At 46.3% G+C, this 72089-nt stretch overlaps 8 non-coding genes across 8 annotated transcripts; 5 read left to right on the top strand and 3 right to left on the bottom strand.

The window, feature by feature from the left end:
• Nucleotides 1-7045: 7045 nt before the first annotated feature.
• Nucleotides 7046-7118, bottom strand: trnak-cuu. The gene has a single exon. It is a non-coding gene; the product is annotated as a tRNA-Lys (tRNA).
• A 1612-nt stretch (nt 7119-8730) lies between these two features.
• Nucleotides 8731-8803, top strand: trnam-cau. The gene has a single exon. It is a non-coding gene; the product is annotated as a tRNA-Met (tRNA).
• A 12476-nt stretch (nt 8804-21279) lies between these two features.
• trnaq-cug lies at nt 21280-21351 on the top strand. The gene has a single exon. It is a non-coding gene; the product is annotated as a tRNA-Gln (tRNA).
• A 1856-nt stretch (nt 21352-23207) lies between these two features.
• On the top strand, nt 23208-23289 carry trnas-gcu. Its single transcript has one exon. It is a non-coding gene; the product is annotated as a tRNA-Ser (tRNA).
• Nucleotides 23290-32148: 8859 nt separating this feature from the next.
• On the top strand, nt 32149-32221 carry trnat-ugu. Its single transcript has one exon. It is a non-coding gene; the product is annotated as a tRNA-Thr (tRNA).
• A 12610-nt stretch (nt 32222-44831) lies between these two features.
• On the bottom strand, nt 44832-44904 carry trnam-cau. Its single transcript has one exon. It is a non-coding gene; the product is annotated as a tRNA-Met (tRNA).
• Nucleotides 44905-46423: 1519 nt separating this feature from the next.
• trnak-cuu lies at nt 46424-46496 on the top strand. Its single transcript has one exon. It is a non-coding gene; the product is annotated as a tRNA-Lys (tRNA).
• Nucleotides 46497-62054: 15558 nt separating this feature from the next.
• LOC119138866 lies at nt 62055-62166 on the bottom strand. Its single transcript, XR_005101269.1, has one exon. It is a non-coding gene; the product is annotated as a U5 spliceosomal RNA (small nuclear RNA).
• Between the last annotated feature and the right edge of the window lie 9923 nt (nt 62167-72089).

The following is a 72089-nucleotide window of genomic DNA, read 5'->3' on the forward strand; positions in this document are numbered from 1 at the left end:
GAATTGCATTTCCCGTTCAAAAACGAACGAATCTGTGAGTGAACGAATGAGTGAATCACTCACTGAGTGAATCACTCACTGAGTATTTGGCATTTCCAGTTCACCGCGAGAACGGATCAGTGAGGGAACGTCAGTGAGGGAACGAATCCTGGCTTTTCCATTCGCGAACGAGTCAACTGCCTTCCTGTGCATCAACGGATCAGTCAGTGAATATGTTGCGTCTCCTGACGTGAACTGTGCAAGCCAGAATGTAGATTTACGATTTTCTTATAGTAGGTTTTAAATAACGTGAATGCATATATATGCCTAAATATTGTTATCTAATATATCGACTGCAGTTTCACATTAGATTGCTGGTTTGAGATGTACTTTTATTATTATTATTATTATTATTATTATTATTACTATTATTTTAATGAACATTTATGTTATAACTTTTCTGGTGTTTTATTTCTTGTTTTTATATTCGCCAATCAAAACATAAAAATCAGACATTTGCTTAACTGCTTAAATTAACAAATGTCGGCATAACGTTTTTTTTTTTCAACCTTTTATTCAAACACAAACACATTCGATATAATACCATCACAAGCCAACAAATACAAAATTAAAACATCAACGTCGGCATAAAGTGTGTCGGCTGGGAATGGCATAGCGGCAATGCTGTCTGTCACTCACTCGTGAATCTTCGCGAACGACCAATCAGCAGCGCCAGCGAGCGTTAGATGGAGGAGGGACTTTACGAGTCAGTGACGTAATTTCCCGTTCACGAACGAATAAATGACGCAACTTCTCGTTCACGACCGGGTGAGAGACTGTTGCCAACGGATCAGTGTGTAGGTGTTGTATTATTAAAGATTAAAGATTAAGATTAAAGTCCCAATGATCGTCACACACACACCTGGGTGTGGTGAAATTTGTCCTCTGCATTTAACCCATCCCCGTGTGATTTTAACCCATCCCCTGGGGGAGAGGGGAGCAGTGAGCAGCAGCGGTGCCGCGCTCGGGAATCAGTTGGTGATCTAACCCCCCAATTCCAACCCTTAATGCTGAGTGCCAAGCAGGGAGGCAATGGGTCCCATTTTTATAGTCTTTGGTATGACCCGGCCGGGGTTTGAACCCACAACCTTCCAGTCTCAGGGCGGACACTCTACCACTACGCCACTGAGCTGGTATAGAAGGAAATGTGTCAATTACCCGAGCCAATTATTATTATATATAGGTTGTGTAGTTGTATTGTTTGATGTGTATGGGTTGTTGCCACTGGATGTTATAAAAAAATAAAATAAAAAAGCCGTATCAGTGTGTGTGTGTGTGGGGGGGGGGGGGGGGGGAGATTCATTGAACGATTCGTTTGAACGAATCTTTTGAGTGAACTGATTCTAAAGATTCAGTTCACCTAAAAGAACTGGAATGCACATCACTAGTGGTAATTACATAGTATTTTGCATTTACTAATTTGTTACATACAGTTTAGCAAGCAAATGCACAGTTCCAGAGTACAGTTAATAACATGCTCAAAAGCGTTCAGTGTGTCACAGCACCGCAGACCTAAACTCCATGTGCGTACTACTGCGCGTGATTTTTGTTTTAATCAGAAAGACCAGGGGAGAGCGCGAACGCAGTCTACCACTGTTGTGTTTATACGGAGTAGAGATGAACGCTAATGCAACTTCTTTATTCAGCAACTTTCTATTTTCTCCCCACTCATGTCTCACATAGCAGTACAATGCCCCTGGCGCACCACAGAGCCCCCAACTGTCAACATTATGCGAGACCTCCAATAACACACTATATCAGGGGTGGCCAACCAGTCAGAGACCAAGAGCCACATTTTTTACTGTGTCATCGCAAAGAGCCACATCATACACATGAGCACACATGAACACCCCCCCCACACACACACACACGCACACACACACACACACACACACACACACACACACACACACACACACACATACACACACACACCCCTCTGCTCAGCCAAATTTATTGTGTGACATTATTATGTCACGCACCAACATGATAATGACAAATTGACTCCTACAGTACTAAAACCACAGACCAAAGACCACATTTTCAACAATGAACATTGTGTGCATTGTCTCACACAGACAAACTCTCAGTTCAACAAATTCCACAAACAAAAACATACGTTTTTTCACTTACTATGTGTGGCGGGACAGACCATTCGTTTTAGTTTGTCGTTTTCAGGAGACAAGATTTCAATAACGTCACTGAGGCATATTTTAACGAACTCCACTTCATTGTATGGCTTTTTAGCCCGTGCAATGTTCCAAGCCAGTTGAAACAATGCAAGTGTGACAGTCTCTGAGTGCTTCGTAATTTTTTTGAAAAACTGTACCTATTTTTTTGCCAGACTTTTCAAAGTCTCCAAACTTGTGCTTGCGAAATTCAGTCCCTTTTGCAAAGTCCTTATCGATATTGGCATGAAGTGAGCTGAAGTGGCGCTGACCGTTTGAAGCTTTTAAATGCGCCAATGATGTCCGACATATCAGGCAGAATGGCTTGCCATAGCGTTCAACAAAAAACAACTTTAAGCTTTTCTGGACCTAATGGGCCCCCGTAGTCACAGTCGCCATTCATTAAAAAGCCAGCAAAATCAATCGCTCTGTTTGTCCCTCCTCCTTTGCGGGATTTCACCTCACGCGCATGCGCGTTTGACCAAAATACCATATTGAACTCAAGCGAAGCAAATACGCACGAAAAATAAACACAAATGTTGATATGAACGTAAAAGAGCCGCATGAAACCAGCCAAAGAGCCGCATGCGGCTCGCGAGCCGCGGGTTGGCCACCGCTGCACTATATAATATTATAGTTTCAACATACGATAATACCACATCTCCCTTTTTCCAGAGATCATAGGGTAGACTGCCTTTGTTTCATCAGACCTTAGAGGATTATTCTGCCTCTTGTGTAGAAAGGTCTGTTCCTAACCTTTGCCAAGGTCTTTCAGGGCACCCTGATGGCATGAGTGACTCTTTTGGGTTGTGTCGCTCTTGTATGCATGTCCTGCAGTTCAGTATTATTTCGTTCACTTGCTGGCTGAGTCCCGGCCACCACACAGATTGACGTGCACGTGCTTTACATTTCACGACACCTAAGTGTCCTTCGTGTAATTTGAATAGCACGTCGTTCCTCATTGCAGAAGGTATTACCAGTCGTGTGTCCTTTAGCAGTAAGCCATCTTTCACTGTTAATGTAGCTCGCTCCGGCCAGTAGTTTTTCAGCGCTGGTTCCTGTTTTGCATGTGCTGGCCATCCTTCCATGCACATGGTCATGACACGCGAGCAGACACTGTCGGCTTTCAACTGCTCTTTCAGGTTTTCTGTATATGATGAGCTGACAGGTAGACTCTCAGTGACACAGTCTGTTAGAGTGGTGCTCACTCTAACTTATTTTTGCAAGAACCACACGGGAGACAGTATGCCCTTTTTAAGCATTTGCAAATGGAGAACCATTCGTCGCTGTGCGTACAGCGATGATCGAATGAGGTCTGGCTCAGGCCTCTTGCAAGAGCATATTTATTAAGAACAAGCAGGGTGGGGGTGACATTGGACATGTTTGGTGGTCACCTCAGCAACTGGTTAATCAGTGCGGAGGGTCCCAGCTCATTGTTTTACAAGGTCGTGGAAACAGAAACTAGTGGAGCATTTTAGATGACTAACTAAGCAAGAATGTTTCCACACCATTTGGAAAGTTTCAACAACTGAATGGTTAAACTTTTCAGAGTCAAGGAAAGGTTTAAACAAAGTTAATAATTCTAGTCTACATTCCAACATAATCATACGATCAAGATAATCTGTAAACCCTAACAGTCCACAAATATGTTTGTGCTCTCCATCAGCTCCTGGTCATCAGTGGACATGCGTAATTTTACAGGTGCACGTGAAAGTGTGTCTGCCGTCCAAAGCGACTTTCCTGGTACGTGCACGATGGAGTATGAGTAGCGCATCAGCCTCATCCTGACACCCTGGATTCTCTGTGGCAAAAGATCCAGTGCTTGGGCTCCGAGCAGGCTGAGAAGGGGTTTATGGTCGGTCTCCAGGCAAAACTCCTTTCCGATGAGGAAATCCCGAAACCGTTCACAGGCCCATGTGAGGCCCATGTGAGGCCCAGAGCCTCCTTCTCCACCTGTGCGTATCGTTGCTCAGTTGGAGTGAGTGACCGTGATGCGTAAGCCACAGGCTTCCATCCTTCCCCCCATTTCTGGAGAATTACGCCCCCCAACCCATACGATGATGCATCAGCAGATACTTTGGTGTCTCTGCCCGGGTCATACATAGCCAGCAACGGAGGAGAGGACAGAGCTTTCTTTCGGTCTTCAAACGCTGCTGCCTGGTCCACGTCCCAGACCCAGCAGTTTTTCTTTGAGAAGAGGTCACGGAGCGGTTTATCTTTTTCAGCTAGCTGGGGAATAAACCTTCCCAGCTGGTTGACCATGCCGAGAAAACTCCTTAATTCACTCACATGTGTGGGCTCTGTCATGTCTGTGATGGCATCTGTCTTTTTTGGGTCAGGGCGGATGCCTGCGGCTGTGATGATATGGCCCAGGAAGACTACTTCGCTCTTGGAGATTTCACACTTGTCCACATTCAGTGTGATGCCTGCTTTTTCCAGTCTTTGTAGCACGGCATTAAGTCGAGTGTCATGCTCTTCCTGGCCCCGCCCCCACACCAACAGATCATCGATGTGACAAACCACACCGTTGAGCCCCTCTGTGATCTCCGCCATCCTGCACTGGAAATGCAGAGAACTTGCAGAGAAGAACCAGTGGAAACACAGAGTCATTGTCAGTCTTTTTGTACCTTTAATCAGGATTCTGCTATTGGCTGTAATGAAGATTTGGCACACAAAACGTTTGTATATTCCTGAATTGTTAAAGCAGTGCTTTCAGGCCTCCTCAGTTTAACATTGTTTTAGTGATCAACACACCAAAACATCTGCAACAGAGAAAACTTGGCATTTTTCCTTTTGGTTTTTGATGAACTGTAAACTGACAATGGAGGGGTCTGCAGTCCATCTCGGGCCATGGTAAAGGGGCTGATCGGAAACCAGCTTATGGGGACAAGGACCGGGTGGATGAACTCAATCTGTTCTTCAACAGATTTGATTCCGCCTCCCCCCCACCCCTTCAGCTCGATCCGCATCTCATTCTGCCACCTTCGACACTCCAGCCCCCCCCCCCCGAGTCACTCTTCTGTCTCCACTCCATCACCCCGGTCTTCCGACATCCCCCTCTCCTTTACAGATCTTGAGGTGAGGAGTCACCTCAGAAAGATCAAAGCAGGGAAGACCCCGGGCCCAGACGGCATCTGGCCGAGACTGCTCAGGGACTGTGCGGACCAGCTGAGCGGTGTGGTCAGGTACCTGTTCAACCTGAGCCTGAGCCTGAACAAGGTCCCAGTACTGTGGAAGACCTCCTGCATGGTCCCTGTACCAAAGGTGCCGTGCCCCAAGGAGCCTAACCACTTCAGGCCTATTGCCTTGACTTCCCACCTGATGAAGACTATGGAGAGGATCATCCTGGGTCACCTGCGTTCCCTAGTGGGAGCGCAGCTGGACCCCCTGAAGTTTGCTTACCGGCCTGGTGTTGGGGTGGACAATGCAGTGATTTATTTACTGCACAGAACACTGCTTCACCTGGAGGACAACAGGAGCACTGGGAGGATCATGTTCTTCGATTTCTCCAGCGCTTTTAACACCATCTAACCGTCACTGCTTAGGGTGAAGATGGAGAAGGCGGGTGTGGACGAGCGCCTGGCTGTATGGACAACGGACTTCCTCACCGACCGGCCGCAGTATTTGAGGTTACATCGATGTGAGTACGACGTGGTGCGCTGCAGCACTGGTGTCCCCCAGGGTACGGTGCTCTCTCCTTTCCTTTTCACCCTGTTCACTTCAGACTTTACCCACGACACCGCTCACTGCCACATCCAGAAGTTCTCCGATGACACGGCCATTGTTGGAAATGTCGCGGAGCGGAATGATCTGGAATATAGGTTGGTCATCAAGGACTTTGTCAGTTGGTGTGAGCTCAACCAGCTTCAGCTGAACACCAGCAAGACGAAGGAGTTGATTGTGAGCTTCGGGAGGACAGCACCCATCTTCACTCCGGTGAATATCCAGGGATCGGACATTGAGGTAGTGGAGAACTACAAATTCCTGGGTGTTCACCTTAACAACAAACTGGACTGGACTGATCACATCCATATCCTGTACAAAAAGGGCCAGAGTCGCCTCCACCTGCTGAGGAGACTGAGGTCCTTCGGTGTGTGCAGGGCTCTCCTCCGGACCTTCTATGACTCTGTGGTGGCCTCGGCCATCATCTACGCTGTGGTCTGCTGGGGTGGGGGCAGTACGGACCGGGACAGGGGGAGACTGAATAAGATGGTCAGAAGAGCGAGCTCAGTTCTGGGCTGTCCCCTGGACTCCGTTGAGGTTGTGGGTGAGAGGAGGACGTTGATTAAGCTTAAATCTATCATGGATAACACCTCTCACCCCCTCCATGAGATTGTGCGGTTCCTAAGCAGCTCCTTTAGCGGCAGACTTTTGCACCCTCGGTGTAGGAAGGAACGGTTCCGCAGGTCCTTCATTCCCTCTGCTGTCAGACTTTACAACATGCATGCCACCTGATAAAATGAATGTGTTTCGTCTCTACTAGCAGCACTTGTGTTTATCCTTGTCTGTTATTTACCCTTTTTTGTAATTCTGGCACTTGTTTTATTCTTGCACTCGTATTATTCTTGCACTCATATGCGCTGCTGTGACAAGGGAATTTCCCCGCTGTGGGATGAATAAAGTTCAATCAATCAATCAAGAGTTGGTTCAGACTGAAGTAAAGTTGTTGATTTCAAAGCACGACACATTAAATTGACTATGAAGGGACTCGAACGCTCAATCGTCTGATCCGAAGTCAGACGCCTTATCCATTAGGCCACATCGCCATGTGAAAGACTCCCTGTTTTAAGTGTGGCCTTGATAAGTCTAAAAATTCAATGGTTCCCAACAAGCAAGGACGCCCAATGTGGGGCTTGAACCCACGACCCTGAGATTAAGAGTCTCATGCCCTACCGACTGAGCTAACCAGGCTTTTTGACCTTGGAATTGTTTTACTTTTTCAGTTTTTTTTTAATGGGTTAGGGCAAATAGAGGAATGCTTAAAGTGTGGCCTCTGAAACACATCATAAGACTAAAGAACCAAAGGTTCCCAACAAGTGTGGGCTGCCCAATGTGGGGATCAAACCCACGACCCTGAGATTAAGAGTCTCATGCGCTACCGACTGAGCTAACCGGGTTTCTCCTATTAAGAATTGTTTCATTCTTTCACTTTTTTTTAATGGGTTCGGTTCACGAAAACCAGCAGCCACGTTTTAAATCTGGCCTCTGAAACACATTCGTTGATAAGACTAAACATTTAAAGGTTCCCAACAAGTGGCATCTGTTCAATGTTGTCTCTAGTTCAAAACCCCAGCCCGAGTTGGAAACCCTAATTGGAAACCCTTGCCCCAGTTGGAATTCCTAGTTTGAAACCCTACCTCGAGTTGGAACCCTAGTTGGAAATCCTAGCCCTAGTTGGAAACGCTGGCTCTAGTGTGCAATAGAGAAAGCATTTTTTTTTTTTTTTTGTCTCTTTGTTGCACTGAAAACGGAGATTGGGGGGGAGTCAGCACAACAACAAAAGAAATCAGAGACCAAAACCCTTTCCGACAGTATACAAGAGTTGGTTCAGACTGAAATAAAGTAATTGATTTCATATGAATTATATTAAAATGACCATGAAAGGACCTGAACCCTCAATCTTCTGATCCAAAGTCAGACGCCTTATCCTTTAAGCCACATAGCCATGTGAATGACTGTACCAAGTGAAACATGGCAACGACTTCTGATGACTGCAGCCTTGTGGCAAGTGTTCACAGTTGTTACAGACATAAATGGCCTGTGGATTAATCAATTTACAGTAAAAGAGAATTGTAATGCAATTGACATATAACCTTGTTGCAAGTGGTCGTGCATCAGTCTCAAAATCTGAAGGTTGTGAGCTCGACCCTCATACACGGCACTGTTTTCCATAGTCCACAGTAAAATCATAGTCAATTACAGAAGATAGCAGGTTGCTCAGAATAGAATAAAGTATTCTGTCCATGAAGTTGAGTTTGACAGGCCGGTGGTTGAATCAATTTTACAGTAAAATAGCTTGTAAAACCTAACATTCATAGCCTCGTTAGCGCAGGTGGTAGCGTGTCTGTCTCATAATCTGAAGGTTGTGACTTAGACCCTCACACGAGGCACACTTTTATTTAGTTCTAACTCGAGCCCTAGTTGGAAATCCTCGCCCCAGTTGGAAACCTTGGTTGGACACCCGAACCCGAGTTGGAAACCCTAGTTTGAGAATGCTCAGACAAAAGTAACTTTTTCTTTTGATGAAGTTCAGTTTGATGGAAATGGCCGGTGGTTGAATCAATTTGACAGTAAAATAGCATTTTAGGACAGGCACCACATCGGCGCAGGCGGTAGCGTGTCAGTCTCGTAATCTGAAGGTTGTGAGTTTGATCCTCACACCGGGCATGCTTTTTACACAGTCTAGTTCTTGGTGGAAACCCTCGTCCTAGTTGGAAATCCTAGCCAAGTTCAGTTTAATGGAAATGGGCTGTGGTTGAATTAGTTTTACAGTAAAAAACAATTGTCAAAATGCAAGTGCATAGCCTCGTTGGCGCAGGTGGTAGAGCGTCAGTCTCATAATCTGAAGGTCGTGAGTTCGACCCTCACACGGGACACGCTTCTATATAGCCCTAACTCTAGCCCCAGTTGGAAACCCTCATCCTTGTTGGAAACCCCAGTTGGAAACCCCAGTTGGAAACCTTGGCCCTAGTTTGAAACCATAGTTGGCCTCCCTAACCCTAGGTCAGGATTCGCAACCCAAAATGTTCAAAGAGCCATATTGGCCCAAAAATACAAAAAACATACCTGTCTGGAGCCACAAATATCTAAAACCCTTTTAGACTTAGACTTAGACAAACTTTATTGTCATTTTGTCAACACTGGGTGTACACAAAACGAAATTTCATTGCATACGGCTTTCAACAAAGTAGTGATATTGCGGCTGGTTAAAAAGTGACATTCTATATAAAAATATGAAATAAGATAAGTATAAAGTACAAAGTGCAGCAGTGATAAAGTATGTAAACAGTGCAGGAGACAAAAACAGTATTTACAAGTGTGCAGAGGAATGCTAAGTTTGAATGTTCAACAGTCTGACGACAGCAGGGAAAAAACTATTGCAGAACCTGGTGGACCTGCAGCGGATGCTGCGAAACCTCTTCCCAGAGGGCAGCAGGGAGAACAGTCCATGGTGGGGGTGTGATGGGTCACTGATAATATTACGGGCTCGGGACACGCAGCGCTGGGATGACAAGTCCTGAATGGGGGGGAGAGGAGCCCCGATGATCCTCTCTGCTGTCCTCACCACTCTCCTCAGGTTCTTCCAATCGGAGGCGCTGCAACCTCCACACCACACTGAGAGACAGCTTGTCAGAATGCTCTCTATGGTGCTTCGGTAGAACGTCCTCATGATGGGTGGGGGCAGGTGGGCTCTCCTCATCCTCCGCAGGAAGTACAAGCGCTTCTGTGCCCTCTTGACCAGTGTTGTGGTGTTCACAGTCCAGGTGAGGTCGTCTGTGATGTGGACCCCCAGGAATTTAGTGCTGCTGACCACCTCCACAGCTGAGCTGTCGATGATCAGTGGAGCGTGGTGAGGCTGGTTCTTCCTGAAGTCGACGATGATCTCCTTCGTCTTCTCCACATTCAGGATCAGGCTATTGTCTCTGCACCAGCCCACCAACTGCTCCACCTCCTCTCTGTAGTCCAGGTCGTTGTTGTCTCTGATGAGGCCCACCACCGTTGTGTTGTCTGCAAACTTCACGATGTGATTGGTGGTGAACCTGGAGGCGCAGTCGTGTGTCATCAGGGTGAACAGCAGGGGGCTCAGGACGCAGCCCTGAGGGGAGCCTGTGCTGAGGGTGATGACATCTGAGGTGTTCTGTCCGACCCGAACTGACTGAGGTCTGTTGGTGAGGAAGTCTAGTTTTATAATACAACATCAGAGATGGGGACTCGAGTCACTGTGACTTGGACTCAAGTCGACGTTTTGATGACTTGTGACTTGAGTTGACAAAAAATGAAAAAACTCGAGACTCGACTTGGACTTGGAAGATAAAGACTCGGGACTTGACTTGACTTGAGACACGATGACTTGAATGACTTCAGTGTTATTTAGTTTATGTTTTCAATTTGAATATAAAATTAATAATACATTTAAAAAAAATAATATCGATAACACAGTAGGAGCGCAGGCTGAGAATGGCGTTGTCATGATTGGATCACTACCCTGTCACTCAATCAGTCGTGCCCTGTCTACCTACCGAACGTGTTTATTGGAGAATCATGCCCCTTTATATCAGACATGCGCAAACATGTCAGCGGGAGCGGTACCGCGAGTCAACACCTTCGGCTATCGCAATTACTTTTATGATGGCAAAAGACGGACAGCACAGTGCGTGATATGCAGCAAAAACATTTCGCACAGCCAGACGACAACTTCAAACTTTGTCCGTCATCTGAAGAGCCATTCTGCCAAATAAGTGCTTTTCATTTATCTAAATAGGTGTGTGTATATATAGCTTTAATGCAATGAATATGATGATGAAACTTAATTAAGTAAATATGACTTAATATGGAGCAAGTTAATAAATAAAAACTACAGTTAACTTGACTTGGACTTGACCTATTTAAAGACTTGACTTGGACTTGACTTGACCTATTTAAGGACTTGATTTGACTTGACTTGCCCAAGACAAAAATGACTTGGGACTTACTTGAGACTTGAAGGTTAAGACTTGAGACTTACTTGAGACTTGCACATGTGTGACTTGGTCCCATCTCTGGACATTTGTGTTGTTTCGGACCTGACGTTATAGTCCGGGACATTTTCCTCCACGGTGTCATTTGGGTCCTCTCGTGTTGATTTCCTCAACGCATTCGAGTCTTTGCAACTCACTCTCGGGAGCCAGGTGGCGCCATTCGTTTATGACGAGCCCACTGTCCTCCATCTCTTGGATGGCATCTTCAATGTCTCGACTGTGTTTCTCATACCTTTCTCTGTTCCTTTTGACAATGGATATGGTAAAGGAGCTATTTCTCTTTAAAGATACAAATACTCTTCTTAATATTAGGACATCCAGGTAGAGAAGACATTTTGACTTTCGCCAAAATGCTGTGACAGATAGATGGACAAAAGATTTTGGATTATGCGAGCCACCTCTCAAAATCAAGTGCATTTGTGTTTAAGGGAAATTTACACCGAATAAAATTCGTTTTAAAAATAGATAAAACAGATAAAACAACTTTTGTAAACCAATGGTAAATTGCAATTGTAAAATATTAAGAATAAAGTTAGACCAATCGGTCATTAAAAGAGTTAAAAGGAAACAGTTAATAGATTATATAGAAGCAGATAAAAAGAAGAAATCTATCATGTATATCAAAACATTCGTAAAAAGAATCAATTCATTGTGTCTCTGTTTCCATGCCCTAAATGAGGTAGGAAGACAAAAAGGAGGCTGAGGACGCCTCAGCTGCCTGCAAAGCTACCAGCTGCCTAAAAAGGGCAGAGGTCAGATCCTCCTCGTCCTCATGAAGGCTGCTGGTGTCTGAGGGTGAACTCGAAAAGCAGTCCGAGGTCACCTCGGCCAACTCCTTAAATAGGCCGGAGGTCAGGTCGTCCTCGTCCTCATGCAAGCTGCTGCTACACAAGGGTGAATCCCAGAAGGAGCTAGTGGACATCTCCAGCTCCTCCAACTCCTTAAATAGGCCGGAGGTCGTCAGGTCGTTCTCATACAGGCTGCCGATGCATGAGGATGAGGACGAAGATGGAGGCAACTCAAAACCCCTACCGATGGTGCAGCCAGGGTCCTCATTAGGCCCTGCCTGCCAAATGCTCGTATCTGGCAAGAAGGGCTGCCTCGGCACCGCCAAGTGGCCAGTCAGGTCCGCTTTGCGTGCCTCAAAGTGGCTGAACGTGACAGAGGGGGGGTGCCGGTGCGGGGATGTCAGGTACACGCACTGCAAACACAAAAACGGCAGTCACTCCCGAGATGAGATTCACTGCGAGTCTTCCATCACTAAACAGAATGCTCAGTTTGGATTGACACGCTCTGTCAGGTGATCGGTTCAAAAAATTCAAAGAAACATTTTCTGAGACGTACCTGTATTATTATTGCCCATCAAAGAAGCATGCGGTTGGACATTATTAGTGCGTTCCGATTTTTTGGTACTGCACCACACTCTCTTTTTCTTTTGACCCTGCACAAAACACAAAATCATGTCATTTCACACAAAAACACTTTTTTTTTTTTTTTTAATTGTTCCGATGGATTCTAACTCACATAGTTATCTCGACAGGACCAATCCGGGTGCAAGCTGGCATGGATCTGGTTGAGCCAATCCGATTCATTAAAGTACTTTTCCTGCTCGTCCTGCGTGAGCGACTTCCACTGTGGATTTAATGAGAAAGTGTCAAAAAAAAACATGCGCGCGTGAATGCGTGCGCATCGTACTTACCATCTGCCCCAAGATTTTATTAACGGATGCGCTGTCTGTACGCTCTCCGCTTGAATTTTCAAGTTGAGCTTTGACAAAAGGCCGCTGCTCCTTCATAAATAACATAAACGCGTTCGGTGGTTTTTTGATATACGGCTTGGAAGGAGTCTGGGGTTCTTTTGTCCAGCTGGAAAATCAAAAGCACAAGCAAACGCATGTCACCATCATGTGGGCATTCAAAGGAATACATTTTGCAGAAACTGAGGATTTACCGTGCATTTTGGGGTGTTGGTGGTAAGATCGGAGTGAGCAGGTAACATCCTGGTGGTCGTATGTTATTGGACAAGTGTCCAAGGCTACAGAAAAATACGAACGTTAGACTGCAGAAATGTTGACGATAGAAACATGATATGATATACAGTTGTTACTTACATCACTCGATCAGGCAGGTGGCACCAAGGTTCCACCAAGTGTGCATCCAGAATCTGCAAAAAAAAGTTATTAATTGTTTTATGAGAAACATGTAACTATTCCATTTTTCATGTTCTCGTGCATGATTCTCCTCAAAATCCAGAGTTTGCATTAGTTGTTCATACTTTAATCTTCATTCAAATCTGGCTGCAATTCCTCATTAAACATCTGGAACACTAAATTAAACATTTTAGTTTTCAGTTGAGTTTTTCCGTCCCGAATTGTAATTGTGTCTTCAAGTTTGTGCATGTTCCAATAAGTTTCAGAAAAGTTATTAATGCGAAAACGTTTCTTTATTGAAGTTATTTGGGTCTAAAACTTTTCCCTACCTGTTTTTGACGGTTTTGCATCATCTTTAAATCGGCGTTGGTTAATTTTCGTGCGTCTGATCGATGAGTTCCTGACTTCCAAAATGATGTCTATCCGTTATGATCGGCGTTATCATTGAGGCATACTTAAAAAAAAAAAAAAAAAAGGCCTCCTCATCAGCCAATCACAACACAGGGATTGCCTTTGCTACATCACCGGATATTACGCACTTCGAACATGAAAGAGCAGCTATGCTAACCTGCTAGGTGGCTAACTAACGTCTGGACGTGGCTCGTGGTCGCGTTCTAGTTGGACAAAATGGTTTCAACTTCTCCTTTTAAACCCACTAAAGAGATATAAAAAGAATAATTTGTAGGTTCCCTGTCCATCATGATACGGGGAATCTTCTCGGCGGGCCTTCGAGAGTCGCCATTTTCAGAGCTAGGATGGATGCACTTGACGTGATCGCATTTTCGGTAAATGTTCCAAACTTTATAAACACTGTCAAACATGATATTAGATATTCAATATGTTATAAATCCAAAATAAAAATTCATGGCACTCTTTAAACATCTTTTGATGGGTGTTTTTTTTTATTATCAGAAACGCTAGAAATGTTAAATCTGGTTAACAGGTCGTCACATTTTAAGGATTAAATTAAAGTGTAAAATGGAATTATGTCAGTAGAATTTCAAGAAACGAAATATTTTCAGTTGCGTTTACTTTTGAATGCTTTTTAACTTTTGCAAGGACCAAATGGTATAAACTAGAAAAATAACTAGAAAATGCAATTTCTGGAGAAATTGCGTGTGAAGGCGAAGACCATGAATGGGAATTTAAAAAAATATTGCGCCAACATTTTTTTAAATTTGGAACAAAACGAAAACTACAGGTTCAAGAGGTTCAGTTTGGAGTTCAAAAGTTGAAACGGGTCTAATCGGACAAAAATTGTAAAGGTTAGAGCAAATGTTATATTTAGGTCACTTCTGGTTTCATTTAAGGCCCTTCTTGTTGAAATAAGGTCAATTCCGGTTTATTTAATAAACCCAGGTTTCTGGACACGTGCTTCATTTGGATAGTTCACCAATTTGACAACTTTTGCAAACATCCCATTGCACAGACCTGCTTGAACATCAATATTGCGTGTGATTATAACACGAGCACCGAAGGCAACTTTGATTGAGTCCGGGAGCTCATTCTTAGCGCCTTGCACAGGGGAAGCTTGCCTTGCCATTCTGCCAGTTCCTTTGTCTTTCTTGTAGTTATCTGCGTCAATTTGCACAATGTCCTTATGAAGCAGATTCAGCATCGCGGAGTTATGGCCATCCACCTGTTTATTGGTGGCAAAAACATGCAGAATATGCTTTGGACACATTCCAGGGGAAGTGTACCTCGTCGCAAGGAGAGCTCTGTCCAGTTCCGACAGTTCATCAGACTTTTCTTTGACGCGGAGTCGGTTCAGCAAAGGCAACATCGTCTTTCTGCCTCATGATGTCACTGAGTGTGATCGTTTTGAAGTTGTCACGCCAGTGGTCCAGCCGCGTGGGATCGTACACGCACAGAGGTTTGGATTGTCTCACAGGAGGGAGCTGAAAGAAATCTCCAACAGCAAGAACAGACATGCCACCAAAAGGTAAATTAATTCCTTTGATTTGTTTCAACCTGGCATTCACGTAGGCAAAGAGGTCTTTTGACACCATGGAAATCTCATTGATGATGAGTATTTCGGCGATCGACAGCTCGGCTCTGACTTCGTCCAGTTTATTGCCCAGGCCGTGGTACGGGGGTTTGAGACTTGTAAAATAATGTCTGATGGTACTTAAACCTGACACAAAGATTGACATAGGGGTGACCTGTTTTGGGCCTAGTAAAGGTTACCTAGAAGTTAGTTCCTTTAAATTAACTTTTGTTAAACTGGTAAAGGGGGGGTGACTGGTTGATCTCGTCAACCTCTATTGCAGTTCCAAACCTTCACCAGAAGATGGTGCCAAAGTCATATTTATCAGACATAGTAAATTAATAGTTTGAGTTATTGACTAAATGAACATGTTCTGAGTGACACAGCAACACACAATTTTGGATTATTTAATATTATTTTGTTTTGCTATAATATACTTTGAAACAGTTTGAGTATTTTAATCTGCTAACGAGGAGAACCCATGATCATAGTTATGGTCAGGGACGTGCGGTCAGAGGAGGCAAGGCACGCCTCCCCTGCCGCCATGAAAATGGGAAAAACAAATTCAATTGTTCTTATTATAAAGTCATTTTCCTTTTAATTTCAATAATTTTGTATCATTTTGAACCAAAATCGCTGAATTTTTATAGTTATTTTAAAACCGAAGACAATTTGCTCGGAGGACCCAACGTCCTGTCGCCTCCTCTGAGGATTGCGTAATTACACGGCTGCCTATGTTGACAGGCAATGCGGTTAGACAGAACTGCTCTCTGTCTTCATGTCGCTGTTTAAGTGTTCAAACACTGTGGCTATATTAATTAATTTTCGTAGTTAGGATGGTTTATATAATATCTTGTGTTGTCATCTGTCTGTAACGTTGTGTTTCTTTAGATCAGGGGTCACCAAACTTTCTTAAACCGAGAGCTACTTCCTGGGTACTGATTGAGGCAAAGGGCTACCAGTTTGACATACACTTCTAAAATAGCCAATTTGCTCAATTTGGCTTTCACTATGTGTTTTTATTGTCATTTCCAGTTCACATGTAAGTGCGATTTTAACAAGAATAGCAAAAAAACAGTCAAACCTTGGTTTTTGACCACAATCCGTTCCAGAAGGCGGTTCGAGAAGCGAATCGGTTGAATTCCGAATCTATATTTCCCATTACAAATAATGGATTTTTTTAATCCGTTTCAAGACAAAAAAACCCCGCCTTTTCTAAGCATTTTTTTCATTTGCGCATATTTGGTGATAGCGCAACTGCAGCGCACCGCCGAACGCGCAACCGTAGCGCGTCGCCCACTGCGCAATTGCACCGCGCTGGTCGCATTATTGTGACAGAGCCGTCGCTGAAATTTAGAAAATAATTTTAAAGTCCTGATGTACTTTCCAAAATTTAAGTAGACCCAAGTGCGCAGGGAGCTTAATTTTGTCCGATCGCGCAACTGCAGCGCACCGCCGAACGTGCTACCGTAGCACGTCGCCCACCGCGCAACTGCACTGCGCTGGTCGCATTGTTGTGACAGAGCCGTCGCTGAAATTTAGAAAATATTTTTAAAATCCTGATATACTTTCCAAAATTTAAGTGGACAACAGTGCACAGGCAGCTTAATTTGGTCCGATCGCGCAACCGCAGCGCGCCGGGGGCTCACTGTCGCATTGCTTTAAGTGCGTCTTTGTGTTTTAGGATGGCTTTACTGCTCCCACTTGCTTTCTTTGGCGGCATGATTAGGGGTTGATACAATCCTCAAAGTAACGAAAATACAATAACAACGGAGTCAGTCGGCATCCGGGCCGCGCGGTCGGGTTTTCTCGGGTCCTCCCGGCTCATCTCGCGAGGTTCGACCTCCGAATTTTGTTCGACAACCGAAGCAACCATCACTGTTTTAGATCTTTACGGTTACTCCCTCATTCATTCACATGTTTGGTGAAACCTCCCCAAATCCCCACTCAAACATGCAAAGCTTACGATTCGACATGAAATCAAATCCATTTGTATCATATAAGGACTTTTGACTTGTGATCTGGTGCTCCCTGTGTGGAGTTTTTAGGTTCTCCCCGTGCCTGCGTAGGTTTTCCCCGGGTTTTCCTCCCACATCACAAAAACATGCTTGGTCAGCCTATTTAGTAATCCAAACTGCCCATAGGTGTGAGTGCAAGTGCGAATGATTGTTTGTCTCTGTGTGCCCTGCGATTGTCTGGCAACCAGTTACAACGTGTCCCCCGCCTACTGTCCGATGACTGCTGGGATAGGCTCCAGCACGCCTGCGACCCCCCGCAGTACAGATAATGGACGGAATGGATGGAATGGAATGGCGATCAGTTTAGGGCCTGAAGAGGGAGCAACAGCAATATGCAGATACTCTTATTAGTTTATACAAACATATCAATCAATGTGTAACTAATTTACCCAAACATAGTTGCTCAATCAGAGCACAGACACAGCACACAGAGCTTTGTGACTTTCATTTACACATAGGCAGTGAGCACAGACACGGCACACAGAGCTCAGTTAAGTTCCATGACACATAGTCACAAAACATTCAGTAAATAACAGGACATTCAGGTGATAACAGAACAGACCTTATCCTTCCCTCCCATTCCCTTCCTAGTTCCTGCTTTTGGTCAGTATAAAGCCTTCTGATTTGAAGTTTGACGTTGTTGTTTCATCTGCTGAAGTGCCTTGTGCACTGACTGCCGTTAAACAACCTAATATCTGTTACAAAAACTGTTACTCCACATTTTTGTTTTACTTGCTTAACGATGGACATCTTGAACAAAACGCAACAGGCCGTTTTAGCTATACTATTCACGGCCTCGGCTCGGCAAACTGAGGCTCAATTCCCCGACGCGGAGTCTAAAATCAAAAGGATCATAAGACTTGTTTCCAACCAGGGACCTTCAGCGTGTGAGGGAATGTGATAACCACTACACCAGGGGTCCCCAAACTTTTTCCTGTGAGGGCCACATAACTTTTCCCTTCTCTGATGGGGGGCCGGTGTCAGTTTGTAACAGAAAAAGTGTGACGATCGTAGGGGAGCTTAAAAAATGTATTGTTTTCCAGAAAGCCACACATAACCAAATAACGGTTATTTAATAACCCTTTCCAGGTTCTTTACAGAAAAAAAGTCAGGAAACAAATAATAACACTATTAATGAAATAAATAATAACTAAATAACCCTCTCTGAGTTCTTCACAGAAAAAACTGGAAATAAATAATAACTAAATAACTCTCTCTGGGTTCCTCATAGAAAAAAAAGCCATGGAACATTAACTTTCTGTTGTGCCATGCACAATCTTAACAGATAAAAGTTCAGCTCAGTTGTCAGAGCAGAATCTCTCTGACACATATGAGCAGTCTCTTAAAGTTCTTGTGTTCCTTCCTTATAATCCTTTTGTAGGTTCCAGTAGGCTTGTAGACACCGCTGTCTTTTTTGTTAAAGTTTGCTAGTGCGTCATAGTCTGGAGTAAAATTTGTTGTGGCAATTCTTAGGCGAGATCCGAAGTGTTGGTCCGTTTACCTCGATCTGTGACGGGTTGATGTTGACGTTCATGTGGCTGAACGTCACGTCGCGTACGTCGAGCCAAATTGGCCACTCTCTTTTAAACGCTCGGCACTGTGTCCACCTTGCTTTTCCTTGGGCGACTCATTTTAATGGAAGGATTCCAGGGGAAGGTTTGTGGGTGGCTTTAGCGCAAAACTGCATCTGAAAGCTCAGCGCGCGAATTACAAGAATGCTGTCGTCACAGCCCACGCTCTAAATTCGGGACTGATACAAATAGAGCGCGAGTGCGCCATGTCCGTACTACTGAGTACGTACAGTGTACGTCGTACACGCACTTGTGAGTGTGCACCGAGCTTTCTGACACGGCTTCCGGTAGTAAATGCGCAGGCGAGCGCTTCCCCATCTACTGGGGAAACGCAGTCATTGCAGGCAAAATGACAAAAAAAAAAAAGTTTAATAATACAATTTGTTCAGGGTTGGCGGGCCGGATTAAACGGTCCCGTGGGCCGTATCCGGCCCGCGGGCCGTAGTTTGGTGACCCCTGCACTACACCATGGAAACTGCGCTGACACATAGCCTTTTGAAGAGCCTGGCAAAAGTTAAAGAAAAGTGCGAAACCTGGTTTTCACCCAGTCTCAAATCAGGTACCCTTTAGCGAAACGACTCAGCCTGGGCTCGGCAAATCGGGCTTCAATTCCCCGACGCGGAGTTTATTTCTTTGTATGGAAAAATTGCTTTTGCTGCCACAGTTTTGAAAAGCAAATCAAAAAGTTCATAAGTGCCTGCTTTCTTCCTCACTCACTTTTGTTGAACTTTTGCCAGGCTTCTCAAAATGCTTTGGACGTCACAGCAGTTTCCATAGCGGTAGTGGTCATCATGTTCTTCTCAGACGCGAAACAGCCCCTGTTTGAGACTGGGTGGAAACAACATTTTCTAAATCTATTTGTCAGTGTTGTCTGCTTTGCAAAGTGTGCCAGGGACACCTCGGCAAACAGGAGCCATATAGTATTTGATAAAGTAATCACATGTTCTCCGAGTTACAATGTCAACTGGTGGAACTTACTTTAGATCTTGGATGGTTTTAAAGCTAATGCTCTTCTGGATTACCGAGTAATCGGTTGAGACCGGCGTAACTCTACGACGGCTTCCTGCTTATCCGGCCGGTGCTGACGGGTCCCTCGCCTTGGCCTCGCAGCCTCGTGCTCGTCGGAACCAACGACCTTCGCCGTGCTAGCCCCGTGGTGTCCATCTGCACGTGCCCAGGACGCTGCTCACACGTTTGCCTGTTTTGTGATGTTTTCACCGATTCACGACCACGGTCCATTGGGCGCCGTTGAACTGGACTGTCCTTACACTTGTTTATGGACCCCGTGGAGGCTATTTTGTGTGTTTTGGGGTGTTCTCTGATATTGAGGGGTGCTGGTTGGCCGCTGTTACTCTTTTAATAATAATAATAATTCATTCAATTTATATAGCGCTTTTCAATAACCCAAAGACGCTTTACATGGAATAAAAAAGAGTGGAGGGGGGGGGAGAGAGACAGTAGGTTATAGTTAACAAGACATCGGTCAGCAGTGCGAAGGAGATGGATGGAGGAGCAGGAGGGGCGGGAGCGGAGGTTGTTGAGGTTGCCAGTACGGGAGGTGGGGGTGACGGGGGGTTGGTAGTCCAAAAAGAGGAGATGGGTGAGCCATCGGGGAAATGCCGGTCAGATGTAGCGGCGACGGCGAAGGATCCCAGCCTCGTGTGGAAGCAGCAGTGGACCAGGTGGTGATGCCGGTCGACCTCGACTGCACCCGCTCGAACGGCAGGCCCCAACGCACCACGGCGGCACACAGCAGAGCCACAGTTGGCGAGCCCGCAGGGAGTGGAGCCCGTCCCCCAAGGACGCCGAACGGAAGGCCAGAGAGCCGGGCCAGAGCTGCCGTCGAGTCCACAGCAGGCGGCGGCCACAGGCTCCGAGTCGGGAGGCAGGAGGGTCCGGTGGTGGTTTTGGCCAGTTGGCTGTTGGCTAGCTGGCTAACGTAGTTGGTAGTCCGAGGGAGAGGAAACAGATAGGTGAGAGCGGAGCTGCGGGGATGCGAGGTGGACGGAAGACAACACGAGAAAAATAAAAGAAGAGACGGGTGCACTGAAAACGGGAAAACGAAAAACAAGTAACGGACACGGTCCGGGACAGAAGCGGCAGTCAACAAATCTGACGCCAGCGTGCTCTAACCCGGAAGACAACAGACGGTGGGGATTAGCCTTTTTTCCTTTGCTTTGTCGGCTTTTATCTTTCGCACTTACAGGCTTTCTTTGTGGCGCTGTTGTGTGGCAGCCTTATGAGAGCCTATTGAGTTGCGCTCATGCCATCTGTGTGTCTGTTGTATACCCGCTCTGTGGTATGGATTCTGATGGGGCCTGAATTTCCCAACCCCCGGGGATCAATAAATGTTCAATCAATCAATCAATCAATCAATTAATCAATGTTGGCATGGTGTGATTGTGAGCACTCTGAATCTAGCAATCCAAGTTCAAGTCTTGGTGGAACTTTCAATTTGTAGTCATTTACATGGAACACAAATTTGGAAATTCCAATTCAGTACTATGCGTGTGTAAGCGCTGCCTCCACTACTTTTGTCAATTTCGTAAAATGAGCGCCTTAGTGCATTGTGCTCAGAAAAATTATGCTCCTCCTTCTGTCACTGCCAGGGTTCTATGGTGTAATGGTGAGCACTCTGGACTCTGAATCCAGTGATCCGAGTTCAAGTCTCGGTGGGACCTCAAATAATTTGTCATTTAGTTGGGAAAAATTTGCGAAATGGCAACAGCTTGTGTGCTGCGCCATGAAATCGTATGCTTCCCTACACCTGAGGGTTCCATGAGCGCTCTAGACTCTGAATCCAGTGATCTCAGTTTTAGTCTCGGTTGGACCTCAAATCTTTGGTCATATACAGTCGTATGCAAAAGTTTGGGCAACCCTAATCAATTTCAACATTTTCTTTATAAATCCTTGGCTGTTTGGATCAGCAATTTCAGTTAAATATATCATATAGCAGACAGACACAGTGATATTTGAGAAGTGAAATGAAGTTTATTGGAGTTAACGATTTGTCAAGAAGAATGGTCCAATATTCCTTCAACCAGAATCCACACTCTCATTGGAAGCTATAGGAAGTGTTTAGAGCAGTGGTTCTTAACCTTGTTGGAGGTACCGAATCCCACCAGTTTCATATGCGCAATCACCGAACCCCTCGTTAGTGAAAAAAATGTATATATTTTTTTCAAATTCAAGACATAGATGTTTTTTACTGGCACACAAAATGAGCCGTGCATGAACATCATCTTGTTCAAAGAATAAAACCAACACAATGCATGAATTTACGTCAAATGACATACCCGCAAATCAGTGTGACTTCTGCTGTTGCCTTTGCGAGACCAGTTCAGATATGCGTTGTCACGAATTTATAAATCAGGTGTGTTCGGACCTCCCCAGTAGAGGCTCTGCTGAACCCCTGAGACCGACTCACCGAACCCCTAGTTTGACCGATTCCAGGTTCAGGACCCCTGGTTTAGAGGCTGTTATTTCTGTAAAAGGAGGATCTACTAAATATTTATGTCATTTTTCTCTTGGGGTGCCCAAATGTATGCACCTGCCTACTTTTGTTGAAATAATGATTCCACACTGTCTGCAAATCCTATAAACTTCATTTCACTTCTCAAATATCACTGTTTACCACCGCCGCCATCCACCGTGCATGGATTCGGGCCATCTGATTGGTTCCTTTCGGTTCGTTTTTTGGTTCGATTCGAATCCGGGTTATGGCATAATCAAATTACCTTGTTGAATTTGTCTGCTGGTCACTGTTGCTAAACAGCCTTCCTTTGGGCAATGACAGTTTTCCACACAAGTTTACAGTCAATACAGTGTTGTAGGGCGAGTGGCGCAATGGATAACACATGATGGCAGATTTAAGTGATGTTTTATGTATGATGAGAATCAAAATAGCAGACGAAAGAGACTCAAGGTCAATTAACTCAAGCCGTTTCATTGCAATTGATAGCCCATATGACATGCACCTTAGATTAAATGGAGCTAGTTCAGGGGTCGGCAACCCGCGGCTCCAGAGCCTCATGCAGCTCTTTAGCACAATCCTAGCTGCTCCCTGGAGCTCTTGCTACGGCCACAACACTATACGATCATGCAATAGCATACAAGAAATTTAGGTTCTTTTCTTTAGGATCTTCAGCCGAGATACCCAGGCACACCATGAAAGAATGTTGATGTTAAAATGTTGGTGGAACAATCCAACTGCGCAGAGCCGATGATCCCAAAGATTTGGGGTGAGACAACATTGAAAAAATGTTTTTCTTTGTTGACAGTGTCACTTCTTTTGTGGCTTAGCTTTTCTTCGTTTCACATCTAAAGTATCGTATCATTTTACCTTGTAGCTTATACTACCCCGTACATGCCATATCATGTCGCCCATGCAACTCATGCATGAGATGCGATGGCTGAGATATTTAGGCGATGGGTTGCTACTCCATTGTGCTCTCCACTCATTTCATATCACGTCGGATTTTCACACAAAGTATCTTGGCACAACGTACATAACGTGTTGTCAACGCCATATGAGCAAGACGAGGTGGCCGAGAGGTTAAGGCGATGGATTGCTAATCCATTGTGCTCTGCACGCATGGGTTCAAATCCCATCCTCGTCGAAAGTCGGTGTTAAGTTGTTTTACAGTGGAGCCTCGGTTTTCGAACGTCCCGGTTCTCGAACAAATCAGTATTTGGACAAAAAATTCGAGACGTTTTTGCTCCGGATGTCGAACGAAATTCGATTGTCGAACCTCACGAGATGAGACGAGAGGACCCGCATGCCAACTGACTCCGTTCGTTATTACATTCTCGTTACTCTGAGGATTGCAACAACTCTAATCATGCCTCCAAAGGAAGCAAGTGGGAGCAGTAAAGCCATCCTAAAACACAAAGACGCTCCTAAAGCAATGCAACAGTGACTTAGACTTAGACTTAGACAGAACTTTATTGTCATTTTGTCAACACTAGGTGTGTACAAAACGAAATGTCGTTGCATACGGCTTTCAACAATGTAGTGGTATTTCGGCTGGTTAAAAAAGTGACATTCTATATAAAAATATGAAATAAGATAATTATAAAGTACAAAGTGCAGCAGTGATAAAGTATGTAAACAGTGCAGGAGACAAAAGCAGTATTTACAAGTGTGCAGAGGAATACTACGTTTGAATGTTCAACAGTCTGACGACAGCAGGGAAAAAACTATTGCAGAACCTGGTGGACCTGCAGCGGATGCTGCGAAACCTCTTCCCAGAGGGCAGCAGGGAGAACAGTCCATGGTGGGGGTGTGATGGGTCACTGATAATATTACGGGCTCGGGACACGCAGCGCTGGGATGACAAGTCCTGAATGGAGGGAAGAGGAGCCCCGATGATCCTCTCTGCTGTCCTCACCACTCTCCTCAGGTTGTTCCAATCGGAGGCGCTGCAACCTCCACACCACACCGAGAGACAGCTTGTCAGAATGCTCTCTATGGTGCTTCGGTAGAACGTCCTCATGATGGGTGGGGGCAGGTGGGCTCTCCTCATCCTCCGCAGGAAGTACAAGCGCTTCTGTGCCCTCTTGACCAGTGTTGTGGTGTTCACAGTCCAGGTGAGGTCGTCTGTGATGTGGACTCCCAGGAATTTAGTGCTGCTGACCACCTCCACAGCTGAGCTGTTGATGATCAGTGGAGCGTGGTGAGGCTGGTTCTTCCTGAAGTCGACGATGATCTCCTTCGTCTTCTCCACATTCAGGATCAGGCTATTTTCTCTGCACCAGCCCACCAACTGCTCCACCTCCTCTCTGTAGTCCAGGTCGTTGTTGTCCCTGATGAGGCCCACCACCGTTGTGTCGTCTGCAAACTTCACGATGTGATTGGTGGTGAACCTGGGGGCGCAGTCGTGTGTCATCAGGGTGAACAGCAGGGGGCTCAGGACGCAGCCCTGAGGGGAGCCTGTGCTGAGGGTGATGACATCTGAGGTATTCTGTCCGACCCGGACTGACTGAGGTCTGTTGGTGAGGAAGTCTAGCAGCCAGTTCCGAAGGGGGGTGCTGAAGCCCAGGTGTTCCAGTTTTTCCACCAGATGTTGTGGAATGATGGTGTTAAACGCTGAGCTGAAGTCCAGGAACAGCAACCGCACGTGGGTGTTCCTCTCCTCCAGGTGAGCCAGGCTCAGGTGAAGAACGGAGGAGATGGCATCATCAGTAGAGCGGTTCTGCCGGTAGGCAAACTGGAACGGATCGAATGTTGGGGGGAGTCTGGAGACGATGTGATCTTTGAGCAGCCTTTCGAAGCACTTCATCATGATGGGAGTCAGTGCCACAGGTCTGTAGTCATTCCATGAGGTGATTTGAGGTTTCTTCGGCACCGGAATGATGGAGGCAGCCTTGAAGCACACTGGCACTTTGGCTTGGTCCAGCGAGATGTTAAAATGTCTGTGATGACACCAGCCAGCTGGCCTGCACATTCTTTGAACACCCGCCCAGGTATGTTGTCGGGGCCTGGGGCCTTACGTGGGTTGACTCTTCTCAGAGTCTTCCACACGTCGGCTGAGTCAAGGCAGAGGGCCTCCTCTTCCTGGTGGGGAACAGTTTTAACTGCAGGAGTGCTGTTTAGTGCCTCAAAACGCCCAAAGAAGTTATTTAGACCATTTAGGAAGTCAGCATCAACCTCACCCACCGGGGGGGAGGGTAAGTTGTAGTCCGTGATCGCCCGTATGCCTTGCCACATACTCCTGGTGTTATTGGCGTCGTGGAAAAAATCCTGAATTTTTCGACTGTGGCTTCGCTTCGCTAGCCTGATGGCACGGTTCAAGTTGGCTCTCGCAGTCCTCAGTGCCTCCTTGTCGCCAGACTTGAAGGCTGAGTTCCGTGCTCGTAGCGTATGACGTACATCCTCAGTCATCCAGGGTCGTTGGTTGGCTCGGGTGATGATGTTCTTAGTGGTGCTGACGTCCTCGGAGCATTTGTTGATGTAGGCTGACACAGTCATGGCGTACTCATCAATGTCGATCTGATTGTCATATGTTGCTGCTGACTTGAACATGTCCCAGTCAGAGCACTCAAAGCAGTCCTGGAGTGCCTCCATGGCCCCCTCAGACCACACCCTCACCTGCTTCACTGTGGGTTTTGCTCTGATCAGCAGGGGCCTGTATGCAGGGATTAGCATAACAGATAGGTGGTCTGAAGAGCCGAGGTGGGGGCGGGGGGCTGCTCTGAATGCATCCTTTATATTGGTGTAAACCAAGTCCAGAGTGTTCTCTCCCCGAGTTGGAAAATCCACGTGTTGGTAAAAATGAGGGAGAATAGTCTTCATGCTAGCCTGGTTGAAGTCCCCAGCAATGATGAAAACCCCCTCTGTGTGCGTGGATTGCAGCTCACTGATTGTCCGATAGCGAACACTCATGGCCTCTTTAGTATTAGCGCTGGGAGGCACATACACAGCCGTGATGCCAACAACAGTAAACTCTCTGGGCAGGTAGAAGGGTCTGCAGTTAACAGTCAAAAGCTCGATGTCCGAAGAGCAGAAGCTGGCGACAGATCTAGCATTTTTGCACCAGTTGTTGTTGATGTAGACACACAGCCCACCTCCTCGGGATTTACCGCTTAGCTCGCTGTTTCTGTCGGCGCGGAATGTAGCGAGCCCCTCCAGGCTAACGGCGTTGTCCGGCATTGATGAGTTCAGCCATGTCTCCGTCAGGATGAGAGCGCAGCAGTTTCTAACTTCCCTCTTTGAAGAGAGTTCCAGTTTTAGATGGTCCATTTTATTATCCAGTGAGCGGACGTTGGAGAGGAAGATGGATGGAAGCGGCGGTTTGTAGGGGTTAACTTTAAGCTTAGCCGTTAGCCCACCTCGACAGCCGCGCTTTCGCCGCCGGTCACACCGCCTACGCTTACTCCTCCTCCGGCGTGTGCTGCCCGGCGAGCCCGCTGAGTCGTGAGCTTCTGGGGCTAGCGCCCTAAGCACTCCGAGGCTACGCAAACAGACTAGGGTAGTTGTGGCTACGAGTCCGAAAACACTTGATGACCGTACCTCCAGCAGGCGCTGGCGATCATACACTAATCTACTGGATGGATAAACTAAACTTTGTGTTGTTCGTAGTGTCCTAGGCGACATATTTTGTGAAAATACACGTCGTTTGTTGAGACCCGTTGCGGCCGCGGCCAACTGGGGCGCCGCCATCTTGGATACAGTGAGCGCCCGGCGCGCTGCGGTTGCGCGATCGGACCAAATTAAGCTCCCTGCGCACTGAGGTCCACTTAAATTTTGGAAAGTACATCAGGACTTTAAAAATATTTTCTAAATTTTAGCGACCGCTCTGACACAATAATGCGACCAGCAGTTGCGCGGTCGGCTAAGCACTGCAGTTGCGCGATCGGACAAAAATGTACAAATGAAAAAATACTTTAAAAAGGCTGGGTTTTTAAATTTAAATTTTACATTTTTTTCCATTATTTGTAATGGGAAAACATGATTCGGAATTTGAACGATTCACTTCTCCAACAGCCTTCTGGAACGGATTGTGGTCGAAAACCGAGGCTCCACTGTATCTGTAATTTGGTTTGTATTTGACTCAATATAGTAATATTTATACTCTTTGGCGGCTCGGTGGGGAACTGGTTAGCATGTCCGCTTCACAGTTAAGAAAGTGCGGGTTCGATTCCATCAACGGCTGTTGCGTGTTGTTGATGATGTCCGTTGTTGGGTCAGGAAAACTAAGATGTGGAGTAACGGTTGGTTCTTTATTGGCAAGATCTTGGGTTGTTTAATGGCGGTCAGTACACATGGCACTTCAGCAGATGTAACAACACCCTCCATCTCAGAAGGTTTTATAAAGGCGGGAAAGCGTCACCTGATCATTTGGTATCGATGTGTATTGGAGAGTCACTGCTGCGTGTGTGTATTTGTGTGTGTGCGTGCGTGTGTGTGTATGTGTATGTGTGCGTGTGCGTGTGTGGGTGTGTGTGTGTTGTTGTAAGGCGGACGTAGTTGAGAGCGCCATGAGAACGTTAACGGGGCAAGTGTGGGCGTGGATTGTATATATAAAACCCACGCCCTATGATGAGGTGCGCCCTATGTGTGTTAAACACAGTCATGGCACACATAACTGAGACTGCGCCTTTTATTACAGTGCACGTTTTAATCGTGAAAATACGGTAACTCGTCAGCGTTGGTTTACTGCAATTTGACGACAAACCGCAAAACTATTGGACATGGAAAGTATCATTTATTGGCGCGACTAAAGACTTACGTAAATTTATCAGAAAGAGAGGAGTTCGACCTACTAACAAGGTGGCTAGGTCCAAGATCTGCAGAACAGGTGAAAAGGGTTCATGCAGTACCCGCTGGAGGCGTAAAGATGATTTGGGAACGGGTTGAAGAGTGTCACCGTTCCTCAGAAGCAATTGAGGACACACTGCTAAACAAGATAGAGGAGTTTCCAAGGCTAACAAACAAAGATACGAGCCAGCTAAGAGCTAAGAGACCCGGGAGACATCTTGTAGGAGCTATTGTTGTCAGGTTTGGATCAGGGAGAGGACTCGGATGCAGAGTGCCAACAAAAGGTATTTATTCGAACAGGCTGGAGACAGCACAGAAAAACAAAAGCGCCTCAAAAAGAGGGAAAACAAGTTAAAGTTAAAGTCCCAATGATCGTCACACACACATCTGGGTGTGGTGAAATTTGTCCTCTGCATTTAACCCATCCCCATGTGATTTTAATCCATCCCCTGGGGGAGAGGTGAGCAGTGAGCAGCAGTGGTGCCGCGCTCGGGAATCATTTGGTGATCTAACCCCCCAATTCCAACCCTTAATGCTGAGTGCCAAGCAGGGAGGCAATGGGTCCCATTTTTATAGTCTTTAGTATGACCCGGCCGGGGTTTGAACCCACAACCTTCCAAGTCTCAGGGCAGACACTCTACCACTAGGCCACTGAGTTGGCTGGAGACAGCAAAAACCAAAAGCACCTCAAAACGAGGGAAAACACGGTGGCAAAAAAAACCCCTGAAAAACACAGGGCTCAGGCTTGACAAAAAAAAGGTATCTTCTAAACTAGGTTCTCTAAAGTTATATCTGTTACTCACGCGATCGCTGGTGCTCAAGACGGGACAAGACGCACTGGCACAAGACAAGGGGAAGACGCTGGCTAAATACACATAGAAAGGTGAGGACACAGGTGCAGACAATTAGGACCAAAGACACAGGTGCACACAATTGGGATCAGGGAAGACAAGTAGCCTGACACACAGAGGAAGGACCCACGAACTGAAACGAGAGGAGAGTTACCAAAACAAAACAGGAAGTGACAATACGACGAACAGGACAAGACAAAAACAACTCACAAAACATAACAGCATGACAATTGTGGGAGCTAAGTCAGATGATTGATTGATTGATTGATTGATTGGTTGGTTGGTTGATTGATTGATTGATTGATTGATTGAAACTTTATAGATCCCCGGGAGTGGGGAAATTCAGGCCCCAGCAGTATAGAGCGGGTATGTAAAAGACACTCAGATGACATGAGCGCAACTCAATAGGCTCCTATAAGGCTGCCACACAACGGCGCCACAAAGAAAGCCAGTAAGTGCGAAAGTTAAAAGCCATCAAACCAAAGCAACAAGACAAAGGAAAAAAGTAACACCGGCCAACCAGCCCCCTTCAATTCCAAAGAACACCCCAAAACACGCTAAATAGCCTCCACGGGGTCCATAAACAGGTGTAAGGGCAGTCAAGTTCAACGGCGCCCAATGGACCGTGGTCGTAAATCGGTAAAACATCACAAAACAGGCAAACGCGTGAGCAGCGTCCTGGGCACCTAGTCGGGGCACGTGCAGATAGTCACCATGGGGCTGGTACGGCGAAGGTCATTGGCTTCAACGAGCACGAGGGAGCGGACCTCCCACACGGGTCGCGGCTGCGAGGCCAAAGCGAGGGATCTGGTCAGCATCGGCCGGATGAACAGGATGGCCGTCGTAGAGTCACGCCGGTCCCGACCAATGTGTGCAGCCATCCCATCTCCCAGGGAAAAAAAATATCCGATCCGAAACAATCTGCACACGCCGAGGTGCGATAGAAGGCACCAGCATTGCCGAATGGACAAATAGAAAGAAAGAAAAAGGAGAAAAGAAGGAAATAAAGAGGAAAAGAGAGAACACTGCTGGGTGGCTGCCACCCACAGTGGCGCCAAACCCCCCAAAAAAAGGCCTTGCATATTAGGTAACCGCTCGTGGTGTCCGACAATTAGTGGATTTTGAAGTTTCTCTTCAGAGAGAATCTTTGGCCACAAAGTGAGTAGGAGACAGGTTTTTCACTAGTGTGTGTTCTTGCATTTGATTTTAAGTTTACTTTCTGAGAGAATATTTGGCCACAAACTAAACAGGAAAAAGGGTTCTCACCTGTGTGTGTTCTTGTATGTGTTTTGAACTGTCCCTTCTCTGAAAATCTTTGACCACAAACTGAGCAAGAAAAAGGGTTTTCTCACCAGTGTGGGTTCTTGTGTGTCTTTTTAAGTTTCCCTTTTCTGACAATCTTCGGCCACAAACTGAGTAAGAAAAAGGGTTTTCAGCTGTGTGTGTTCTTGCATGTGTTTTTAAATTTACCTTCTGAGAGAATCTTTGGCCACAAACTGAGCAGGAAAAAGGGTTCTCACCAGTGTGGGTTCTTGTGTGTCTTTTCAAGCTTCCTTTCTCTGAGAATCTTTGGCCACAAGCTGAGCAGGAAAAATGTTTTTCACCTGTGTGTGTTCTTCCACGTGTTTTTAAGTTTACCTTCTGAGAGAATCTTTGGCCACAAACTGAGCAGGAAAATGGTTCCTCTCCTGTGTGTGCCCTTGAATGTGTTTTTAAGTGTCCCGTCTGAGAGAATCTTTGGCTACAAACTGAGCAGAAAAAATATTTTTCACCTGAGTGTGTTCTTGCATGTAGTATTTTTAAGTTTACCTTCTGAGAGAATCTTTGGCCACAAAGTGATCTGGAAAAAGATATCTCACTGGTGTGGGTTCTTGTGTGTGTTTGCAAGTCACCCTTCTGAAAGAATTTTTGGCCACAAACTGAGCAGGAAAAACGTTTCTCCCCAGTCTGGGTTCTCATGTGACTTGTTAAGTGCCTCTTCTGAGAGAATCTTTGGAAAAATGTTTCCCTCCTGTGTGTATTCTTAGGTGTAGTTTCAAACTCCTCTTATGAGCAAACATTTTCCAACACTGAGAACATTTCCAGTGTTTGGTATAAAATATCAACTTCTGACTCATCATCTGCAGCATCAGAAGCATGTGACAACATGTCATCACAATCTGATGTTGGAGCTAAGAGGTCGTCTGCTTGCGATTCTCCACGGTGGGCTCCATTATCTTCTGTTGTCATGTGTTGACGAGAGCTGCTTCTTGCAGGCTCCGCCCCTTTGCTCACCTCACGTTGACCCTCATCTATACTTTTCAACGAGAGACAAGTTGAGGGCATACTGTAGATATCCTCTTCTTCCTTCTCTTTCCCCTCCTCTTTTATCAAAGTTGCTCTGGCTCGGCCTCCTGTTTCTCATTAATCATGGCTGTTCCTGGCTGTTGTCACATTCAAACTTGTACATAAAAACCAGCGCTTCAACCACCAGCTTCAACCACCAGCTCCAACCAGAGGTTCGAGCACGCTAACTGATTCTCAAACTTGGCCAAGCTATCTAGCCTTGCTTGCTCGCAGAATAGTAGCATGGGAGGTAAACGTGGTGACATCCTGATTTCCACTTTGTAATATCAGAGTCAGAGTCAGAGTCAGCTTTATTGTCAATTCCTTCATGCTAAGACACACAAAGAAACCGAAATGTCGTTCCCCCTATCCCACGGTGACGAGACACAGCACACGATCAACACACAAGTAAAACAACGGGGGAGAGAGTTCAGGACCCCAACAGCCTGGAGATCACAAACTTCGCCAGTGGTGCAGTGCTGGCATCCCACAACAGAGTGCCGGCACCATTCGTCACGGATGTAGACGCACAGTCCACCTCCTCGCGATGTTCCCCCTCGTACAATGGCCCGGTCCGCCCGATAGCACGCCATCCGCTCCAGACGCACAACAGTCACGCACTGTCCGGTCCGTAGAACTCAGCAGGCATGTTGATGTCCAGCGATCGAACGTTCGACAGAAGAATGGAAGGCACGGCCGGGCGAGCTGGGTTGGCCGCCAGCCTGGCCCGGACGCCCAACCGGGGGGAGGAATAGCAGGCGAGTCCGGCGACGCTCCAGGACGGAGCAGACCGAGCGCCTTTAATGTCCCCGCTTCAAAGTCCAGATCGCCACAAAACTCGCTTTCGCCGATGTCGAGCAGAACCAGCCCGCCGCACCTGTAGCACAACCCGGTACGACGAGACGAACACACAAAACTGTCGGACAAACCCACATTAAACGACAAAACAAAACACCGATCGGGACAGAGAGAGGCCGCAGCGTGCGCACGCGCCGCCATCTTACTTATTGTAGTTGAATAGTTTTTAGTTTTACAGTAGAACAGGCCTTGTAGCTCAGTGGTTAGAGCACTGGTCTTGTAAACCAGGGGTCGTGAGTTCAATTCTCACTGAGGCCTGATTGTATACTAAGCATTTACTGCGCAAGCTCGATTTATAAGAGTTGAGGGTGTAATTCCACATATCTTGTCCATGGTACTGGTGACCAGCAGTTGTGTGATGAGTTGTTATTGTCTTTGAGGATCTTAAGGGAAATTTTGGCTTACAGTCCTGTTTAGACTACATTTTCAAGCGTTTCTTTTGGTCAATCTTCTAAAAGGTTGACACAGTTTTGCCAAGCAAGGCCACGTAGCTTAGTGATAAGAGCATTAGAATTGTAACTCAGAGGGTGTGAGTTAAATTCCCACTAGGGTCTGACAGACAGCTACATCTGTTAACCCTGCTTGGTTGTAGTGTGTTTGAATTTTTGATTAGCGGTAGGTGTTAAAGCCTCATTGCTAGCAAGAGAACTGGTCTTGCAAAAAAAGATTCACTCACTGTGTCTAAATTCACAAGCTGCATCCTCAGAAAGTCTTTTTTTTTGCCAATTATCAGGCTGCATGACATGACTTCCGGTGCGACGCGAACGCACGTCATGTGACACACGAATTCAGCCTTGAAACTGTCATTCTTTAAATGGCGAAGGATGCTGAGCGGAGACTACATATATTTTAAAGTCATTTCCCATATTACTCTTTCAAATATCTATTCAGAAACTCTGAACATATAAGGACATATTTATTGAGAGAAAACAGGGCAGGAGGGGGAGTTTGTTCCCCTCAGCAACTGGTTAATCAATATAGTCTACATTCCAACATAATCATACAATCAAGAACAGTGGAGCCTCGGTTTTCGACCACAATCCATTCAAGAAGGCTGTTCCAGAAGTGAATCGTTCGAATTCCGAATAATGTTTTCCCTTTACAAATAACGGAAAAAAAAATGTATCCATTCCAAGCAAAAAAACCCGCCTTTTTTAACCATTTTTTTCATTTGCGCACTTTTGTCCGATCGCGCAACTGCAGCGCAGCGCTGAACGCGCAACTGCACCGTGCTGGTCGCATTATTGTGACAGAGCCGTCGCTGAAATTTAGAAAATATTTTTAAAGTCCTGATGTATTTTCCAAAATTTAAGTGGACCTCAGTGCGCAGGGAGCTTAATTTTGTCCGATCGCGCAACTGCAGCGCACCGCCAAACGCGTAACCGTAGCGCGCCGCCGAGCGCGCAACTGCACCGCGCTGGTCGCATTATTGTGACAGAGCTGTTGCTAAAATTTAGAAAATATTTTTAAAGTCCGAATGGACTTTCCAAAATTTAAGTGGACCTCAGTGCGCAGGGAGCTTAATTTTGTCCGATCGCGCAACTGCAGCGCACCGCCAAACACGGAACCGTAGCGCGCCGCCGACCGCGCAACTGCACCGCGCTGGTTGCATTATTGCGACAGAGCCGTCGCTAAAATTTAGAAAATATTTTTAAAGTCCTAATGGACTTTCCAAAATTTAAGTGGACCTCAGTGTGCAGGGAGCTTAATTTGGTCCGATCGGGCAACCGCAGCGCGCCGGGCGCTCACTGTCGCATTGCTTTAGGAGCGTCTTTGTGTTTTAGAATGGCTTTACTGCTCCCACTTGCTTCCTTTGGAGGCATGATTAGAGTTGATGCAATCCTCAGAGTAAGGAGAATGTAATAACGAACGGAGTCAGTTGGCATGCGGGTCCTCTCGGCTCATCTCGCGAGGTTCGACATCCGAGGCAAAAAAATCTCGAATTTTTTGTTCGAATACTGATTTGTTCGAGAACCGGGACGTTTGAAAACCGAGGCTCCACTGTAATTTGTCAACCCTAACAATCTTGGGCCAGGAACTGAGAAGGACTAAGATTTCTCACCTGTGTGTGTTCTTGTGTTTATTTTTAAGTGACTGTTCTGAGAGATTCTTTGGCCACAAACTGAGCAGGAAAAACATTTCTCACCTGTGTGTGTTCTTGCATGTGTTTTTAAATGTCCCTTCTGACAGACTCTTTGGCCACATCTTTTTTGATGAAAGGACACACCTTGTCCTTTTGCTCGTTAGGCATGGCTGTTCCCGGCTGTTGTCACATTCAAACTTGTACATAAAGGAGAATCAAAATCAGGACTCGATCCTGCTTTCCAACACCAGCGCTTCAACCAGCTATGAGGTTCGAGCACACTAACTGGTTCTCAAACTTGGCTCAGGTATCTTGCTTTGATTGCTCGCAAATTAGTTGCATGGTAGTTAAACGTGCCTGTTGATTTGTGACACAATCTGATTAAATTTCGCAATATTGTACATGAATAGTTTATAGTTTATTAGTAACAGCCATAGAGCAGGCCTTGTAGCTCAGTAGTTAGGGTACTGGTCTAGTCACCACGGGGTTCTGAGTTCAATCCTCACTGAACCCTAATAACATACTTAATGTTTGCTGTGCAAGCTGAATTTATAATAGTTGAGGGTGTACACGTATCTTGTCCATGGTACTGGTGACCAGCAGTTGTGTGATGAGTTGTTGTTGTCTTTGGGGACGTGAAGGGAAATTTTATAGTTTCTCATGGCACACAAATGTGTGCACACTGGTTGAAAATCACTGGCCTAGAGTCCTGGTTAAAGTACATTTTCAAGAGTTTCTTTTGGTTCATCTTCTAAAAGGTTGACACAGTTTTGCCAAGCAAGGCCACGTAGCTTAGTGATAAGAGCACTAGAATTATAAATCAGAGGGTGTGAGTTAAATTCCCACTAGGGTCTGACAGACAGCTACATCTGCTAACCTTGCTTGATAGTACTGTGTTTGAATTTTTGATTAGCGGTAGGTGTTGAAGCCTCATTGCTAGCAAGAGAACTGATGCAAAAAAGGCGTCACTAGCTGTGACCAAATTCACAGGCTGCATCCTCAGAAGGTTGGTTTTTGGGCCAGTTATCAGGCTGCATGACGTCACTTCCGGCGCGACGCGAACGCACGTGACACAGAGGATGACGATTTCAATGAATTTAATAATTTGGAGTGACACGGATGGTCCGATAAATTTGGCATTTATGTTAGTTATTTGGTATATAGTTGATTGATTGATTGATTGATTGAAACTTTATTGATCCTGTTAGGCTACGGATTTTAGCTATTGATCTGACTCCAAATTACGATCAACACTTAACACATGAGTCGTTATGTCCTAATCCACACACCGGTACACCTAACAATTTTGCGAGTTCGTTCTGTCAAAGAGAAGACCAATAAATCAATCAGGCCGAATTTACCAATTGTTTAATCCTGACAAAGCAAGCTAATACAGGCGCCTGGGTCTCGGGTCCTTAACACCAAAAAACTCGTGTGCCTTCGTGACCGTCAAAGACAACACATTCTTCCGGGTTGCCCAGTTTTAAGGAAACACAATATGAATATTCAAGCATGCAAAATATTGTGTGGTGATTGGTCGATGGTCATCTCCTCCTCGTTTGGGTGTTTTTCCGCTGCTCAGCGCAGGTGTCTGGTCTCAGTTGTGGGCGGTTGGGTCTGGACCACCAAGACGAGTTGTTATTCGCGTTCCTCTCGAGATGTCCTTGTAAGATGTCCTACCTGTCTGGACATCCTGTTCCACAATACTTTGTAGAAAATAAGTTCATGCAGTTGCCTGCACATTCCTTTCCACTTATTATGTGACCACACGAGTACATTACTACTGAAAATTATATTGATATGATTATAAGTCTAGCGCCGCCTTAATAAAATATGTTTGCAAACTGGCGAAAGCACATTTCCCTTTAATCCCAAGGGTGGGGAAATTCAGGCCCCAGCATTATTCATACCATATAAAAGATATATAAAAGACACACACATGACATGAAAGCAACTCAATAGGCTCCTATAAGGCTGCCACACAACGGCGGCACAAAAAAAGCCTTTAAGTGTGAAAGTTAAAAGCCATCAAAGCAAAGCAACAAGAAAAAGGAAAAAAGTAAACGCGGCCAACCAGCCCCCCTCAATACCAAAGAACACCCCAAAACACACAAATTAGCCTCCATGGCTGGGGTCACCAACACGGTGCCCGCGGGCACCAGGTCGCCCGTGAGGACCGCATGAGTCGCCCGCAGGACTGTTCTAAAATTAGCTCATATCGCGGCACTCGTCAGTGAGCTGCATTTATTTATTTTACAGTCAAACCTCGGTTTTCGAACGTCCCGGTTCTCGAACAAATCTGAATTCGAACAAAAAAATTTTTGCTTCGGTTGTCGAACAAAATTCGGAGGTCGAACCTCGCGAGATGAGCCGGGAGGACCCGAGAAAACCCGACCGCGCGGCCTGGATGCCGACTGACTCCCTTGTTATTGTATTTTCGTTACTTTGAGGATTGTATCAACCCATAATCATGCCGCCAAAGAAAGCAAGTGGGAGCAGTAAAGCCATCCTAAAACACAAAGACGCACTTAAAGCAATGCGACAGTGAGCGCCCGGCGCGCTGCGGTTGCGCGATCGGACCAAATTAAGCTCCCTGTGCACTGTTGTCCACTTAAATTTTGGAAAGTATATCAGGATTTTAAAAATATTTTCTAAATTTCAGCGACGGCTCTGTCACAACAATGCGACCAGCGCAGTGCAGTTGCGCGGTGGGCGACGTGCTACGGTAGCACGTTCGGCGGTGCGCTGCAGTTGCGCGATCGGACAAAATTAAGCTCCCTGCGCACTTGGGTCTACTTAAATTTTGGAAAGTACATCAGGACTTTAAAATTATTTTCTAAATTTCAGCGACGGCTCTGTCACAATAATCAAAGTCAAAAAGTCAAAGTCAGCTTTATTGTCAATCCCTTCATATGTCAAGACACACAAAGAAACCGAAATTCCGTTTCCACCATCCCACGGTGACGAGACATACAAGTAGGCGACACAAAACAAAAACAAGAATGCCCAAACCATAAATAACAAATAATAAATAAAATAAAATAAAATGAGCGATGAATAAATAACAGACCCATTAAATATGAGGGGCAAAACCGAGCCAGTGTGCATACAGCAAGAACAGGACGCTACGCTGAAAGGGGGAGCGAGTTCAGGATCCTAACAGCCTGGAGTACGAAGCTGTTGGAAAGTCTGGTAGTGCGGGAGCGCAGGCTCCTGTACCGCCTCCCAGAGGGCAGAAGTTCAAACAAAGAGTGAGCGGGGTGACTCACATCACTCACAATCTTGGTCGCCTTGCGAGTGAGATGGGAGGTGTAAATGTCCTTCAAGGAGGGGAGAGAAGCACCAATAGTCTTGCTAGCCGTTTTCACAATGCGCTGCAGGGCCTTCAAGTCTTGGTCAGTGCAGCTGCCACCCCAGACAGCAATACAGCTGGAGAGGACGCTCTCAATGGTGCCGCGGTAAAAAGTAGTCATGACGGCCGGAGGAGACCCCGCTCGCCTGAGCTTCCGAAGGAAGTACAGGCGGCGCTGGGCCTTCTTCGCCAGCGACGTGGTGTTGGTGGACCAGGAGAGATCCTCACTGATGTGCACCCCCAGGAACCTGGCGCTGCTCACTCTCTCCACCACAGCACCGTCGATGGTCAGCGGCAGGTGTTGGGCGTGACCCTTCCGGAAGTCAACGACAATCTCCTTGGTCTTGTCGACGTTCAGCAGGAGGTTGTTGTCCCTGCACCACGCGGTCAGAAGGTCAACCTCCAGCCTGTATTGAGTCTCGTCTCCCTTGGTGATGAGACCCACCAGAGTCGTGTCGTCAGCAAACTTCACTATGCGGTTGCCGCTGCAGGTGGCAGCGCAGTCATGCGTCAGAAGGGTGAAGAGCAGCGGACTGAGCACGCAGCCTTGGGGGGCCCCTGTGCTCAGCGTGATGCTGGCGGAGATCTTGTCGCCAACACGTACCACCTGTGTAATAATAATAATAATGCGACCAGCGCGGTGCAGTTGCGCAGTGGGCGACGCGCTACGGTTGCGCGTTCGGCGGTGCGCTGCAGTTGCGCTATCACCAAATATGCGCAAATGAAAAAAATGCTTAGAAAAGGCGGGGTTTTTTTTTTGTCTTGAAACGGATTAAAAAAATCCATTATTTGTAATGGGAAATATAGATTCGGAATTCAACCGATTCGCTTCTCGAACCGCCTTCTGGAACGGATTGTGGTCAAAAACCAAGGTTTGACTGTATTTTTGCTATTCTTGTTAAAATCACACTTACATGTGAACTGGAAATGACAATAAAAACACATAGTCAAAGCCAAATTGAGCAAATTGGCTATTTTAGAAGTGTGTGTCAAACTGGTAGCCCTTTGCCTCAATCAGTACCCAGGAAGTAGCTCTCGGTTTAAGAAAGTTTGGTGACCCCTGATCTAAAGAAACACGACGTTACAGACAGATGACAACACAAGTTATTATATAAACCATCCTAACTACGAAAATTAATTAATATAGCCACAGTGTTTGAACACTTAAACAGCGACATGAAGACAGAGAGCAGTTCTGTCTAACCGCATTGCCTGTCAACATAGGCAGCCGTGTAATTACGCAATCCTCAGAGGAGGCGACAGGACGTTGGGTCCTCCGAGCAAATCGTCTTCGGTTTTAAAATAACTATAAAAATTCAGCGATTTTGGTTCAAAATGATACAAAATTATTGAAATTAAAAGGAAAATGACTTTATAATAAGAACAATTGAATTTGTTTTTCCCATTTTCATGACGGCAGGGGAGGCGTGCCTTGCCTCCTCTGACCGCACGTCCCTGACCAAACTATGATCATGGGTTCTCCTCGTTAGCAGATTAAAATACTCAAACTGTTTCAAAGTATATTATAGCAAAACAAAATAATATTAAATAATCCAAAATTGTGTGTTGCTGTGTCACTCAGAACATGTTCATTTAGTCAATAACTCAAACTATTAATTTACTATGTCTGATAAATTTGACTTTGGCACCATCTTCTGGTGAATGTTTGGAACTGCAATAGAGGTTGACGCGATCAACCAGTCACCCCCCCTTTACCAGTTTAACAAAAGTTAATTTAAAGGAACTAACTTCTAGGTAACCTTTACTAGGCCCAAAACAGGTCACCCCTATGTCAATCTTTGTGTCAGGTTTAAGTACCATCAGACATTATTTTACAAGTCTCAAACCCCCGTACCACGGCCTGGGCAATAAACTGGACGAAGTCAGAGCCGAGCTGTCGATCGCCGAAATACTCATCATCGATGAGATTTCCATGGTGTCAAAAGACCTCTTTGCCTACGTGAATGCCAGGTTGAAACAAATCAAAGGAATTACCGTTTTTTTCCGTGTATAATGCGCCCCCATGTATAATACGCACCCTAAAAATGGCATGTTGATGCTGGAAAAAAGCCTGTACCCATGTATAATACGCACCCAATTTTTTTATTTATTTTTTTATTTTTATTTTTTTAAGTCCCAATGATCGTCACACACGCAGGGAGGCAATGGGTCCCATTTTTATAGTCTTTGGTATGGTCTTAACTAGGCTGGATGTATTTTTTTTTGTTGGCGTTGATTTCTCCGACTGCCCATAAAGGCACCACCGCGATCAGATGAAAAGAGAGGAAAGTGACGTGCGGACATGTGAAAAAGGCGGCTCTGTATGGGAGAGACGTTGAAGAGGAATAAAAACACCCTTGGAAACCAAAACTTGCCCCTCGTCGTGACTCGGAGCCGCAACAAATGTTTCGGATTTGTCTAGGGTACATTGTGACAGCAAACGAGCAGGTGATCGAGCAAGCGTCTGATACGAGAGCATTGCGTTTGTATGGAGCGTGTTTGAAGTGAACAGCAGAGACGAAAGGAACAAGGCAAAGTGTTGTGAAATAAAATATTACCTGTAATACGCATTTTGTTATTTGCTGATTGTATTAAACTATCACATTCATTGTCAGTCAAGAAGAGAAGAGGACTATTATCCCTTCTTTGACGAAATGACCAGAGCACAGTACAAACACACTATTGTCGGTCAGTCCTGTTGTTGGTTTTGTTGTACCATGATTTTCTTAAAAAAAAAAAAAAAAAAAAAAAAAAAAATTTTTAAAAATAAAAATAAAAAAAAATTTGTACCCATGTATAATGCGCACCCCAGATTTTAGGACAATAAATTAGTTAAATTTTGCGCATTATACACGGAAAAAAACGGTAATTTACCTTTTGGTGGCATGTCTGTTCTTGCTGTTGGAGATTTCTTTCAGCTCCCTCCTGTGAGACAATCCAAACCTCTGTGCGTGTACGATCCCACGCGGCTGGACCACTGGCGTGACAACTTCAAAACGTATTTTTATTTTATTTTTTTTTAAGTATGCCTCAATGATAACGCCGATCATAACGGATAGACATCATTTCGGAAGTCAGGAACTCATCGATCAGACGCACAAAAATTAACGCCGATTTAAAGATGATGCAAAACCGTCAAAAACAGTTAGGGAAAAGTTTTAGACCCAAATAACTTCAATAAAGAAACGTTTTCGCATTAATAACTTTTCTGAAACTTATTGGAACATGCACAAACTTGAAGACACAATTACAATTCGGGACGGAAAAACTCAACTGAAAACTAAAATGTTTAATTTAGTGTTCCAGATGTTTAATGAGGAATTGCAGCCAGATTTGAATGAAGATTAAAGTATGAACAACTAATGCAAACTCTGGATTTTGAGGAGAATCATGCACGAGAACATGAAAAATTGAATAGTTACATGTTTCTCATAAAACAATTACCGTAATTTTCGGACTATAAGTCGCGGTTTTTTTCATAGTTTGGGTGGGGGGGCGACTTATACTCAGGAGCGACTTATATATGTTTTGTTTCACAAATTTTTACTTGATCATTAACACATCACTTACTTACAAGTATAGTTGACCACTTCACATGTTATTTTTAGTATAGTTGATCACTTCACATGCTTTGATATCTTTATCTTGAACATATTCAAAACATAAAAAATAGAGAGAAAAAATCAAATAAAGTAATTAACACTTTAAAGCGCCATATCCTCTGGACATGTCCTCTGTCACCAGGATGACATAAAGGACGAGAAATTTGATCGATGGATTTAATGATTTGGAGTGACACAAATGGTTTGATAATATTGTTGTTTATGTGATAGTTATTTAAAATATAGTTTATATATCGTTGTATGGGCCTGTGGAATAATTTGAACTGCGGCGCGGCACACGGCATTGTTGACAAAGGACGATCGATGGATTTAATGAATTGGAGTGACACAGATGGTTTTATAAACGTGTTATTTATGTAATAGTTTTTTTTTAAAAACTGAATGTTACGTCAGGCCCGTTCTCAGCTCCTCGTTTGTGTTTGTCACGTTAGCATACCGTATCGTTTAGCCAGTTGTTGCTCGTTCATGTCTGTTCTTGGTGTTGGATTTCGTCGAATAAATTGCCCCCCAAAATGCGACTTATACTCCGGAGCGACTTATATATGTTTTTTTTCACATTTTTGGGCATTTTATGGCTGGTGCGACTTATACTCCGGTGCGACTTATAGTCCGAAAATTACGGTAATAACTTTTTTTTGCAGATTCTGGATGCACACTTGGTGGAACCTTGGTGCCACCTGCCTGATCGAGTGATGTAAGTAACAACTGTATATCATATCATGTTTCTATCGTCAACATTTCTGCAGTCTAACGTTCGTATTTTTCTGTAGCCTTGGACACTTGTCCAATAACATACGACCAACACCCCAAAATGCACGGTAAATCCTCAGTTTCTGCAAAATGTATTCCTTTGAATGCCCACACGATAGTGACATGCGTTTGCTTGTGCTTTTGATTTTCCAGCTGGACAAAAGAACCCCAGACTCCTTCCAAGCCGTATATCAAAAAAACACCGAATGCGTTTATGTTATTTATGAAGGAGCAGCGGCCTTTTGTCAAAGCTCAACTTGAAAATTCAAGCGGAGAGCGTACAGACAGCGCATCCGTTAATAAAATCTTGGGGCAGATGGTAAGTACGATGCGCACGCATTCACGCGCGCATGTTTTTTTTTGACACTTTCTCATTAAATCCACAGTGGAAGTCGCTCACGCAGGACGAGCAGGAAAAGTACTTTAATGAATCGGATCGGCTCAACCAGATCCATGCCAGCTTGCACCCGGATTGGTCCTGTCAAGATAACTATGTGAGTTAGAATCCATCGGAACAATTAAAAAAAAAAAAGTGTTTTTGTGTGAAATGACATGATTTTGTGTTTTGTGCAGGGTCAAAAGAAAAAGAGAGTGTGGTGCAGTACCAAAAAATCCGAACGCACCAATAATGTCCAACCGCATGCTTCTTTGATGGGCAATAATAATACAGGTACGTCTCAGAAAATGTTTCTTTGAATTTTTTGAACTGATCACCTGACAGAGCGTGTCAATCCAAACTGAGCATTCTGTTTAGTGATGGAAGACTCGCAGTGAATCTCATCTCGGGAGTGACTGGCGTTTTTGTGTTTGCAGTGCGTGTCCCCGCACCGGCACCCCCCCTCTGTCACGTTCAGCCACTTTGAGGCACGCAAAGCGGACCTGACTGGCCACTTGGCGGTGCCGAGGCAGCCCTTCTTGCCAGATACGAGCATTTGGCAGGCAGGGCCTAATGAGGACCCTGGCTGCACCATCGGTAGGGGTTTTGAGTTGCCTCCATCTTCGTCCTCATCCTCATGCATCGGCAGCCTGTATGAGAACGACCTGACGACCTCCGGCCTATTTAAGGAGTTGGAGGAGCTGGAGATGTCCACTAGCTCCTTCTGGGATTCACCCTTATGTAGCAGCAGCTTGCATGAGGACGAGGACGACCTGACCTCCGGCCTATTTAAGGAGTTGGCCGAGGTGACCTCGGACTGCTTTTCGAGTTCACCCTCAGACACCAGCAGCCTTCATGAGGACGAGGAGGATCTGACCTCTGCCCTTTTTAGGCAGCTGGTAGCTTTGCAGGCAGCTGAGGCGTCCTCAGCCTCCTTTTTGTCTTCCTACCTCATTTAGGGGATGGAAACAGAGACACAATGAATTGATTCTTTTTACGAATGTTTTGATATACATGATAGATTTCTTCTTTTTATCTGCTTCTATATAATCTATTAACTGTTTCCTTTTAACTCTTTTAATGACCGATTGGTCTAACTTTATTCTTAATATTTTACAATTGCAATTTACCATTGCTTTACAAAAGTTGTTTTATCTGTTTTATCTATTTTTAAAATGAATTTTATTCGGTGTAAATTTCCCTTAAACACAAATGCACTTGATTTTGAGAGGTGGCTCGCATAATCCAAAATCTTTTGTCCATCTATCTGTCACAGCATTTTGGCGAAAGTCAAAATGTCTTCTCTACCTGGATGTCCTAATATTAAGAAGAGTATTTGTATCTTTAAAGAGAAATAGCTCCTTTACCATATCCATTGTCAAAAGGAACAGAGAAAGGTATGAGAAACACAGTCGAGACATTGAAGATGCCATCCAAGAGATGGAGGACAGTGGGCTCGTCATAAACGAATGGTGCCACCTGGCTCCCGAGAGTGAGTTGCAAAGACTCGAATGCGTTGAGGAAATCAACACGAGAGGACCCAAATGACACCGTGGAGGAAAATGTCCCGGACTATAACGTCAGGTCCGAAACAACACAAATGTCCAGAGATGGGACCAAGTCACACATGTGCAAGTCTCAAGTAAGTCTCAAGTCTTAACCTTCAAGTCTCAAGTAAGTCCCAAGTCATTTTTGTCTTGGGCAAGTCAAGTCAAATCAAGTCCTTAAATAGGTCAAGTCAAGTCCAAGTCAAGTCTTTAAATAGGTCAAGTCCAAGTCAAGTTAACTGTAGTTTTTATTTATTAACTTGCTCCATATTAAGTCATATTTACTTAATTAAGTTTCATCATCATATTCATTGCATTAAAGCTATATATACACACACCTATTTAGATAAATGAAAAGCACTTATTTGGCAGAATGGCTCTTCAGACGACGGACAAAGTTTGAAGTTGTCGTCTGGCTGTGCGAAATGTTTTTGCTGCATATCACGCACTGTGCTGTCCGTCTTTTGCCATCATAAAAGTAATTGCGATAGCCGAAGGTGTTGACTCGCGGTACCGCTCCCGCTGACATGTTTGCGCATGTCTGATATAAAGGGGCATGATTCTCCAATAAACACGTTCGGTAGGTAGACAGGGCACGACTGATTGAGTGACAGGGTAGTGATCCAATCATGACAACGCCATTCTCAGCCTGCGCTCCTACTGTGTTATCGATATTATTTTTTTTAAATGTATTATTAATTTTATATTCAAATTGAAAACATAAACTAAATAACACTGAAGTCATTCAAGTCATCGTGTCTCAAGTCAAGTCAAGTCCCGAGTCTTTAACTTCCAAGTCCAAGTCGAGTCTCAAGTTTTTTCATTTTTTGTCAACTCAAGTCACAAGTCATCAAAACAGCGACTCGAGTCCAAGTCACAGTGACTCGAGTCCGCCATCTCTGATGTTGCATTATAAAAGGGTTTTAGATATTTGTGGCTCCAGACAGGTATGTTTTTTGTATTTTTGGGCCAATATGGCTCTTTGAACATTTTGGGTTGCGAATCCTGACCTAGGGTTAGGGAGGCCAACTATGGTTTCAAACTAGGGCCAAGGTTTCCAACTGGGGTTTCCAACTGGGGTTTCCAACAAGGATGAGGGTTTCCAACTGGGGCTAGAGTTAGGGCTATATAGAAGCGTGTCCCGTGTGAGGGTCGAACTCACGACCTTCAGATTATGAGACTGACGCTCTACCACCTGCGCCAACGAGGCTATGCACTTGCATTTTGACAATTGTTTTTTACTGTAAAACGAATTCAACCACAGCCCATTTCCATTAAACTGAACTTGGCTAGGATTTCCAACTAGGACGAGGGTTTCCACCAAGAACTAGACTGTGTAAAAAGCATGCCCGGTGTGAGGATCAAACTCACAACCTTCAGATTACGAGACTGACACGCTACCGCCTGCGCCGATGTGGTGCCGGTCCTAAAATGCTATTTTACTGTCAAATTGATTCAACCACCGGCCATTTCCATCAAACTGAACTTCATCAAAAGAAAAAGTTACTTTTGTCTGAGCATTCTCAAACTAGGGTTTCCAACTCGGGTTCGGGTGTCCAACTAAGGTTTCCAACTGGGGCGAGGATTTCCAACTAGGGCTCGAGTTAGAACTAAATAAAAGTGTGCCTCGTGTGAGGGTCTAAGTCACAACCTTCAGATTATGAGACAGACACGCTACCACCTGCGCTAACGAGGCTATGAATGTTAGGTTTTACAAGCTATTTTTACTGTGGACTATGGAAAACAGTGCCCTGTATGAGGGTCGAGCTCACAACCTTCAGATTTTGAGATTGATGCACGACCACTTGCACTAACAAGGTTATATGTCAATTGCATTACAATTCTCTTTTACTGTAAATTGATTAATCCACAGGCCATTTATGTCTGTAACAACTGTGAACACTTGCCACAAGGCTGCAGTCATCAGAAGTCGTTGCCATGTTTCACTTGGTACAGTCATTCACATGGCTATGTGGCTTAAAGGATAAGGTGTCTGACTTTGGATCAGAAGATTGAGGGTTCAGGTCCCTTCATGGTCGTTTTAATATAATTCATATGAAATCAATGACTTTATTTCAGTCTGAACCAACTCTTGTATACTGTCGGAAAGGGTTTTGGTCTCTGATTTCTTTTTTTGTTGTGCTGACTCCCCCCCCAATCTCCGTTTTCAGTGCAACAAAGTGACCAAAAAAATAAATAAAATGCTTTCTCTATTGCACACTAGGGCCAGCGTTTCCAACTAGGGCTAGGGTTTCCAACTAGGGTTCCAACTCGAGGTAGGGTTTCAAACTAGGAATTCCAACTGGGGCAAGGGTTTCCAATTAGGGTTTCCAACTCGGGCTGGGGTTTTGAACTAGAGACAACATTGAACAGATGCCACTTGTTGGGAACCTTTAAATGTTTAGTCTTATCAACGAATGTGTTTCAGAGGCCAGATTTAAAACGTGGCTGCTGGTTTTCGTGAACCAAACCCATTAAAAAAAAGTGAAAGAATGAAACAATTCTTAATAGGAGAAACCCGGTTAGCTCAGTCGGTAGCGCATGAGACTCTTAATTTCAGGGTCGTGGGTTTGATCCCCACATTGGGCAGCCCACACTTGTTGGGAACCTTTGGTTCTTTAGTCTTATCAATATAGATGTGTTTCAGAGGCCACACTTTAAGCATTCCTCTATTTGCCCAAACCCATTAAAAAAAAACTGAAAAAGTAAAACAATTCCAAGGTCAAAAAGCCTGGTTAGCTCAGTCGGTAGGGCATGAGACTCTTAATCTCAGGGTCGTGGGTTCAAGCCCCACATTGGGCGTCCTTGCTTGTTGGGAACCATTGAATTTTTAGACTTATCAAGGCCACACTTAAAACAGGGAGTCTTTCACATGGCGATGTGGCCTAATGGATAAGGCGTCTGACTTCGGATCAGACGATTGAGCGTTCGAGTCCCTTCATAGTCAATTTAATGTGTCGTGCTTTGAATACAACAACTTTACTTCAGTCTGAACCAACTCTTGATTGATTGATTGAACTTTATCTATCCCACAGCGGGGAAATTCCCTTGTCACAGCAGCGCATATGAGTGCAAGAACAATACGAGTGCAAGAATAAAACAAGTGCCAGAATTACAAAAAAGGGTAAATAACAGACAAGGATAAACACAAGTGCTGCTAGTAGAGACGAAACACATTCATTTTATCAGGTGGCATGCATGTTGTAAAGTCTGACAGCAGAGGGAATGAAGGACCTGCGGAACCGTTCCTTCCTACACCGAGGGTGCAAAAGTCTGCCGCTAAAGGAGCTGCTTAGGAACCGCACAATCTCATGGAGGGGGTGAGAGGTGTTATCCATGATAGATTTAAGCTTAATCAACGTCCTCCTCTCACCCACAACCTCAACGGAGTCCAGGGGACAGCCCAGAACTGAGCTCGCTCTTCTGACCATCTTATTCAGTCTCCCCCTGTCCCGGTCCGTACTGCCCCCACCCCAGCAGACCACAGCGTAGATGATGGCCGAGGCCACCACAGAGCCATAGAAGGTCCGGAGGGGAGCCCTGCACACACCGAAGGACCTCAGTCTCCTCAGCAGGTGGAGGCGACTCTGGCCCTTTTTGTACAGGATATGGATGTGATCAGTCCAGTCCAGTTTGTTGTTAAGGTGAACACCCAGGAATTTGTAGTTCTCCACTACCTCAATGTCCGATCCCTGGATATTCACCGGAGTGAAGATGGGTGCTGTCCTCCCGAAGCTCACAATCAACTCCTTCGTCTTACTGGTGTTCAGCTGAAGCTGGTTGAGCTCACACCAACTGACAAAGTCCTTGATGACCAACCTATATTCCAGATCATTCCACTCCGCGACATTTCCAACAATGGCCGTGTCGTCGGAGAACTTCTGGATGTGGCAGTGAGCGGTGTCGTGGGTAAAGTCTGAAGTGAACAGGGTGAAAAGGAAAGGAGAGAGCACCGTACCCTGGGGGACACCAGTGCTGCAGCGCACCACGTCGTACTCACATCGATGTAACCTCAAATACTGCGGCCGGTCGGTGAGGAAGTCCGTTGTCCATGCAGCCAGGCGCTCGTCCACACCCGCCTTCTCCATCTTCACCCTAAGCAGTGACGGCTAGATGGTGTTAAAAGCGCTGGAGAAAGAACATGATCCTCCCAGTGCTCCTGTTGTCCTCCAGGTGAAGCAGTGTTCTGTGCAGTAAATAAATCACTGCATTGTCCACCCCAACACCAGGCCGGTAAGCAAACTTCAGGGGGTCCAGCTGCGCTCCCACTAGGGAACGCAGGTGACCCAGGATGATCCTCTCCATAGTCTTCATCAGGTGGGAAGTCAAGGCAATAGGCCTGAAGTGGTTAGGCTCCTTGGGGCACGGCACCTTTGGTACAGGGACCACGCAGGAGGTCTTCCACAGTACTGGGACCTTGTTCAGGCTCAGGCTCAGGTTGAACAGGTACCTGACCACACCACTCAGCTGGTCCCCACAGTCCCTGAGCAGTCTCGGCCAGATGCCGTCTGGGCCCGGGGTCTTCCCTTCTTTGATCTTTCTGAGGTGACTCCTCACCTCAAGATCTGTAAAGGAGAGGGGGATGTCGGAAGACCGGGGGTGATGGAGTGGAGACAGAAGAGTGACTTTGGGGGGTTAGGGTTAGGGTTAGGGGGGGGGTGAGCTGGCGGGGGGGCTGGAGTGTCGAAGGTGGAAGAATGAGATGCGGATCGAGGTGAAGGGGTGGGGGGGAGGCGGAATCAAATCTGTTGAAGAACAGATTGAGTTCATCCACCCGGTCCTTGTCCCCATAAACTGGTTTCCGATCAGCCCCTTTACCATGGCCCGAGATGGACTGCAGACCCCTCCATTGTCAGTTTACAGTTCATCAAAAACCAAAAGAAAAAATGCCAAGTTTTCTCTGTTGCAGATGTTTTGGTGTGTTGATCACTAAAACAATGTTAAACTGAGGAGGCCTGAAAGCACTGCTTCAACAATTCAGGAATATACAAACGTTTTGTGTGCCAAATCTTCATTACAGCCAATAGCAGAATCCTGATTAAAGGTACAAAAAGACAGACAATGACTCTGTGTTTCCACTGGTTCTTCTCTGCAAGTTCTCTGCATTTCCAGTGCAGGATGGCGGAGATCACAGAGGGGCTCAACGGTGTGGTTTGTCACATCGATGATCTGTTGGTGTGGGGGCGGGGCCAGGAAGAGCATGACACTCGACTTACTGCCGTGCTACAAAGACTGGAAAAAGCAGGCATCACACTGAATGTGGACAAGTGTGAAATCTCCAAGAGCGAAGTAGTCTTCCTGGGCCATATCGTCACAGCCGCAGGCATCCGCCCTGACCCAAAAAAGACAGATGCCATCACAGACATGACAGAGCCCACACATGTGAGTGAATTAAGGAGTTTTCTCGGCATGGTCAACCAGCTGGGAAGGTTTATTCCCCAGCTAGCTGAAAAAGATAAACCGCTCCGTGACCTCTTCTCAAAGAAAAACTGCTGGGTCTGGGACGTGGACTAGGCAGCAGCGTTTGAAGACCGAAAGAAAGCTCTGTCCTCTCCTCCGGTGCTGGCTATGTATGACCCGGGCAGAGACACCAAAGTATCTGCTGATGCATCATCGTATGGGTTGGGGGGCGTAATTCTCCAGAAATGGGGGGAAGGATGGAAGCCTGTGGCTTACGCATCACGGTCACTCACTCCAACTGAGCAACGATACGCACAGGTGGAGAAGGAGGCTCTGGGCCTCACATGGGCCTCACATGGGCCTGTGAACGGTTTCGGGATTTCCTCATCGGAAAGGAGTTTTGCCTGGAGACCGACCATAAACCCCTTCTCAGCCTGCTCGGAGCCCAAGCACTGGATCTTTTGCCACAGAGAATCCAGGGTTTCAGGATGAGGCTGATGCGCTACTCATACTCCATCGTGCACGTACCAGGAAAGTCGCTTTGGACAGCAGACACACTTTCACGTGCACCTGTAAAATTACGCATGTCCACTGATGACCAGGAGCTGATGGAGAGCACAAACATATTTGTGGACTGTGTTAGGGTTTACAGATTATCTTGATCGTATGATTATGTTGGAATGTAGACTAGAATTATTAACTTTGTTTAAACCTTTCCTTGACTCTGAAAGGTTTAACCATTCAGTTGTTGAAACTTTCCAAATGGTGTGGAAACATTCTTGCTTAGTTAGTCATCTAAAATGCTCCACTAGTTTCTGTTTCCACGACCTTGTAAAACAATGAGCTGGGACCCTCCGCACTGATTAACCAGTTGCTGAGGTGACCACCAAACATGTCCAATGTCACCCCCACCCTGCTTGTTCTTAATAAATATGCTCTTGCAAGAGGCCTGAGCTAGACCTCATTCGATCATCGCTGTACGCACAGCGACGAATGGTTCTCCATTTGCAAATGCTTAAAAAGGGCATACTGTCTCCCGTGTAGTTCTTGCAAAAATAAGTTAGAGTGAGCACCATTCTAACAGACTGTGTCACTGAGAGTCTACCTGTCAGCTCATCATATACAGAAAACCTGAAAGAGCAGTTGAAAGCCGACAGTGTCTGCTCGCGTGTCATGACCATGTGCATGGAAGGATGGCCAGCACATGCAAAACAGGAACCAGCGCTGAAAAACTACTGGCCGGAGCGAGCTACATTAACAGTGAAAGATGGCTTACTGCTAAAGGACACACGACTGGTAATACCTTCTGCAATGAGGAACGACGTGCTATTCAAATTACACGAAGGACACTTAGGTGTCGTGAAATGTAAAGCACGTGCACGTCAATCTGTGTGGTGGCCGGGACTCAGCCAGCAAGTGAATGAAATAATACTGAACTGCAGGACATGCATACAAGAGCGACACAACCCAAAAGAGTCACTCATGCCATCAGGGTGCCCTGAAACTTGGCAAAGGTTAGGAACAGACCTTTCTACACAAGAGGCAGAATAATCCTCTAAGGCAGGGGTTCTTAACCGGGGGTATCCGTACCCCTTGGGGGTATGGGACCCAAATGCTGGGGGTATGGGACTCGATCTCTCGTAATCAGGTATTTTTTTAGTATCTCTCGTTATTTTCTTCTATTTTGTACCTATTATTGTTCACAGGTTATTTTTTTTTAGTTATGCTTATGTACTTGTTCACTGTCGTTATGCTTGTAAGTAGTTAAAATCTGACAATCTCAAATGAACGTAAAAATCTGCAGACCTAACGATTAATCTGTAGAGTTGGCAGCACTGACAGCACAGGCATTGGGTGTTGTGGCCATCAGCTGAGCTCTGGCGGGACCACAAGCAGCATAACTGACCACAACATCGCTGTAGCGTCAAAAAGCCGTCCGCCCCCTCACCCACAACGTTCATATTCACGCCTCACTCCCACACCACAGCAGTTATTTTGTCCTGCATCACACTCACTACACCACAACACACCCATCCTCCCCTAAGGAAAATATTAACACAGAAGGAATAATAAGGCGCCCCTATGATCCTAGGAGCCATGTTGTCTGGGGCTTTATGCCCCTGGTAGGGTCACCCATGGCAAACGGGTCCTAGGTGAGGGGCCAGACAAAGCACGGCTCATCAGCCCCTTATGATGAAAAAAATTAATGGATCACGTTTTCCCTCGCCCGGACGCGGGTCACCGGGGCCCCCCTCTGGAGCCAGGCCTGGAGGCGGGGCTCGAAGGCGAGCGTCTGGTGGCCGGGCCTTCGCCCATGGGGCCCGGCCGGGCTCAGCCCGAAAAGGAAACGTGGGTCCCCCTTCCCATGGGCTCACCACCTGTGGGAGGGGCCAAAAGGGTCGGGTGCATTGCAAGCTGGGCGGCGGCCAAAGGCAGGGACCTTGGCGGTCTGATCCCCGGCTGCAGAAGCTGGCTCTTGGGACATGGAATGTCACCTCTCTGGCTGGAAAGGAGCCCGAGCTGGTGTGCGAGGCAGAAAAGTTCCGACTAGATATAGTCGGACTTGCCTCCACGCACAGTTTGGGTTCCGGTACAAGCCCTCTCGAGAGGGGCTGGACTCTCTTCCACTCTGGAGTTGCCCACGGTGAGAGGCGTCGAGCAGGTGTGGGTATACTTATTGCCCCCCGGCTGGGCGCCTGCACATTGGGGTTCACCCCGGTGAACGAGAGGGTAGCCTCCCTCCGCCTTCGGGTGGGGGGACGGGTCCTGACTGTTGTTTGTGTCTATGCACCAAACGGCAGCTCAGAGTACCCACCCTTTTTGGAGTCCCTGGAGGAAGTGCTGGAGGGCGCTCCTTCTGGGGACTCCATCGTTCTACTGGGTGACTTCAATGCTCACGTGGGCAATGACAGTGAGACCTGGAAGGGCGTGATTGGGAGGAACGGCCCCCCCGATCTGAACCCGAGCGGTGTTCTATTATTGGACTTCTGTGCTCGACACGGATTTTCTATCATGAACACCATGTTCAAACATAAGGGTGTCCATGTGTGCACTTGGCACCAGGACACCCTAGGCCGCAGTTCGATGATCGACTTTGTAGTCGTGTCATCGGATTTGCGGCCGCATGTTTTGGACACTCGGGCGAAGAGAGGGGCGGAGCTGTCAACTGATCACCACCTGGTGGTGGGTTGGCTCCGATGGTGGGGGAAGATGCCGGTCCGACCTGGCAGACCCAAACGTTCTGTGAGGGTCTGCTGGGAACGTCTGGCGGAAACCCCTGTCAGGAAGAGCTTCAACTCCCACCTCCGGCAGAGCTTTTCCCACGTCCCGGGGGAGGCGGGGGACATTGAGTCCGAGTGGACCTTGTTCCACGCCTCCATTGTTGAGGCGGCCGACCGGAGCTGTGGCCGTAAGGTCATTGGTGCCTGTCGTGGCGGCAATCCCCGAACCCGCTGGTGGACACCGGCGGTAAGGGATGCCGTCAAGCTGAAGAAGGAGTCCTATCGGGCCGTTTTGGCCTGCGGGACTCCGGAGGCAGCTGACAGGTACCGGGTGGCCAAGCAGAACGCGGCTTCGGCGGTTGCTGAGGCAAAAACCCGGGCGTGGGAGGAGTTTGGCGAGGCCATGGAGAATGACTTCCGGACGGCTTCGAGGAAATTCTGGTCCACCATCCGGCGTCTCAGGAGGGGAAAGCAGTGCAACGTCAACACTGTTTACAGTGGAGATGGGGTGCTGCTGACCTCGACTCGGGACGTCGTGTGTCGGTGGGGAGAATACTTCGAAGACCTCCTCAATTCCACCGACACGCCTTCCATTGTGGAAGCAGGGCCTGGGGACTCTGAGGCGGACTCTCCAATCTCTGGGGTTGAAGTCACTGAGGTAGTTAAAAAACTCCTCGGTGGCAAGGCCCCGGGGGTGGATGAGATCCGCCCGGATTTCTTAAGGGCTCTGGATGTTGTGGGGCTGTCATGGCTGACACGTCTCTACAGCATCGCGTGGACATCGGGGACAGTGCCTCTGGATTGGCAGACTGGGGTGGTGGTTCCCCTCTTTAAGAAGGGGGACCGGAGGGTGTGTTCCAATTACAGGGGAATTACACTCCTCAGCCTCCCTGGTAAGGTCTATTCAGGGGTGCTGGAGAGGAGGGTCCGTCGGGAGGTCGAACCTCGGATTCAGGAGGAACAGTGTGGCTTTCGTCCTGGCCGTGGAACAGTGGACCAGCTCTTCACCCTCAACAGGATCCTCGAGGGTGCATGGGAGTTCGCCCAACCAGTCCACATGTGTTTTGTGGACTTGGAGAAGGCGTTCGACCGTGTCCCTCGGGAGGTTCTGTGGGGGGTGCTTCGGGAGTACGGGGTACCGAGCCAACTGATAAGGGCGGTTCGGTCCCTGTATCACCGTTGCCAGAGTTTGGTCCGCATTTCCGGCAGTAAGTCGGATTCGTTCCCGGTGAGGGTTGGACTCCGCCAAGGCTGCCCTTTGTCACCGATTCTGTTCATAATTTTTATGGACAGAATTTCTAGGTGCAGCCGAGGCGTTGAGGGTGTCCGGTTTGGGGACCTCAGCATCGCGTCTCTGCTTTTTGCAGACGACGTTGTGCTGTTGGCTTCTTCAGGCCGTGATCTCCAGCTCTCACTGGAGCGGTTCGCAGCCGAGTGTGAAGCGGTCGGGATGAGGGTCAGCACCTCCAAATCCGAGTCCATGGTCCTCGATCGGAAAAGGGTGGAATGCCCTCTCCGGATCGGGGATGAGATCCTGCCCCAAGTGGAGGAGTTTAAGTATCTTGGGGTCTTGTTCACGAGTGAGGGGAGGATGGAGCGCGAGATCGACAGGCGGATCGGTGCAGCTTCGGCAGTAATGCGGACTCTGTACCGGTCCGTCGTGGTAAAGAGAGAGCTGAGCCAAAAGGCAAAGCTCTCAATTTACCGGTCGATTTACGCTCCTACTCTCACCTATGGTCACGAGCTATGGGTCGTGACCGAAAGAACGAGATCCCGGATACAAGCGGCCGAAATGAGTTTTCTCCGCAGGATGTCCGGGCTCTCCCTTAGAGATAGGGTGAGAAGTTCGGTCATCCGGGAGAGACTCGGAGTAGAGTCGCTACTCCTCCACGTTGAGAGGAGCCAGATGAGGTGGCTCGGGCATCTCATCAGGATGCCTCCTGGACGCCTCCCTGGGGAGGTGTTCCGGGCATGTCCCACCGGTAGGAGACCCCGGGGACGACCCAGGACGCGCTGGAGAGACTATGTCTCTCGGCTGGCCTGGGAACGCCTTGGGATCCCCCGGTATGAGCTAGATGAAGTGGCTGGGGAGAGGGAAGTCTGGGAGTCCCTCCTGAAGCTGCTGCCCCCGCGACCCGACCCCGGATAAGCGGAAGAAGATGGATGGATGGATGGATGGAATAATAAGGCAAGTAAATATGAGGTCAAAAGCTCTTCTTTCTTCTTTCTTGCTCTTCTTTTTAGGGTTAGGGTTAATAATTATTTCAACAGTCAAGTGAAGGGGGTATGGTACCATATTGGACAATCCATTGGGGGTCTGGAATCATTCGAAGGTTAAGAACCCCTGCTGTATATCGTCTGCAGAAACGAGCTCTAAGAGTAATATGTTGTGTACATCCGAAACATTAATCTCAGCCTCTTTTTACTCGGCTACGTATCCTCACTGTTTTTCAAGTCAATCATCTTCAAATTGGTCATTTTGTTCATGGCTCATTGGGGAGAACCCTTCCCCTATTTTTTCGAGAGGGGCTGGACTCTCTTCCACTCTGGAGTTGCCCACGGTGAGAGGCGTCGAGCAGGTGTGGGCATACTTATTGCCCCCCGGCTGGGCAACTGCACATTGGGGTTCACCCCGGTGAACGAGAGGGTAGCCTCCCTCCGCCTTCGGGTGGGGGGACGGGTCCTGACTGTTGTTTGTGTCTATGCACCAAATGGCAGCTCAGAGTACCCACCCTTCTTTGGGTCCCTGGAAGAAGTGCTGGAGAGCGCTCCTTCTGGGGCCTCCATCGTTCTACTGGGTGACTTCAATGCTCAAGTGGGCAATGACAGTGAGACCTGGAAGGGAGTGATTGGGAGAAACGGTCCCCCTGATCTGAACCCGAGCGGTGTTCTATTGTTGGACTTCTGTGCTCGACACGGATTTTCTATAATGAACACCATGTTCAAACATAAGGGTGTCCATGTGTGCACTTGGCACCAGGACACCCTAAGCCGCAGTTCGATGATTGACTTTGTAGTCGTGCCATCGGATTTGCGGCCGCATATTTTGGATACTCGGGTGAAGAGAGGGGCGGAGCTGTCACCTGATCACTACCTGGTGGTGGATTGGCCCCAATGGTGGGGGAAGATGGCTTTTTGGACAATTTGGGTTGCAGACCCCTGGCCTAACACGTGAAAGGTCCCCAGTTTGAGACTGGGTAGAAACAGCTTCTTCTACTATTTCTTTTCATTGTTGGTTCCTTTGCAAAGTCCATGACACATTAAAACGATTTTGCGCTGCAATTATGTTGTGGTACCTGATTTGAGACTGGGTGAAAACTGGCTTCTTTCACTCACTTTAGATGGAACCATGCTGACTCTGTTAGATTACATTTGGTAGTTCTTAGCTGTGTCTAAATTCGCATCACGTGTCACACAAATGCAGCCTGTAAATGATGCGCATGTGACATTGGCCTGTCAAAAATGGCAGAGCACGGGAGACAGCTGTGCTTCGAAGTAGGCCTCATTCAATAGTTAAACCGGAGACCTCTCGCGCCCTAAGCGAGAATTATGCCCCTCGACCAACGAGCCCCGTATCAAATTAGCTGACTCCGTTACATTCGGATTGGTAGCGGATATGACATGGACCTGAGGACTGCATTTCGGTGATTAATGAATTTTGATAAATACGTATCATAGCCAGTTTGCGCGTATCCTTTCAGGGTCATAAATGTATGTCTACCGCTGCCTCGTGGCAGTCAGGCCTAAAAAAAGATAGGAATGCCTGAGGGAGTTTCACCAAGATGAATTAGGAAAAACTGTATGAAATAAACTTGATATTAAAACATAGGTGGACGTAATGTCTGGAAGCTTGTGTTTAACAGAAGGCTATTTGGCAACAGTGAACAACGGACAAATTCAGCAAGGTAATTTAATTAGGCCGTGACCCAGATTCGTTCCGGGGATGCTGCGGCCAAAACGCTATACGATCATGCAATAGCATACAATGAGTTTAGGGTCTTTTCTTTAGGATCTTCAGCCAGGACACCCAGGCATACCATGAAAGAATGTTGATGTTAAAATGTTGGTGGAACTATCAGACTGCGCAGATCCGATGATCCCAAAGACTTGAGATGAGACAACATCGGAAAAACTTCTTTGTTGACAGTGTCTGTAAGTCACTTCAACGCATACGTTTCAAATGCACATAGCTAATGTTGACCAAAAAATGGCATATAAGCTAGCCAGGAATTCAGATGCATTATCCATTGCATCCATTGCCCCAGAATAGGTTGTAGCCTCCAAACTTGTGTGTAATACTTTTGCAAACATGATTCAACCGGAGTTGCTGCGGCCACAACGCAGAGTACTTATCACTATACGATCATGGCTTATATGCGGAAGCATAAAATAAGTTCAAAACCTTTAGGATCTTCAGCCAGGACACCCAGGCAGATCATGAAAGAATGTTGATGTTAAAATGTTGGTGGAATTATCCAACTGCGCAGATCCGATGATCCCAAAGATTTGGGGTGATACAACATTGAAAAAACGTTTTTCTTTGTTGACAGTGTCACTTCTTTTGTGGCTTACCTCTTCTTCGTTTCACATCTAAAGTATCGTATCATATTACCTTGCGGCTTATACCGCACCGTACATACCATATCATGACACCCATACAACTCATGCATGAGATGCGGTGGCTGAGATATTCAGGCGATGTGTTGCTACTCCATTGTGCTCTCCACTCATCATTTCATATCACATCCTCGCCGGATTTTCATTATCTTCACATCCAAAGTATCTTGGCACAACGTACATAATGTGATGTGTCAACACAAGTTGTCCAAGACGAGGTGGCCGAGAGTTTAAGGCGATGGATTGCTAATCCGCTGTGCTCTGCACCCATGGATTCCCATCCTCGTTGAAGGGTGGTTTTAAATCTGTAATATGGCTTGTATTTGACTCAACATAGTAATATTTATACTCTTTGGTGGCTCGGTGGTACACTGGTTAGCACGTACGCTTCACAGTTAGGAAAATGCGAGTTCGATTCCACCAACGGCTGTTGCATGTTGTTGATGATGTCCGTTGTTGGGTCAGGAAAACTAAGATGTGGAGTAACGGTTGGTTCTTTATTGGCAAGATCTTGGGTTGTTTATTGGTGGTCAGTACCCATGGCACTTCAGCAGATGTAACAACACCCCCCATCTCCAGGTCACACATCTCTAGGTCAGTATACTGTCCGAAAAAGGCAGGAAAGCGTCACCTGACCATTTGGTATCCATGTGTATTGAAGAGTCACTGCCCTGTGTGTGTGTGTGTGTGTGTGTGTGTGTGTGTGTGTGTGTGTGTGTGTGTGTGTGTGTGTGTGTGTGTGTGTGTGTGCGTGTGCGTGTGCGCGCGTGTGTGCGCGTGCGTGTGTGTGTCTATTCCATGGTGTTATGATTAGCACTCTGGACTCTGAATCCCATGATCCGAGTTTTAAGTTTCAGTGGGACCTCAAATATTTAGTCAAATAGTATTTGTTAAAGTAATCAATCACATGTTCTCCGAGTTACATATACGGTCTATGCAAAAGTATCATTTGTAAGCAAAATCAATTTCAAGATTTTCCTTTATCAAAGTCAAAAGTCAAAGTCAAAGTCTGCTCTATTGTCAATTTCTTCACATTCCAAGACACACAAAGAAATCGAAATTACGTTCCCACTATCCCACGGTGACAAGACATAGTACACAATATACATACAAGTAAACAACACAAAAAATAAAAACAAGAAGGCACAAACAATGAATACCGTAATTTTCGGACTATAAGTCGCACCGGAGTATAAGTCGCACCAGCCATAAAATGCCCAAAAATGTGAAAAAAAACATATATAAGTCGCTCCGGAGTATAAGTCGCATTTTGGGGGGCAATTTATTCGACAAAATCCAACACCAAGAACAGACATGAACGAGCAACAACAGGCTAAACGATACGGTATGCTAACGTGACAAACACAAACGAGGAGCTGAGAACGGGCCTGACGTAACATTCAGTTTTTTTAAAAAAACGATTACATAAATAACACGTTTATAAAACCATCTGTGTCACTCCAATTCATTAAATCCATCGATCGTCCTTTGTCAACAATGCCGTGTGCCGCGCCGCAGTTCAAATTTTTCCACAGGCCCATACAACGATATATAAACTATATTTTAAATAACTATCACATAAACAACAATATTATCAAACCATTTGTGTCACTCCAAATCATTAAATCCATCGATCAAATTTCTCGTCCTTTATGTCATCCTGGTGACAGAGGACATGTCCAGAGGATATGGCGCTTTAAAGTGTTAATTACTTTATTTGATTTTTTCTCTCTATTTTTCATGTTTTGAATATGTTCAAGATAAAGATATCAAAGCATGTGAAGTGATCAACTATACTAAAAATAACATGTGAAGTGGTCAACTATACTTGTAAGTAAGTGATGTGTTAATGATCAAGTAAAAATTTGTGAAAAAAAACATATATAAGTCGCTCCTGAGTATAAGTCGCCCCCCCACCCAAACTATGAAAAAAACCGCGACTTATAGTCCGAAAATTACGGTACATATTTTTCTCTGTTGGCGAGATAGTTTGTGAACCATTTCAGATGAGAGTGGTGTCGTCCGCATACTTCAGGAGCTTCACAGGAGAGTCACCTGAGGAGAAATTGTTGGTGTAGAGCAGGGGTGCCCAAACTTTTTCAGCTCGCGAGCTACTTTTGAAATGACCAAGTCACAAAGATCTACCCACTAAAAAAATATATAATTTTATATATATATATATATATATATATATATATATATATATATATATATATATCATCGTGAAAAAAAAGTCCTACTCCCATTCCCTATGAAAGTGATACTTCTTACTATGGCCAGCTGCCCCACTCATTTTTATACCTTTTCTTAAGTTTAAGAGAAAAAACAGGGTTCTGACAATTGGAGGGAACTCGCGAGCTAGCGTGTTTGTGTTGTGTTGTTAGCGCCTTTGTTTGTACACGGGTCAAGTGCGGAAAAAAAAAAAAAACATTTTAATATCACGCGATCGACCAATAGTGGCTTGTCGATCGCGATCGACGTATTGGGCACCCCTGGTGTAGAGAGAGAAGAGCAGTGGGGAGAGGACGCAACCCTGAGGGGCGCCAGTATTGGTGGTCCGGGTGTCGGATGTGATGCTCCCCAGCCTCACACTGTTGGTCAGGAAGCTGGTGATCCACTGACAGGTGGAGGCAGGCACCGCGAGCTGGATGAGCTTCTGTTGGAGGATGTCAGGAGCGATGGTGTTGAACGCCGAGCTGAAGTCTACAAACAGGATCTTGGCGTACGTTCCTGGGGTGTGCAGGTGGTGCAGGATGTAGTGCAGTCCCATGTTGACGGCATCATCCACCGACCTGTTTGCCCGGTAGGCAAACTGGAAGGGGTCCAGCAGGGGACCCGTGACATCCTTCAGGTGGTTCAACACTAACCTCTCAAAAGATTTCATGACCACAGATGTCAGAGCGACAGGTCTATAGTCATTCAAACCTGTGATGGCGGGCTTCTTGGCCACCGGAACGACGATGGAGCTCTTGAAGCACGAGGGCACCTCACACAGCTCCAGGGAACGGTTGAAGATCCGTGCAAAGGTGGATGCCAGCTGTTCGGCACAGACTTTCAAGCAGGAAGGTGACACGCCGTCTGGGCCCGGTGCCTTCCTGATCTTTTTGCCTCTGCAAGAGAGAGAGTAGATGACAACGGTGATGGAGGTGTGGACAGAGCGGTTGTGGGGGGAGGTGAGTATGTTGATTGTGCTGCAGGAGGTCCTGTAGTGTGGGAGGACCGATCAAACCTACAGTAGAACCTGTTTAGCTGGTTTGCAAGCCTTGGGGTCTCCACAGGACTGGGGGTTCGTTTCTTGAAGTGTTGAGGGATCAGGATTGGCAGAGAGGTGTCTCTCCAGGCTCTCCCCGTAACACTTGCTCTCGGTTCAGTGTGTTTCTGGTCTGCTTGAACAGGTCCCGGTCACCGCTCCTGTAGGCCTCCTCCTTGACTTTGCGCAGCCTCCTGAGGTTCGGTGTAAACCAAGGTTTGTCGTTGTTGTACGTGCAGAAGGTCTTGGTGTGCACACACAGATCCTCACAAAAACTGATGTATGATGTGACAGTGTCAGTGAGTTCATGCAGGTCTGAAGTTGCAGCTTCAAAAACTCCCCAATCGGTGCAGTCAAAGCAGGCTTGGAGGTCCTGCCTAGACTCCACTGTCCACTTCCTCACAGTCCTCACCACAGGCTTAGAAGTCTTTAATTTCTGCCTGTAGGCCCGGGATCAGATGAACTAGACCAAGGGTCTCCAAACTACGGCAGTTTTTATTGGCCCGCAGCAAATTCTGAAAACATAATTGAATATGGCCCGCACAAGAAGCTTGAGCTCAACTCTGTTGCACTTCTCAGTTTCCACACTAGATGGAGCCCGCCACACAAAGCGTTTGACGTCCCATTAGCACCCCACCCCCCTCCCCCGGAAGAGAAGCGAACGCGCAGCGTTTCACGTCCCCTTAGCGCACCCCCCCGGAAGAGAAGCGAACGCGCAGCGTTTGACGTCCCATTAGCAACCCCCCCCCCACCCCCGGAAGAGAAGCGAACACGCAGCGTTTGACGTCCCATTAGCACCCCCCCCCCGAAGAGAAGCGAAAAAAAATATTGGCCCCCGGGCAGTGGTCCGAGAGTACTAAAGCTGCACGAGCCACAGAGTGGTGTGCATCACCAAATGATTCCCGAGCGCGGCACCGCTGCTGCTCACTGCTCCCCTCTCCCCCAGGGGATGGATCAAAATCACATGGGGATGGGTTAAATGCAGAGGACAAATTTCACCACACCCAGATGTGTGTGTGACGATCATTGGGACTTTGACTTTGACTTTTTTTTACTTTAATTACGGTGTAGCAGTGGTCCAGTGTCTGTGCCCCTCTGGTGGGACACGTTATGTGCTGTCTGTACTTGGGGAGTTCGTGTGCGAGGTTCGCCCTGTTAAAATCACCCAGAACAATGATTAGTGAATTTGGTAGAGGTTTCTCCCTGTCTGTCACCTGGTCAGGCAGCATCTGCGTGGCTTCACTCGCACGTGCGTGTGGTGGAATGTAAACAGCCGCCATGACGATCGAGGAGAACTCCCGTGGTGAATAGAAAGACCGGCAGTTTATGAAAAGTGTTTCTAGGAGAGGGCTGCAAGACTCTTTCAACACCGTGACATCAGTACACCAACGTTCATTAATGTAGAAACAGAGACCACCTCCCTTTGATTTTCCAGTGAGCTCCGCGCTGCAATCTGCACGCATCAGCCGAAACCCAGCTAACTCCACGGCGTGGTGGGGGGTGCGTCCGTCAAGCCACGTTTCAAGGGAGCACAGCGCGGCGGATCTGCTCAAGTACGTGTTCCTTGAAGTGAGGAGCAGGACTGCTTGTGCAATTGATGGGGGTGGTTATTGATTTTTATTCAAAAACAATATTTTTTGCCAAATTACAATGGACTGACATGTGCCCGTTCAAATGGGTACCACCAGAAATTAAACTGCATTGATAAACGAGGGCTTAAATGTGATTGTCTGTCTGCACTCGGCATAATTTCTCTGTTTATGTGAACATGTTCACATATATGTCGGTATGAATTATGTGAACGTATGACTGTTGCATGGAGTATGATATAGGCGGCTATCCGTTGCAGTATTGATATTTTCACAGAAAGAATGCTCCGCTTTCGCAGAGCATGAAAAAAAAATTGAAATAGACTCTTGTTCCTCCCCACGGAAATCTATAGTAAAAGGCGAAAGATTTATTCGATCTGAAGAGAAACGAGTGATCTGAAAATCTGAGTCAAAACGGGCCACCCCACTGCTGGTCTCATCAAATTCACAGGCGGTCTCACACTCAAATTGCAGCAACCATTCCTTCTAATACAAACAATAGACGTTCATAGATTTACTATACTTAGAAGGACTCAACCTAAATAGAAGGTTTAAACGAGTATTTTGTGTTCATTAATGTCTCACTTACTTTAAACCTTGTTGGCGCACAGGATTGTAGGTACTGGATCGAACACTGACGGCGCTCGTTCTTTCAAACAGCGTCACCTATCGATTGGGTGTCTATTTTGAGTATTGAAGGTAAAAACAGTTTTTATGTCTTGGTACGTCTACTTTTGGTATGAGAGAACGGGAAATGATCCCATCTCTGTGTTTTATTTGAAAATGTGAAATTTCATTATTTTATTCAACACAAATCGAGAAACAAAATACGATCGTAATTTCTCAAATGATTTCTCAAATTTCGGAAATGCTCTATATCAGTGGTCCCCAACCACCGGGCCGCGGACCGGTACCGGTCCGTGGGTCACTTGGTACCGGGCCGCCAAGCCGCACAGAAAAAAAAAAAATTATCGACGATCAATTAATTCAGGTCAAGACACTCGTCCCGGTCACGTGAAATGTTTCCCCAGTCGAGCCCGCAAAGCTAATATGTGGCGACAGGCTAACTAACCAGGCAATGAAGCATTCAAAACTGCTTCAACACATGGAGACCAAGCATCCTGCAATAAAAGACAAACCTTAATCACTTCGGGTGTCATTGTCTCCGATTACGTCTAGATGGGACCGGCTCGTTTCTGAGAAACAAACTCGGTGCTTCCACTAATTCAACGTAATGGTGAGTTTTATTTTTGTCATTTGTACTTATTTTTATGTCAGTCGTATCATTTTATTTCATCGTATTTATATATTTAATATAAATGTATTATTTATTTATTTATATAAATGTATTATTTATTTATATAAATGCCGGTCCGCGATAATATTTCTGACATGTAACCGGTCCGTGGCGCAAAAAAGGTTGGGGACCACTGCTCTATATCTCTCTTGTGTCGCAAATAATTGAGGCTTTTGACGTTGCTGGCATTGTTTGGAGTGTAATTCACCTCCACTGCGATGGTGGCGTTCGATATTTGACATTTGAATATAAATCCGTCATTTTACTTTAAGAAGTAAAAGTTGTTTTCTAGAAATCCATACTTTTGATGTATGAGGAACAACAATCAGGCGCATTCTTCAAAAAGACCGACATACAGCCGACAAAAAGGTTTTGATACGTTCATATCATGTAACGAGTCAGGAACGTGGTAATTACATATTATTTTGCATTGACTCATTTGGTTAATACAGTTTAGCAAGCAAATGCACAGTTCCAGAGTACAGTTAGTAACATGCTCAAAAGCGTTCAGTGTGTCACAGCACCGCAGACCTAAACTCCATGTGCGTACTACTGTGCTTACTTTTTGCTTTAAACAGTAAAACTAGGGGAGGGCGCGGACGCAGTCCACCACTGTTGTGTTTATACGGAGTAGAGATGAACGCTAATGCAACTTCTTTTTTCAGAAACTTTTAATTTTCTCCCCACTCGTGTCTTACGAATGCCCCTGGCGCACCACAGAGCCCCCAACTGTCAACATTATGCGAGACCTCCAATAACACACTATATAATATTATAGTTTCAACATACGATAATACCACATCTCCGTTTTTCCAGAGATCATAGGGTAGACTGCCTTTGTTTCGTCAGACCTTAGAGCAGGGGTGTCAAACTCAAATTCACAGTGGGCCAAAATTTTAAATTGAACAAAGCCGCGGGCCAAGGTTGAACAAATTAACCTTTTAATATGGAATCAAACAAGTTTTGATTTTACAATGAATATTGAACAAGCAAGGCTTATATAACTTAAAAGTGCAGGTGTGCAAAATCAAGTTGATAATAACACTAATAATACTAATAATAACAATAATAGTAATAATAATAATAAAACATATCAATGGCATATTAAATAAAATTGAAATAAAAATTGAATGCCTCCTTTCTGTTTGCAGCCTTCTGAGGTAAATGTCAAAATTAGCTTCTTACACAGGCTAATAAATTTGAAAATAAAATAACATAACTATGAATAAATCAACCATTCAGGCCTTGGAGTAGCAAGAAAAAGTGCATAGAAAATGTATTTACTGCTCATTTTGCGACACACTGATCTACTCTGATGCGGCCAAGCCAGATACCTGGCATCTTTTCTTGGATGCCAGTTCATCAATGTCGGGGGCTTAGGGTTTGAGCTGAGGAAACCGTGATTATCGAACAAAGGTGTTTGTCAGTCAGACGTCTCCTGTGAGAAGTTTTCGTCATCTTCATTGAGGAAAAAAGTTGCTCACATAGGTAAGTGCTACCAAACATGGAGAGCAATTGGTTTGTGGACTGCTGCTCGGAAGCCAATAGTATCGAATCTAGGCAGCGCCATCTTGAAAATTTCAGGTGCATTCTGGGAAAAGATGAACATGGATTCTACTTATATGGGCATGAGGCAGAGCCATGAACGGACGTATGGGGGCCAAAGCAACAGCAGAGCATTATGCTCAGTGGCCTAGTGGTAGAGTGTCCGCCCTGAGACTGGAAGGTTGTGGGTTCAAACCCCGGCCGGGTCATACCAAAGACTATAAAAATGGGACCCATTGCCTCCCTGCTTGGCACTCAGCATTAAGGGTTGGAATTGGGGGGTTAGATCACCAACTGATTCCCGAGCGCGGCACCGCTGCTGCTCACTGCTCCCCTCTCCTCCAGGGGATGGATTAAAATCACACAGGGATGGGTTAAATGCAGAGGACAAATTTCACCACACCCAGGTGTGTGACGATCATTGGGACTTTTAATCTTTAATTATGGGATTTATAGTACAAGCGATGAATGCGGTGTTACAGTGCTGTCGCCGTATAATACCGGCGGGCCAGCTCTAATATTAATTTGAAATTGCCTCGCGGGCCAAATAGAATTACACTGCGGGCCAAATTTGGCCCGCGGGCCAGAGTTTGACACTTATGCCTTAGAGGATTATTCTGCCTCTTGTGTAGAAAGTTCTGTTCCTAACCTTTGCCAAGGTCTTTCAGGGCACCCTGATGGCATGAGTGACTCTTTTGGGTTGTGTCGCTCTTGTATGCATGTCCTGCAGTTCAGTATTATTTCGTTCACTTGCTGGCTGAGTCCCGGCCACCGCACAGATTGACGTGCACGTGCTTTACATTTCACGACACCTAAGTGTCCTTCGTGTAATTTGAATAGCACGTCGTTCCTTATTGCAGAAGGTATTACCAGTCGTGTGTCCTTTAGCAGTAAGCCATCTTTCACTGTTAATGTAGCTCGCTCCGGCCAGTAGTTTTTCAGCGCTGGTTCCTGTTTTGCATGTGCTGGCCATCCTTCCATGCACATGGTCATGACACGCGAGCAGACACTGTCGGCTTTCAACTGCTCTTTCAGGTTTTCTGTATATGATGAGCTGACAGGTAGACTCTCAGTGACACAGTCCACAAATATGTTTGTGCTCTCCATCAGCTCCTGGTCATCAGTGGACATGCGTGATTTTACAGGTGCACGTGAAAGTGTGTCTGCTGTCCAAAGCGACTTTCCTGGTACGTGCACGATGGAGTATGAGTAGCGCATCAGCCTCATCCTGAAACCCTGGATTCTCTGTGGCAAAAGATCCAGTGCTTGGGCTCCGAGCAGGCTGAGAAGGGGTTTATGGTCGGTCTCCAGGCAAAACTCCTTTCCGATGAGGAAATCCCGAAACCGTTCACAGGCCCATGTGAGGCCCATGTGAGGCCCAGAGCCTCCTTCTCCACCTGTGCGTATCGTTGCTCAGTGAGTGACCGTAATGTGTAAGCCACAGGGTTCCATCCTTACCCCATTTCTGGAGAATTACACCCCCCAACCCATACGATGATGCATCAGCAGATACTTTGGTGTCTCTGCCCGGGTCATACATAGCCAGCACCGGAGGAGAGGACAGAGCTTTCTTTAGGTCTTCAAACGCTGCTGCCTGGTCTACGTCCCAGACCCAGCAGTTTTTCTTTGAGAAGAGGTCACGGACCGGTTTATCTTTTTCAGCTAGCTGGGGAATAAACCTTCCCAGCTGGTTGACCATGCCGAGAAAACTCCTTAATTGACTAGCATTTGTGGTCTCTGTCATGTCTGTGATGGCCTCTGTCTTTCTTGGGTCAGGGCGGATGCCTGCGGCTGTGATGATATGGCCCAAGAAGACTACTTCGCTATTGGAGATTTCACACTTGTCCACATTCAGTGTGATGCCTGCTTTTTCTAGTCTTTGTAGCACGGCATTAAGTCGAGTGTCATGCTCTTCCTGGTCCCGCCCCCACACCAACAAATCATCGATGTGACAAACCACACTGTTGAGCCCCTCTGTGATCTCCGCCATCCTGCACTGGAAATGTGTGGGCGCAGAAACGATGCAAAATGGAAGGCGGTTAAAGTGGAACCGTCCGAAGGGCGTTATGAATGTAGTGTACTTGGCTGACTCCTCCGTTAATGGAATCTGCCAAAAGCCCAAGTTGGCATCCAACTTGCTGAACAGTTTTGCTCCAGTAAGCGTTCCCAGGCTTTGTTCCACAGATGGGAGAAAGTATTTTCCACGGCACATATACACATTCAAGCCGGTTAAATCCACACACAACTGCACCTTTCTTTTGTCCTTTTTGGGCACGACCACCATGCCGGCACACCAATCAGTTGGCTCCTCCACCCGGCTGATGACGCCCAGAGCTTCCATGCGCTGGAGCTCTCTCTTGACTTCACCCACCAGAGGTAGTGGAATCCTCCTGTTTTTTTTTTACTGAATATGGCACGGCACCTGGCTTGAGCTTTATGGTGTATGGTTGTTGTAGCTTACCCAGACCGCTGCGCAACTTGGGGTAACTTGCCTTGAGGGTCTCCTTGTCTATGCTGTCGACTCGGATAAGCAAGCCAAGGGCTTTAATGGCTGGCAACCCGAGCAATGGCGTGCTCAGGTTTTGAACAACATAAACACAACATTCTCCATGGTCTGCTTGGCTCCTTTCCTCAGCTGCAGTCTGGTGAACCCTGACACGTCCAGTGGAATCCGTCCTGGACCCAACAAGGGTTTTTCTGGCTTTTTGAGAACAGGCTGCTTTGTGTTGGAAAATATGTTTTTAAACTCAGTCTGTGATACAGCAGTAACATCCGCACCAGTATCGCGTTTGAAGGTGACATTTTTATCTATTATGGTTATATCAGCAGTCCATGTATGGCTATCTGATGTCACTGAGCCCAGAAAGAGTAGTGACCTTTTTTTCCACACGTGTGGCACTTGGCATCGTTGGCAGGGCGCCACCACATTTGTAGCACTGGGAGCCTTTTTGGTGTATGTTGCTGAGTGGCTTAGCTCCATTACTTTTGAACTTATTGAATCTTGGCTTTTCTTTTTGCTTTCGGCCTTTACATACTCTGTCTACAGAGCAAACATCCATCTGCTTTACCCCACTGGCGTCACTCCTCAGTGTGTTTTGCTGCTTTTTAACCTCCTCAGATTGTCTAGCCATGTTAATAGCCTTCTCAAGATTCAAATCTCTACATTTGCATGCGTTCTGAGAGCCGTGTGTCAGCCAGTCCAACCACGATCCTGTCCCTGATTAGCTCATCATGCAATGTCCCATAATTACAGTGTTCAGCTAATCACCAACTGATTCCCGAGCGCGGCACCGCTGCTGCTCACTGCTCCCCTCTCCCCCAGGGGATGGATTAAAATCACACGGGGATGGGTTAAATGCAGAGGACAAATTTCACCACACCCAGATGTGTGTGTGACGATCATTGGGACTTTAACTTTAATGCATACAGAGTGGTGACAAATGCATCAACAGTCTCATTTGTTTCCTGTTTTCGCATATTAAAGCGTGCTCGTTCATAAACAATGTTCTTTTTTACTATAAAGAACGAGTGGAAACCCTCTCTCATTTTAATGTAGTCACGCTGGTCTGCTTCAGTGACCTTCAAGCCTCTCAAAACGTCATCTGTTTCGTCTCCCATACAGTATATCAAGGTATTCACCTGATTTTCTTCGGAGCTTGCTGTTAAGTTGCTTGCCTGACGGAATCTCTCATAATTCCTTATCCATTTTGTCCACTCGTGCGGCTTGGAAAAATCAAAGGGCTCCGGTGGTTGAATGCTAAACGTAGCGCTGGCTGTGTTAGCCATCATGCTAGCTCCTTCCCCACTCCGCTCGTCTTCTCCGTCACTCATTTGTTTTCCTCACCCGTCTCGTCCTTTCCCTCCGCGGTGGACGTTTCTCCATGTGGGTTACTGTTTCACAGCACTTCTGACACCATGTTGTGTTTATACGGAGTAGAGATGAGGGCTAATGCAACTTCTTTATTCAGCAACTTTTTATTTCCTCCCCACTCGTGTCTCACATAGCAGTACAATAACCTGGTGCACCACAGCACCCCCAACTGTCAATAATTATGCGAGACCTCCAATAACACACTATATAACAGGGGTCTCAAACTCCAGTCCTCGGGGGCCGCATTACTACATGTTTTCCAAGTTTCCCTCGTTAAACACACCTGATTCAAATGATCAGTTCATCCTCACGTTCTGCAAGAGCCTGATAATTGAATCAGGTGTGTTTAACGAGGGAAACTTGGAAAACATGTAGGAATGCGGCCCCCGAGGACTGGAGTTTGAGACCCCTGCTATATAATATAGTTTCAACATACGATAATACCACAGCAGGGATGAGAATCTTCCGCGGAGTATCATTTTTGTGAATCGTGTAGATCCGTTGCGAAAATTGTTTTTATATGGGGGGGCTGGCAGCAGTATTGCGACAACAACTGAATTATTTTCGGCAGCATTTTGGCGCTACTTTCGTCACATCATTTGCCTACTCATTTGCCTGATTAGCAAAAGTTTTAGCCAGCATGCCGAAGGTTTTAGAGAAAAAAGACGAGGATCGTGCCACGGAAATAGACAAGTCAAACGGGATCACGAACTGCTTCAGATGGGCATGGCTCGAGAGCAGCGTCATTTTACAACTCGGAACACAAAGACGCTTTTAAAGCAATGCGACAGTGAGCGCCCGGCGCGCTGCGGTTGCGCGATCTGAATATATTAAGCTCCCTGCGCACTTAGGTCCACTTGAATATTGGAAAGTACATCAGGAGTTTAAAAATATTTTCTAAATTTCAGTGACGGCTCTGTCACAATAATGCAACCAGCGCGGTGCAGTTACGCGGTCTGCAACGCGCTACTGTTGCGCGTTCGGACAAAAATGCACAAATGAAAAAATAATTTAAAAAGTCTTGGAACGGATTAAAAATGTTCCATTATTTGTAATGGGAAAAATAGACTCGGAATTCGACCGATTTGCTTCTCGAACCGCCTTCTGGAACGGATTGTGGTCGAAAACCGAGGCTTGACTGTATTATATTCACCTTGGCAGCCCACCAAGCAGGAATATTTTTTTAACAAAACTGTTGAGATCGAGTGATGAAATTAATGGTTTTGGGGTTGCTATACTGCCAAAATGCAGGAGTTTCCAGGGAGCTTTTCCCCCTGAGGCCCCTCTGGGGCATTGCCCCTGGCCCTCTGCGGCCCCCAAGTGGGGCCTGTGGGCCCTGTGGCCCCCAATAGGGGCCTGTGGCCCCTGCATCCCCCAATTGGGTCAAGTGGCCCCCGGCCCACTGCGGCCCCCAGGGGCCCCCTGCGGCAAGTGGGGGGGGGGGGCATACCCCATACCCTGGCTACTTTTCAGTGTTTTTTTTCATTTGCCGTTCTCATCCCTGATGTTTAGCTCTGCTTCAAAATGAAGCTTGTCATCTTTGGTAACTGTGATTTCTTCTGTGGCTCATCACCTGACACCTACCCACAGTTTGCGGTATATTTGTCTCCCTAGACTCAATATATACGTATATTTGTGTGTGTATATATAAACAGTGATCTCCAAGTACCACCATCACATGTTCTTTTTTTTTTAACAACGATTACTTCTAGAACATTCCTTGAAAATAATACGTCCTCATCAGTGAGCTGTTTTAGAACAGGCCTGTCGGCTACTCATGTGGTAGTTGGGGGCTGCCTTTTGACGATGGGCACAACTGTAGTGTCCCTGCTAATGCAAACTTCCTGTGTTGCAGAGAAGAACCAGCGGACACACATAGTCATTGCCTGTCTTTTTGTACCTTTAATCAGGATTCTGCTATTGGCTGTAATGAAGATTTGGCACACAAAACGTTTGTATATTCCTGAATTGTAAAAGCAGTGCTTTCAGGCCTCCTCATTTTAGTTTTAGTGATCAACTCACCAAAACATCTGCAACAGAGAAAACTTGGCATTTTTCTTTTGGTTTTTGTTGAACTTAAAACTGACATTGGAGGGGTCTGCAGTCCATCTCGGGCCATGGTAAAGGGGCTGATCGGAAACCAGCTTATGGGGACAAGGACCGGGTGGATGAACTCAATCTGTTCTTCAACAGATTTGATTCCGCCTCCCTCCCGCCCCTTCACCTCGCTCCGCACCTCATTCTGCCACCTTCGACACTCCAGCCCCCACGCCAGCTCACCAACCCCCTCTCAACCCCCCGAAGTCACTCTTCTGTCTCCACTCCATCGCCCCGGTCTTCCGACATCCCCCTCTCCTTTACAGATCTTCAGGTGAGGAGTCACCTCAGAAAGATCGAGGCAGGGAAGACCCCGGGCCCAGACGGCATCTGGCCGAGACTGCTCAGGGACTGTGCGGAACAGCTGAGTGGTGTGGTCAGGTACCCATTCAACCTGAGCCTGAACAAGGTCCCAGGACTGTGGAAGACCTCCTGCGTGGTCCCTGTACCGAAGGTGCCGCGCCCCAAGGAGCCTAACCACTTCAGGCCTATTGCCTTGACTTCCCACCTGATGAAGACTATGGAGAGGATCATCCTGGGTCACCTGCGTTCATTAGTGGGAGCGCAGCTGGACCCCCTGCAGTTTGCTTACCGGCCTGGTGTTGGGGTGGACGATGCAGTGATTTATTTACTGCACACACTGCTTCACCTGGAGGACAACAGGAGCACTGGGAGGATTATGTTCTTCGATTTCTCCAGCGCTTTTAACACCATCCAGCCGTCACTGCTTCAGGTGAAGATGGAGAAGGCGGGTGTGGACCAGCGCCTAGCTGCATGGACAACGGACTTCCTCACCGACCGGCCGCAGTATGTGAGGTTACATCGCTGTGAGTCCGACGTGGTGCGCTGCAGCACTGGTGTCCCCCAGGGTACGGTGCTCTCTCCTTTCCTTTTCACCCTGTTCACTTCAGACTTTACCCACGACACCGCTCACTGCCACGTCCAGAAGTTTTCCGACGACACGGCCATTGTTGGAAATGTCTCGTAGGGGAACGATCTGTAATATAGATTGGTCATCAAGGACTTTGTCAGCTGGTGTGAGGTCAACCAGCTTCAGCTGAACACCAGCAAGACGAAGGAGTTGATTGTGAGCTTCGGGAGGACAGCACCCATCTTCACTCCGGTGAACATCCAGGGATTGGGCATTGAGGTAGTGGAGAACTACAAATTCCTGGGTGTTCGTGTTTCGTCTCTACTAGCAGCACTTGTGTTTATCCTTGTCTGTTATTTACCCTTTTTTGTAATTCTGGCACTTGTTTTATTCTTGCACTCGTATTATTCTTGCACTCATATGCGCTGCTGTGACAAGTGAATTTCCCCGCTGTGGGATGAATAAAGTTCAATCAATCAATCAAGAGTTGGTTCAGACTGAAGTCAAGTTTTTGATTTCTAAAGCATGAAACATTAAATTGACTATGAAGGGACTCAAACGCTCAATCATCTGATCCGGAGTCAGACGCCTTATCCATGAGGCCACATCGCTATGTGAAAGACTCCAATTTTTAAGT

This window comes from Syngnathus acus, chromosome 19 (assembly GCF_901709675.1).
Source record: "Syngnathus acus chromosome 19, fSynAcu1.2, whole genome shotgun sequence".
Taxonomy (NCBI): domain Eukaryota; kingdom Metazoa; phylum Chordata; class Actinopteri; order Syngnathiformes; family Syngnathidae; genus Syngnathus; species Syngnathus acus.